The sequence below is a fragment of the Bidens hawaiensis genome, unplaced genomic scaffold, assembly GCF_021521415.1.
Source record: "Bidens hawaiensis isolate Kalapana, Puna unplaced genomic scaffold, B.hawaiensis_p1.1 tig00013539_1, whole genome shotgun sequence".
In the NCBI taxonomy this organism is placed as follows: Eukaryota; Viridiplantae; Streptophyta; class Magnoliopsida; order Asterales; family Asteraceae; genus Bidens; species Bidens hawaiensis.
The window spans coordinates 367629-435375 of NW_027492149.1; the positions used below are offsets into that span (position 1 = coordinate 367629).

Genomic DNA, 67747 nt, shown 5'->3' on the forward strand with positions numbered 1-67747 from the left:
TTGTATGTTACATGATTAACTAGAACTCACTCAGCGTAGCTGACTTTTAATATGCACGCAGGTAAATAGACTGAGACAGCTGGCTTGAGGAGGGGCACATGGCCGGATCTGAAGAGGCTGGCATCTGAAGATTTGTCTTGATGATTTGATATTATGTTTTATGTTATGTTTTAAAAGACAAGTTATGAATGTTTATAATGAATGGTTGACATTTATTTTATTTCTCGAAAGTTTTAATTAACTCTGATATTTAGAAATGTGTTTATGAGTAAATCCAACGCCAATGTAGGGAACCGGAAACAGAGCGTTACAATTTAAAAATTCAATACAGGTTCATTATATTCGTGTTACATATTTGTTAAATTACATGTACTTTTAAGTATAGTGTATGTAGTATTGGTGATTACACTACCAAAAAGTTGTAAACTTGTAACAATGTATAAATTAGTGATTAAGTGCATTTTCTTCTATATGGTATATGCATTAAAGATTTCACTAGATTGGTTATTGATTATACTTTAGTAAATACATTGGTGTTACTCGTTATTATATATATATATATAGAGAGAGAGAGAAAAGTTGGAATACGCTAATCCCTATCGTACAAAATTGTACGCGACACCAGCAAGCATCGATCTACACTTATCATTCAGTTGAAAGCCGTTGAGGAGATCCCGTGTATTTTTAAGCGAGAAGGGTACGATTGTCTTTTTGATTCCTCATTTAAATTTGGTGATTTGCGTATAAACGGTTACGATCCTGATATTTAGCTTAATCAAAATCAATTTCTTATTTTACGAAACAATTTTTGTACCAAAAACTATCAATTGAGCTCTCTTGAGTACACGAATCAGTTTTTCAAGCGATTTTTGTGATTTTAGGGGTTTGAAATGGAAGACGATCGCGAATGTAAGTTTTTGTTGTGTTTGAACTAATCAACTGTAGATAATTGATTAGTCTAGTTTGATTTTATGATGTTTCATAATATGAACGTATCATGAGCGTGTTACTATATCTGATTATGAGCTGATTATAACGTTGTATAATATGAGCGTCTTATGAGCGTGTTACTATTAGGATTAGCGTAATAGTAAATCTGTATGTTAGTTCTCATGAGAATCACGTGATAATTGATTAGTCTAGTTTGTGAGCGTGTTACGAGCGTGTTCATATTAGGACGGTCTTTGATTTTTGATGTTTCATAATATGAATGTATCATGAGCGTGTTACTATATCTGATTATGAGCTGATTATAACGTTGTATAATATGAGCGTCTTATGAGCGTGTTACTATTAGGATTGTTAAAATGGTTTAATTATAATTTTTTAGCGTGTATGGATTCTAATTTTTTTTTTATGTTTTGTGTAGATGAATCAAGTGTTTTGGTTGAAGGTCAAGGGGTTGATATAATTCCTGAAGTTGCTTCTTCATACAGACCTGTTAAAGGAATGAGGTTTTCATCAATTGATCAAGCATTTGATTTTTATTGTGAATATGCTAAAAAAGCTGGATTTGGGGCTCGTAAAGGTGGATCTTACGTGCATGGTGGTGTACTAAAGACCAAGTACTTTACATGTTGTAAAGAAGGTCACAAGCCAGCTAAAATGTATGATTCAAAAGGTGATTGTAATGAATCAAGCAAGCCATATTACAAAAGGAGGAAGAGGCCGACAATTAGATGTGGTTGTAGAGCACATATACAGTTGAAATCTGTTGACGGTGATTTTTTTAAGGTAAATGATTTTGTTAAAGGCCATAATCATAGAATGGTTGCAGATTCTGATATGCAATTTGTTCGTTCTGCGAGGAAGTTAACACATGTCCAAGAGGAAGTTATTTATGAGCTTTCTAATATGAACTTGGGACCTATTAAAGTGTTTAACCTTATGAGAACACAGTACGGTGGTTTTGAAAAGGTAGGTGCAACTAAAGATGATTGTAAGAATTTTAAACAAGGTTTGAATTGTTATATTGGAGAGTATGATGCTGAGATGATTGTTCAGAGTTTGTGTGCGAAGAAAATATTTTCATCCGATTATTATTTTGAATATGATGTCAATGATGATCATGAGTTAATACGTATGTTTGGCTGATGAGACTTCAAAGAGTAATTATCTTGCATTTGGGGATATTATATCTTTTGATGCTACATTAAAGACTAACAAGTAAGTTTGTGTGTATGTATAGGATTGTCTGTATGTATATGATTTTCTATGTACATGTACAATATGGTTTTTGTCCCGTTCACGGCAATTGATAACCATTGTCATAGTGTTACTGTCGGTGTTGGATTACTAGCTTCTGAAACTATTGAACCGTACACATGGTTATTGCAAATGTTACTTAAGTCGTTTGGTCATGCACCGAAGGTTGTTGTTACTGATCAAGACCCTGCTATGAAGCAAGCTATTGCAGCTGTGTTTCCAAATACAAGGCATAGGTTATGTATGTGGCACATCATGAAGAAAGTTGCTGACAAGGTAACTTCTTAATTGTGTTTTAGGCAGTTTGAATAATGAGCGTTTGACAAGCGTTTAATGACAATAGTCTTTTTCTTTTTGATGTTTTAATATGTGAGCGTTTTATGAGCGTGACATGATTATATATTGTGTCAACGAGCGTTTACACAAGCGTTTTAACATGTTTTTTTGTGTATCAGGTGGGGGCTGATTTATGTAACAACGAAGATTTTAAGAGTAGGCTATGTAACATTGTGTGGACCGATTCAATTAGTCCTTTAGAATTTGAGGGAAATGGCAAACTATAATGGTTGTATTTGAGCTTGACAAGAATAAATGGCTTACTGATATGTATGAAATCATATTTGACTGGATACCTGCTTTTTATATAGATGAACTTTTGTCTTGATTGATGCGTACAACATCAAGATCAGAGAGCGAAAACCATTTTTTTGGAAAAGCTACAAATTCTCAATTAACATTAGTTGAGTTTTTCAACCATTTTGATTTTTGTATGGAGATACAGAGATACAGTGGCAGAAGGTGTGATCATGATCGTAGGTACACGTATCCGCAGTTAGAAACTAGAAGTTATCTTGAAAAGGAAGCGGTTAGGATATATACAAGAGTTATATCTAATGATCTTCTAGATGAAATGAATGAGTTGTTGGTGGTGTTTCACCATTCAGTTCTTGTGAAATAATGGATTTTAATGCGTATGTTCCAGGTTTTTTGGAGGTAATTATGAGCATTTGTTAAACGTTTAGTTTAAAGTTGTTTAAGCTTAAGTTAAATAACAAGCGTTTAATAAGCGTTTTACTTTTTTAGGTTGTGTTTAAGAAGGATGGTGAGTTTGGTGAAGAGTCTATTGCAACATGCTCCTGCAAAAGATTCGAACAATGTAGTTTGTTCTGTCGGCAAATTTTCTACGTCATGAATATGTATCAATTCAAGAAATTCCCTAAAAGATATATAAGTGATCGATGGAGGAAGTGGCTGCGGTGAATATCAGAACAGTTCCAATGTCAGAGTTTGGTAATGATCAGAACAGGATGATAAAAGAAATTTCAAGAGAAATAAAGTATGCCGGTGAATACCTTATCAATAGTTATGTTGCAAATATTGATTAATTAATTAAAGTTAGAGATGAGATGAATTTGATAATTGAAAAAGCAGACTTAACTCGGTATGAAAGGGTACGTCAATCTAAAAGGGATAGATTTGCTGTTGTTTTAGGTTTTGAACAGCCATCAGAAGTTACTGTTCGTGTACCTACTGGAATAAGAAACAAAGGTCGTGGCTCGCACAAAAGAATTAAATCAAAGAAAGAGATAGTCATTAGTCGCTCTGGGAAGGGTTATAGGGAGTGTCAAATTTATCACATACCTGGCCACAACAACAAAACTTGTAAAGCAATGCAGCAGCAACCGCAACATTGAATTCGTAGTTGATTGTTTTAGATAGAAAGAGTTAGTTTTTTTGTGTTTTAGATTGTGTGTTATGTAGGTACCTTTTTTTTACACAAGCGTTTCACAAACGTATAACAAGCGTATGACAAGAGTATGACAAACGTATAACAAAAGATAAAAATTTTATTTATTTATTTATTTTTTTAATACATGGGGTTACACCCCATCAGACCCCGTCAGCCCCCATCAACCCCCACCGCTCCCTTTTTCTTGATCTTCTCATGCCCATCTTCCTTGAACTCCATGTTGGCTGAAAAATTTGAAACCATGTCAACCAAAGTACCATACACGGAGTCGTAGCATGTAGTCTGCTGCTTGAGGAACTCAGCAGTCTGTGCTTTGAACTCACTGTCTGGTAGCTCCATGAGTTCATTGTATGCATCAAGAGTTTTTTATTTCTCTTGAAGCACGTAGGCCTGTGAGTGTTGAAGGGCGTTGAGAAACTTCTCGTCCTTTTCTTTCTCAAGATCAAGCTTGGCATTCACCATGCTTTTCACGGCTTTATCACTTGAAAACATTTTTTTTGTGTGATATGATTAACAACAATGGATGTGAAATATATAGACATAATTTGGATGTCTACTAATTGTGGGTAGTTGAGATAGAGTTTATTTGTTCAATGTCATTTAATTTGATGTAGGCTATGATCATCACACAAACTGCATTTATTGTTTTTTAAGCGTGATATATATATTTTTTAATCTTGTTTGGTTGTTGACATAGTGTAATTTAATTTAAGTGATTTGATGTAGGCTATCATTACAAAAATCTTTTTTCTTTGGACATAAATTTTGGCAGATGAGTTGTAATAAATGTAATTTTAAGTTTTTGATAAAACTTGATTAGAAATTAGTTTCTTTTTAACGAGATTCGATGGCTTAGTGTGTGAAAGCATACAAGAGCGTATAATGAGCGTCTCATTACATCGCTCATTACATGTGAGCATATAGTAATGAACTTACACTGTTCGTATGTTGCGTCCGTGAGCATGCACTTATGAGCGTTGTCAAACGCTCATCAAACGCCTAATACTATATGCAGAACCAGTTGTTCAGTTATCACAAACAAGCTTACCAAACGCTCACCAAACGCACAAGACCAGTTAAAGAACATGTTATTCAGTCATCACAAACACTCATCAAACGCCTAATACTATATGCAGAACCAGTTGTTCAATTATCACATAAAAGCTTACCAAACGCTCATCAAACGCACAAGACCAGTTAAAGGACATATTATTCAGTTATCACAAACGCTCATCAAACGCCTAATACTATATGCAGAAACAGTTGTTCAATTATCACAAACAAGCTTAGCAAACGCTTATCAAACGCACAAGAGTGGTTATTTAACACTTGGTATACCAATATGGTGAAATCAACCCAAACGCTTTTCAAATGCTTACAAACAGAGGTTAATTGACAACGTAATAACCAATAATTAAAAACAAATAATACAATTTAACATAAAATTAAACCCTAAAACGATTACATCCACTGACTGTTGTCAAACGCTCATGAAAACAACTGTTAAAACCTCTCTAAAACCTAAAACGATTACAAGAATAATAAACAAACACCTGATTTATTTATAATCTGAGGTTTATCTTGTTTATACTTTGATCTTCGTTCTTTCGTTGAAGCAGATGTGTTAGGGTTCATTGTTTTATCCATCTTCATTACGATTGAATGTAGTGTGCTTCAGTTGCTTCGTCGCTGGAACAGTTGATAGTTTTAGTTGTTTGAATGAGTACGCTTTCATCGCCGAGATTAGTTTACGGTAACCGCTCTCTTAATAGGTTGATTACTGAGAGTGATTTTAGGGAGAATATTTAACGATGTTACCCTTTTTGAAGAAAGAGACGCGTGTTTTAAAAAACTTGATCGGACGCTTGATTGTGTCGCGTACTGTTTGTACGATAAGGGATTAATGTACGGTAACCGCCCTCTCTCTCTCTCTCTGTATATATATATATATATATATATATATATATATATATATATATATATATATATAAGGGATATTGGGTTTTAACACTTCCAAGTCCCAACTTTCACCTGTTGACTGATATCACAACATTCAATCTGTTATCCCCCATTCCCAATTTGTTTTTATCACTCCCTCACTAAGGCTGGGTGTAGTGGGCGACGAGGGGCAATTAGGGGCGAGAACGCCGCCCCCGGGGGCGACAATGTGGGACAAAGGGCTTGGCGATGAGTATTTCTCAGCGGGTGTGTGTGTGTGTATCACACACACACATACTAGAAAATACCGGAGATGTTGATGTAAACGTAGAAATACATGTGTTCTCGCCCAAACTTATTGCCCACTACACATGGCCTAATAGACGACTAACGTAGTTAACGGATATGCTGATGTAAATGTTTTATGCTTGACTGCTTGAGCTGGCGTGCCTACGTACAAAATACCCTTTAGGAAAAAAATCCTAATTACAATAACCAGTAAATTTTGATATCGCTAAACTAGAATGTACAATAACCGATATTACTAGTATACATTATTTCTACATGTATGTGTAGATAAGAACTAAAAACTCAAGGTACATTGTATATGTGGATATTAAATGAGTACACAGAAAACCAACTTGGAATTTTTTTTAAAAGTATATATATAAATCCAAACCGGGTAAAGAGGGACATGATTATAATGTGAACAACTATTGTTCATTTTAAGCACCAAGTTTAAAAGAGGCACACGGTATGATAATTTTCTCCTACACGACTATGATTTGATACACATTGGTGTGGCACGCTGCTGAATATGGTCAAAATCAAAGTGTCCCGATTCGCAAGTTTTGTTTTTAAAGTTGTCCAATTTCACTAGATGAGTCATTAAGAAAATTTAAGCGAGTTATTCTGTATGTTTAAATGGCACACAAGTCATTACAAAACTTACATAAAAAAACTTGAAAACTAAAGTGTCCATTAGTCAAACATTACACCTCAAACTATTTGCATAATAAAGACAACGCATACACTCTACTAACCAATTCAAACATGTTGTGAGAATCATTATTCTCCATGTAGTTTGGTGAAAATCGTAGTTCTGAATAATAATTTACTATGATTTTTATGCGAAGACCGTACTTTCTTTTCTCTTGAAATTAAAATGTTATTTATACTCTATTTTGCATCAATAACTCTAAACTACCCCATTGACCAGTTGGTCTATGTCTCATGAACTTTTATTTGAAAATCCGAGTCTCCAACACATTTATGCAAATGACATAGCCTTCAATGCTCTTTTTTTTCCTTATACATCACCATTTTTAATTTCAAAACCTAATCTTTTAAAAGCTATGCTAACAGATTTTGAAGTCATAACATTACTATGCATAACCCGTTTGACTCGACTCGACTAGTCTTCAAGGCTACCTACCACTTGCTGGTTTTTTAAAATCTAGCAAACAATATCTGGTTTCCAACTATGTTTAGCCTGAACACAAAGTTAAATGATCCTTTGGCCCTTTGGGCGTTCTTGTTCATGGGGACGGTACCTTGATTCTTAAGCAAGTGATCAGAGGAATTAAAATTCATTTAATGCTTTACTTGACCAAAAACGTGAGCCTTCAAATTCATTTAATGCTTTACTTCAAAAGATGAGCCCCTACCAAGAAAAACTCGAACTTTGAAATACACAAAAGAATGTTTTAAATATTATTATTTTTATTTGTTTACGTGTTAAAAAATGTTACTGCCATTTATTATTAGTGTAGCTAGAAAATATTTCCCAGATGTGATGCTACGGAATATCGACAACGACAAGTTTACTTTTGTTTGGCTAGTTTTTAGACATTAGTTGTCTTATACACATGCGACGAAAATACTTAAAAACGTTAAGTAATAACTGACGAAAATATAGAAATTGTTCAAATGATATATTATTTCTAAATTGTAGTTCACCAATTTAAAATTCCAAAAAAAATTATATTATATGTTCTTCTACATCTTTATTGTCACGCAACATGTTTTTTCGAATATAGTGTATGTATTGGTGTTACACTATAGTAGTAGTTTATAGTAGTAGTTTTAGCATAGTGTATAAATTAATGATTAAATGCATTTTTCAATGGTATATGCATTGATTATTACAATAGATCGGTTACTGATTATACGTTAGTGAATACATTGGTGTTACTCATTGCTTATATAACTAAACTGCTGCTTAGACCACCCGTAGTGGTGCGTTTTGGTATTGCGTTTTGGCCCAAAACGCCGGGGAACACCGTCCCCCTCGGCGTTTTGGGGGTTTTTTTTAACGTTGTATCTATAACGCAAAGAATGGCACACAAATCAAAAAAAATTACCGTTATGTATCCGTTGGGTTCCATGTATCTGTTGGGTTTTCTTAAAAAAAATATATATTAATTAACTTTATACTATAAAAACAAACCAAACTCATTTTTTTTAACACATTACTCCCACGTCTATACCAATTATATTTCTTACTCAAATATTTCTACCAAAATGTTTCCGAACAACAACCAAAACATTCTCGGTTTCGGTCAATATGCCCGTCAAGGTAACCAAAATCCACAACCGAACCAATCTACCGCCCCGACGCCAACTGTACCGTCCCGCATATGATTGACCCGTAAATGGCCGCGTACATTGCATACTTACAAAACTCTATGCCAAATGCGGTGTCCGGTTTCCAAAACCCAACGGCAAACATTTTTGCCGTTTCGGGTTCCCAACCCGTCCCGGAGACCCAACCCGACATCGAGTTCGTGTCAGAGACACAACCCGTCCCGGAGACCGTAGGCGCTTCGAGCCAACGCGGACGTCCGAGAAAACACGCAAAAAAGCCCGACGGTGAACCTCGGGTTAAAAAGACGGTGATACCGTGGAAGAACGACAGTGCGTACTATGTGCTCGTGATTGGTGCGCGATATCGGAAGATGCCAAATGCGGTAGGTTTTTAAAATACATATATATTTTTTAATTTTCTTAGAACAAACATTGAACTTGTAATGTTTTTATTTTTTGTAGCGAACTATCAAAAAACGGGGGTATTTTGGCACAAAATTAAATAGTTGTTCCACGAGCTTGGCGGGGACTCGCGTCGAGAAAAAGATTCGTTACTGTCGAAATGGGGCGACATAAACACCAAATGCATGGGCTTCCATACGGTTTACTCTCGGATGAATCGAAATAGGAGTAGCGGTGTCTCGGACACGGAAGTATTGGAAAACGCGTTGAAAGAGTATCAACATAAGGTCTCAGAGTCCTTCAATTACTTTGGTATTTGGAAAGACCACTTGAGGTATCACCCAAAATGGGGCCTGGTTTTGGATGCCGAAGCCGAAGGTGGTCCGCGTAATAAAAAGTCAAAAACATCGTCTTCGGTTGATCCAGACACGCCCCGTTCCGACGCTCGAAACTTCAACCTAAGCGATAATGAAGCCGTGAATACTACCGAGATGCCTCGGCCGGGGGTAGAAGAACCAAGGGCAAGGGAAAGGGGAAAGGGGTCGCTTCGTCATCGAATCCTGAAATGGAGAGTCAATTCAAAGAAATGAACTCTCGACTCCGAGATTTACACGAACTTGGAACGAACGACTTAAAGTAAATTTGGACGCCGTCGAACTTCTTAGAAGAAATGAAATGGACAAAGACATCGAGATTTTATCAAGTGAGCTAACCGAAGCCGACCCGAGAGTCTAATCTCTAAAAGCCGCTCGACAAGCGAAAATTTTAGAAAAATATAACATGTAGTTTTATTAGTATTTTTTTGTATTTTTTTTTTAATTTGATGTGTTTTTTTTATTTTTTTTAATTTGATGTATTTTTTTATTTTATTTTAGTTTTTATTTGGAAGTTTAATGTAATTTTTAATTTTAAGTTTATTTATTTAAATGATTTATTATTTAAATGACTACGCGCCACGTGGCGCATAATGCCTGGGGGTGAAGAGTTATGACTACAGCCTGTTTTCGTAAAAAATTATAACTTTGACTGAGCGCCACATGGCGTATAATGTCTGGAAGTAGAAAGTTATGACTACTCATGGTCTTATATAGTATACTTTGTTAGATATTTGTCACCCGAGTTTCTATCGTTTATCTTTTGGCCCCTCTATATACTTTGTAATTAGTTTTATAGAGTTTTGTCATCTATGTTTTAAACATTTCTCTTTTGGCCTCTCAACTCTTAACACTTTTAAGCCACAAAACATTACCCTTCTACAATAAAACTTTTAATCTACCAACTTTGGCCATAAAAGTTTATTGTAACAAATCAAAATGATATTGACCGAGTCCCCGTCATAGCTTTCGAACATGTGATGCGTTTAACGCACTCCGCCACAAAGCACAAGTAAAAGCACTTGTTCTATACATCTATATTGTAACAGTTATGAACGTGGACAATTCTAATTCTTTATTGACTACAAATGGTGATGGTTTTCTTTCTTTACTCCATACCACTAAACTTTCTTTTCTACTTTATATCAGTTATCGACAAGTTAATAAGTTATACACACATGCATATACACGGTAGCGTAGGATAAGAGAGACTGGTGTTCCCGGTTACCGCTGTTTTTTTTCTGCTTCGTAACGTAAACTTTAACGATTTCGTCCAAAAAAATTTATAGGTATTGAGTCCGGTCATCTCTCAATGACTTCGGTTACCTCTATGACTTAGCCCAAGCTTCGCCACTACATGTACATAACTACATGTGTATGTTGAAAAACTCGATAATGTGTTTGATTTTTTTAAACCGCTAACGCGCGCACAATAATCCTACATTTAAAGCTACACCTTTTTGTTCACTAACACATTTACAACACATCTTGATATCGTTAAATAAACAGAATATACAATAACCCAACTTACTAGTACACATTATTTCTACATATAGGGGTTGGTAAAAACTTAAAAAAAAAAAGAAAAAAAAAACAAAACGCAAATAAACATAGATCTGCATCACGAAAGCTCAAAAGTACGGTCAAACAAACAAACTGGCCTAAGATTCCAGTCTGCTGCATTTGTAAAACTTTTGGTGGCAGAAGACACGTGTATCATCATTGTCACCTGCCTGCCTCATGAGTTTTATTTAAAAAGAGTCAAATTACAATCATACCCTCTCTAGCCGTTATGCAGTATTTCTACTCTATCACTCGAGGCCACTTTCGTCATTTTACTCCCCTCCTCCATCTTTCTTCACTGTTGTTTTCATCCGCTTACGTATTATGTATGTATTCACACACACACACACACACACACAGTTATATCTATATATCTCATATCTCTAATTGTAATTCTCTCTCTTAGGGTTAGGGTTTGAAATGGCTACTGCATCGTCTTCTGATCCGGTCATGAAATCGGAAGGCGGCGAGACGAAGGGGAGTAGTAGTTATCAGCAGCAGTTGATGGTGAAGTACAGAGGATTGAAGAAGTCGAAGAAGGAGAGATTAGGATGTACGGCCAAAGAGCGAATCAGTAAGATGCCTCCCTGTGCTGCCGGTAAACGCAGCTCTATCTACCGTGGTGTTACTAGGTATTATACCTAATTAATCGCCAATTTTGATTTTTCTGTATGCCTTTTGAGTTTAATTATGTAGGCGGAGTCGATTTTAGGCGTAATTGCCACTGGAATTGGGGAGGATTTTATTTTATTTTGTGTATATATGATGCGATCTAGATCCACCACAAAAGCATAAGTCTACTAATTGGATTACTGATTGCGTTAAACACTAGAAGCATAAGTCTACTAATCGTCTAATTGGATTGAAATGGTTGCCGGTATCGATGATTGTTGCATCCATATGTGATATGGATGTGAGGCTCACAGTTTTGCTATTTTTGGAATGATTATTAATTAGCATGTGAATTTCGTATTGCGGACGAATCGTTCTTTCGTTTCCTTGCAATCCGCATTGGGCACGGTCTAGGATCTAGCTCGATTGTATATAGTATTTAGTATAAGTTTACTTGTATAGAAATCCTGTAAGTGGTTGTAGACAGGTAATTAATTAATTAATGTTTCTAGGAAGATTTTAAACATGAGATGGACCCTCGTTTAGCTTAATCGCGTAGTGTTTAGAACGGATAAAGGTTAATTCAGAGTTGTTATGACTCGAACCCTTGACCACACGGTTCAAAGCCGCATGCTCCACCAACTTAGCTTGGTCAGGTCTTTCAAAGTATCTGGCTGATCGAGTTTAATAGATATGATCATATAAAGATATGGAAATCGCCTTTAATTATTGATGAAATGGATATGGTATTTAGTACCATTTAACATATAAAATAAGGTTATTGCTTCTCACATGTTATATCTTTTTATTGTGCAAGTGCTGCTGGATGCAACAATTGTCCAAACCCGCTTTTTTAACTTTCTCCTTTTAAGATTATATATCATGCACTCTTACAGAGTTCTCATTTTCACACTTTTTTCTTTGTTGGAATCTGTAATGATACTAGGCATAGATGGACTGGTCGTTATGAAGCACATCTATGGGATAAAAATACCTGGAATCAGAATCAGAATAAGAAGGGCAAGCAAGGTTCAATCCTCTCTCTGTCTGTATGTTTGTGTTTGTATATCTATGCGTATTTCTGTAGTCTCTATCTATATATGTTACAATGATACCTAATCTGATTTCTGTTTTCTTTTGTATGGATTATGGACATGGTTTTTGGCATCTATTTAAACAGTTTACTTAGGTAAGAATCTAGTTGACCATTTACTGAAATCTGCATTTGTTAATACTATAATCTCTTCTTTCAAATATCTTACGCTAAACATATCTTTAGGTGCATATGATGATGAGGAAGCTGCAGCCAGAGCATATGATCTTGCTGCCTTAAAGTACTGGGGTCCCGGGACACTTATTAATTTTCCTGTGAGAAATCATACACTCTCATACTACTGATTCATTTTTATGAAAACTGTATTTCATTATTTGATTTTCCTTTTTCACCATATGTTGTTGACAGGTCACAGACTATACAAGAGATCTTGAAGAGATGCAAAACCTATCAAGAGAAGATTACCTTGCATCACTCAGAAGGTAAAAAAAACGTGACTAATAGTCTAATAATGCATGTGTATTATTATTTCTGCTTTAATTTTTATAACTTTTTTGGACATGAAATTATTGCAGAAAAGGTAGTGGTTTCTCAAGGGGAACCTCTAAATGTCATGGAGTTTCCAGGTATTTAATTATTAATCATTTTGTCCAAAAGGGAGCTATGTATACTTCAACAAAGTATTGTTAGTTAATTCCTACCTTTTTTAGCTAAAATCATATCACAGATATGAATAATAAATCTCATTCTCATTCAACCACCTGGCACATTCTATTCAAAGTTTAGCTAAAATAATCTTATAATATTATTTGGCTTTCTGTTATAAAACAGTACAAGATGGGACTCGCCTTTGGGCCAAATTGCTGGAGCTGAATACCACAGCCGTATGCATCATGGTAAGCAAGATTTTTGTTCCAAAAACAAAAAAAAATATCTAGATTATTATTTAATATCCATTTTTATCTAATACATCCCTGTTTAGACCCGTACATGAAGTTATCTATTTCAACCTGTACTCATTTTGACCTGTTATTCAACCTGCCTGCATATTGGGATTACAATTTGGCTTGTAAATGAATCTAGCAAACCCGAACGGAGCATATCCGAGTTCGTTCTTTTAACTTTAACCGAACAAACAATTGAGCACGAATGACTGTATGAACGGGGTTTTCTTGTCCGTGTTCATTTGAAAAGAAAATGAATGTGTTCGTGTACGTTTATGCTCGTTCGTTAACTAAATAAATGAACGATTAACAAACTAACATAACTGAAAATAGATGGCTTAACCGAGTTAAAACTAGTTAAAAGTAAGTTGGGCTGAAAAAGTTATTAAAAATAGACTAGTTGTAATGGGCCTGATAAATTTAATGAATATAATAATGAACATACCGAACGTAAATGAACGCAAAGGAATGAGCTTAAACGAATTAAGTGAACGAATGAGACGTGTTCGTCCGTTTAACTAAATGAACAAAAGTTATTTTGTTCATGAATTCCCATCGAACGTTTCACTGAACTTTCGGGTCGTTTACAAGCCTAGTTACAAGGCATATACCGTTGCCAAATTATTTGCTTGTGTCCTAACTTATTACACTGCAGGTGATGATGCAACAACAGAGAGCGAATACGTTGGTGGATTTTGCATGGATAGAAAAATTGATCTTACACCGTACATTAAATGGTGGGGCCCCAACAAATCCTCCCAAACTGAATCTCAAGGAAAAACATCAGAAACAAATCACGGTAGCTCCGAAGACATTGGAACTGAACACAAAACACCAGAATGGGTAACCGAATCCACTGAACCGTATCAACTACCTCGTTTGGGTGTGTCACATGAACCAAAACAACACAAACGGTCTTCAGTCTCTGCCATGAGTATACTATCAAGATCTGCAGCTTACAAAAGCTTACAAGAAAAGGCTTTAAAAAAGGAAGCTGAAAAGGATGTTGAAAATGATGAGAATGAAAATAAAAATAATATCAATAAGATGGTGATAGAATCTGGAAATCTAAAATATGGAAAAGCGGTTGAGAAATCAAGTGATGACGGTGGTGCAAGTGAAGGGTTTGGAGTTGGATTAGGGTTGGAGATTGATAGGAACACGTACCCATTGACTCCTTTTCTGTCAGCACCGCTTTTGACCAATTATAATACCATTGACCCGTTGACCGACCCGATACTTTGGTCAACCCTTGTCCCATCTCTCCGCACAAGACCTTCTCAGCCTGTGGAGGTCAGTATCTGATTGATCAATTGTTTTATCATCTAAACTATTATTATGGAAATTTAATTTGTGGCTTTTAAATATTTAACATCAGGCTACAAAGACCGAGACGAGTTCAGATTATAATTACTTCCAACAGGAGGACTTGCTACCTACATGATACAAGTAAAATGTGTGTTATTTTGTCCAAATTCTCTTGGAAAAACTCTTGGATGCATGATACAATGCTTCAGAGGATGGATAACGATTATCTCGTACTGCCTTAGAACAAGACAAAGTTGGTATGTTACCCTGGTTTTGATATAGAGAGAGTTGCAAGATATACATATACATGTGTATATATTATACATGTATGTGTATGCAGGAATGTGTAAGTAGATGTTTAATAGCAAACATGTTACTATCATAGAAGTTTGTATTTATAAAGGGTACAATATTATATGAAGTATAGGAAAGTTGTTTTAAAGTTTTTGAAGATCTGGTAAGTGTGCGCCAGGGCTGCATGTGTGGAGATTCGAGCTCGAATTGAGATTTTGAAAATCTCATTAGAGAAGAAGTATGTTTGGTAAAGTAAGTGCAAATAAGTAAACAAATATTTATTTTGTTTGATAGCACCAGTTTGATTCGAGCTTGGATTTTGATAATGCACTTTGAGCTTGGATCTCGATAGGCACCGAAGTTTGATTTAGGAGTATTGTAACTTTGAAGTTCAAAAACAAATCTAAAACAACAATTGAAGTCTATTAGTTGCGTCAAGCCCGTTACGCTTTGTCGTTTAAAGGAGCGTTGTACATTGGATCCTTGGTGATTCAATTCTTAAAGATGATCTTATAAACATTACATGGAAACAGTTCACGTATCTCCTTTCTCTCGTTAATACAGTCACTCTTTAGTGGACTTGTTAACATGTTGGTTATTTTGGTGTAACTTGGGATTAACTTGTTGACCAATTTAATTGTAATATGAATTGATAAATCAAGTGCGGGGTACACACTTTGATCTTATTATAATTTAATAACCCTAGTAGTAATTAGAGGCGAAGCCCCTAAATAAGGGCAGAGCAGGGTCAAGGTGGTAGCCCCGACAACTGGAAATTTTTTATGTTGGCATATGTTGCTTCATTAAAATCGCATTAGAAATTTAATTTTATTAAATTTCGTATGCTTAATTATGGTATCAAAATCCGGAGCGTGTTTTGAAGATTTTGAAATTCAAAACATGATAACTGCAAACATTAATAACTATCGCTTGTTCATACGATAAACTTGCTGGTTCACAAAATTCTCTTAAATCCATACTCGTTTCTTGCTCAAATCAATATGAGTCTTATCCGGTCCAAACATTTGTGAATCACAATTAGCTTTGATTTGAAAGTGTTATTTAACGACTATCAGATTTTGCTAAGATAACCTGTTTTTTTTTGCTATTTCCCAACTCATAGAAAGTGACGTAATTTCCATATTTAAACAAATGGACCTTCAACAAAATTCATGTAGTTGCGTGTCACACAATATGGTTTATACTTTATAAGTCATTTATAGATATTTAATTCAAATTCGAGCAACATTGTGGTACTAAATCTTATGTAACTTAGGGTCTGTTTGGTATGGGGTAATGGAATGCCGACAGAATAGAATGGACGTGGTAATGGAATGGACAAAGGAACGGAATGGGTTATTACCATTCCAATGAACTGTTTGGTTACCACATGAGAATGAAATAAATCATCACTTTGTATTGTTGGTAGGTAAGAAATAAAATAAAATTAAAATGGTAGTGAGTGGTGGTGATGGTTGGAGCGGTGGCGGTAACGGCGGAGGTGGTGGTGGGCAGCGATGACGGTGGGCGGCGTGTGTGATGGTGGGGCGATGATTGATGGATGTGGCGGGTGGCTGGAGGTGGTGGGTGGCTGGCACTGATGGCGATGGTTTGTTGAGGTGGGTAGTAGTGGCGGAGGACGCCGATGGTGGTGATTGGTGGCAGTGGTGGCGATGGTGGGCAGCGGTGACGGTGGGCGGCATGTGTGATGGTTGATATATGCGGCGGGGGGCTGGCGGTGCTGAGTGGCTGCCACCGATGGCGATGGTAGGTGGTGGCGGTGGACGGCGATGGTGGTGGCTGGTGGCAGTGGCGGTGGTGGGTGTTGATGTTGGGTGGTGGTGGTGTTGGGAGGGTGGTGGAGGTTATGTAGGGTGAAGGAGGGAATTGAATGAAAAAAAATCATAGGGTATGGATGAAATGAAATTAGAGTATTTTAGAGGGAATGGAATGGACTAGGTAATGGGTCATTCTATTTCTTTGGTCAACCAAACACACTATTTTCTATTCCCTCACAATGGGTCATTCCATTTCATCCTCTATTCCTGCATACCAAACGCTACCTTAGGGTAGTGTATCCTAAATCCTAATAATCATGCAAAACTCCAACTACATCTGGGTGATTAGTTTTTATTTGATTTTGAGAGTTGGTGAAAATTAAACGACGAAACAAGGTTCCATCATTGATGATAAAATATCTATGAGCATGTTTTTGTCACTTTCGAATTTTGTTCCATCAATTTTTTTTGTTACAAGTAGCATGATTGTGTTTCGTAAGTTACATATTTTTTCCTTACGTAATTATTTAACATTATATATAAATATTTATTATCGTGTAATTATTTAATTTCATGTGTAACTATGACATGAAAGAAATTGAGCACCTTTGTAGCCATTTAATAACTGTTTTTTCAAAGGATCGATTTAAACTATAATTTGAAATGTTCTAATTTAAATGCATGCATTACCCAGAATGAAAAATTGGTTGGAAGTATGCAATTTGTCATATGGCAGATAACAAAAGTGTGTGTGTTGTCATTTTGACAACGTTTCCACCGCCCCGTCACCATAAAAATTGACACGTAGATGAATCATTCATCTCCATATTTCATAACACGAAAATGACAGAGCCAAGTGACAATTGTCAATCATGTTTTTATTTTGTTATGTATTTGTTCCAAATTGTCATATAGTAATTATAATTTATTATAGTTTATGGTGCAATTTCATATAATAGCAATTAAGTTACTCAAATTGGATGTGGTTTAATGGTGGAGCACTCACTTTATAAGTTAGAGATAGGTAGTTCAAACCTCACTATCACCAGTTTATATGAGAGATATAAGGGATGATCCTGGCTTGCTATGGTTCGAGTCATGATCTCACCCGGTTTTACTGGCTCCTCGCTGTCGTGCCATTTGGCGGGCGTGGGGGTCGGGTTTTATTCGGTGAATCCCTATTGAGGTGAACCGCTAGGGCTCCGTCTGTCCGGACTAGTGGCCGGCTCGGGCTACCTTTAGCCAATGGGGGGCGCGTACGGAGTACCCGATGTTACTTAGTTGGTCGTTCAAAAAAAAAAGTTACTCAAATTTCATATTTTATTATATTAAAGGTTTTAACATCTTCTTTTAGCCCTTTTCTTTTTTGTTTCACATAAGATATCTTTTTATCTTTTTTGTTTCACATAGGATATCTTTTTATCTTTTTTTATGTTGACGTTGAGTGGCGACGTGAATTTTATTTTTTATTTTTGAATTTTAATATAATTAACGTTTTTAAAAATTTTCTAAAGTTAACTGCATATATTGCAAATTCCGACCCCTACATCTTATCCTCCATTTTTTTCTATAAACACAAAAAAATCAGTGAGACTCTATTTGAATATTTAGTTACCCGATTTGGAAAAAATATACATGAGTAACTTAATTAAAACACTTTTAAAACTTGGTTACTATTTTATAAAATATTCCATTTATTATAATGAAAAACCCGTTTGTTTTTCTTATATATACATGCATATTCAAGTAGGGTTAACGCAACATAAAAGATGCTGAGTTAAATAAAGTGCATAATCTAATCTTACTCTGCATGACAAGTTTTTAAGCCGCAATCACAACTGACATCATTAAAATTACATAAACACTTTTAGATTTCTTTATTTTTTGAAACGACAACTTTTATTAAACACAACTAATAAGAAGCTAGAAGTGACAACAAACATGAAAATAATAAGATAACGTGTTAATGGACGACATTCTAAAAGTGCTTGATCGTATAAGGCAAGTTGTTTTATAAGCCAACGGCAAAAGAAATAGTATATAGGTACCCATATAAAAAACCTATATAATATTTGATAGGTGTCGTTTTAATTTGACCCAAATCTTGTCAACAAGTGGCTATATAATAATAAACATCCGGCCCTTCACTCATGTTCGTCCATATAAGCCATCAATCGCTATTGTTTAATTCACAATAATTTAAAAAAGGGAAAATTCCCAAAATGACCCATTCATAGAATGTGTTTCTAAGTTTATCCCCATTAATTCAAGTTTCCAACTTTGTCTCTTTGATATTTCGTCGCCGACGACATGATAGCGAACACCGACGACGCGTTACTAAAACAAATAGGATAACGACACGTGGCCGGAATCTGTGTTGACGATGCGTTATGTTGCTAACGTAGGGTAGCGGCGATGCGTTATGTTGCTAACGTAGGGTAGCGGCGATGCGTTATGTTGCTAACGTAGGGTAGCGGCGATGCGTTATGTTGCTAACGTAGGTAGTAGCGATGCGTTATCACTAACGCATCGTGGAACCCTTGTGTTGTCATAACAAGGTAGCAACACCATAACGCATCGTTGCTACCCTACGTTAGCAACATAACGCATCGTCAACCCTATGTTATACGTAACGTATGGTAGCAGCGATGCATTATGTTGCTAACGTATGGTAGCAGCGATGCGTTATCCACTAACGCATCGTCGACGACCTATTCCGGCCACGTGTCATTATCCTATTTGTTTTAGTAACGCATCGTCGGTGTTCATTATCATGTCGTCGGCTACGAGATAACAAAAGGACAAAGTTGGAAACTTGAATTATTGAGGATAATTTTGTAAACACATTTTTTAAATGAGCTATTATAGAAATTTTCCCTTTAAATAAGAATTTGAAAATCATTTTTAGCGTGTCTAACTTAATTTTATATTAATGAGTATAGAACGCACGCTAATATTCCTTCTTTATTATTTTCTTGAAGGTGATAAGTCAAGATAATGACGTCCTTATTTGATGGTCTACTTTTATTATGACATCTAATAATATATTATATAGTCTGTATAGTTCTATAACGGCTAATATGATTTAACATATTATTTATTTTTCCTTTCGTTTAGTTAAACAAATTTTACTAAAGAATTGTAAGAGTTATCAAATATTAAAGTCTTGAGTTGAGATGTTTTCTTTGGTTTAAATTATGTGGTAGAGATAATTACAATTTGTTTGGTATGTGATTACGGGGTGAGGGGGAGAATTAGAAAGACATTGGAATTAAATAGACCATTACTATTTTCATTTAATGTTTTGTTAACTTATAAGAAAAATATGAACAATTATTATTGTTGTAGGCTAAAAAGACAAAAGGAATGAAAATTAGCTTTACTAAATATAAAAATTAGTAAAGGTATCTTTAGCATGAGGTAATTGATGAACGATAAATGTAATGAACAATTTAATGAAATGAATCGTTACCTTATCATTTTTGGTGGGTATGAAAAAAACACATAAATAAAATACAGATGATAAAAATACATATGGTTCAAAATAAAGAAAAAGTACTAAAATAAAAAAGTTGTGATGGTAGCAGCAGCAGTGATGCTGCTAGCGGTGGTGGTAGTGGCGAGGATGGTGGTGGCCTGGGTGGTGGAGGTGGTGATAGTGGTAGCGGTGTGATGGGAGTTGGGGCAAAGATAGTGATGGTGGTGGCAACGACTAATGTAGGGGTGGTTGCATCAGTGGTGACTGTGGTGGTGCCTAAGTGGTGGTGGCAATAGAGATGGTGGTAGTGGTGGTCAGTGGCGGTGGTGGTGGCCAAGTAGCAGTGGTAGTGGTCAGGTTATGATATCGAGAAAGTAGGTTTGAAAGAGGGAATGAAACGAAAAGGAAAGAGCGGAGGGGGGAGGGGGGTTGCAGAGCAATAGTTTGATGTTTTAGGTACAATAAGATTCCTTGTGTAATTTGTGATGGGAAAATTATCTAAATGATATAAAAATTTCCAACTCTCCCAATATGACCCAATAATTTGTACTGAGCCGACGATTTGAAAATATAACCGACGAGATTGTATAACAAATTAAAACTTGACACGTGGGATTTTGACAAATCCGACGATATTTTTGAAAATCTTGGGGGTGTCGTCCAAATTTTTTCTTTAAATCTTTTGGTAAAAAGCAGTCTCTCTAAACTGTTTTTTATGTTTGCTACCTTGTCCGTTCAATTTATGATGATTCTTAACTTCTTCTTCACCTTCATCTTCATCTTCATCTTAATTTTAATCTTCATCTTCCATCTAACAATAAACCCTTGTATTTTAATATCAATCAAAACAACACAACCAACCCGTCAAGAAAGTGGGTGTATCTTGAAGTGGGTGTCGCCGGAGAAGTGGTGGACGGCGGTAGTGTGGTGGGTGTTGGTGGCGCCGGCGGAGATGAAGCAGGGGAGATAGGGGCTGTTGGGGAAGTGGTTGCTGGAGGTGGGGAACTGGTGGTTGTCAGTGGTGATGTGGCGGCGTCGGGTGGCAGCGAGGTGGTGTCAGACGGTGGTGAGGTTGTAGGTGCCGGAGAAGATGAAGATGATGATAGATGATGAAGATGAAGATGAAGATGAAGAAGATGAAGTTATGAATAATAATAATTTGAACGGACCAGACAAGAAAAATAAAAAAACCGTCTGGATAGACTGTTTTTTAAAAAGCGAGTTAACTTTAAAATATGGACGGAAACCATGAGATTTTTAAAAATCTAGTCGGATGTGTCAGATGCTTTCCAAGTGTCAAATTTTGTTTGGTTTAAAAATCTCGTCGTTTATTTTACCAAACGTCGCCTCAGTACATATTTAATGGGTTAGTTTGGGAATGTGGGCAAATTTATGATCATTTTTTTTCTCTCTCCTCTTTTGGGTTATTTTGGGAATTTTCCCATTTGTGATTCTATCTCATTGACCAATCAAATACTATCTTTTTTTTTATTTCGTCATTATGGATTATTCCATTTTGTCTGTCATTCCTGTGTACCATACACTACCTAATGGTGGTGATCGTGGTGGTGGTGGCGACAACGGTGACGATGGTGGTGGCGGTGATGAGGGAGTAAAGTGAATGAATGAATAAAATGAAAAGAAAGTCAGGAAATGGATGAATGATTTTGAAATGTATAGAGCACCTAAATCCTTGAGTAATAAATGATTATTTTTTTGAAACTATTTTTTCTACATCTTTTGTCTTTAGTGAGTCTTGAACCTCAACCTTTATTAGGTAATACAAACACTTTTACCATCAAACCACAAGAAGTAAGGCTATGTAATAGATGACTGTATTCGATTAACCAATCAAGTATTTTTATCTTTCTTTTTTTTTTCATTTCATCATAATAGTTTATTCCATTATTCATGCCATACATATATATATACACTTTTAAGTATTTTAAGTCTGGTTACTAAAAAAATCATTGTTAAAATCAAAGGTTTATTAAATAATAAAAGTAAAAGGACATGCAACGTCAGAGGCAAGGCTGCTTTATCAAGTGAAGAAACACTAAGTGACCCTGGCAGATTAAGGATAATCTTAGGGTTAAGTAGATGTTTCCCACGAGGGTTAGGTCCGGCAAAAATGGTTATTCTTCTCAACCTGCAAAACAGACACCGTAAGCTCGTCACTGAGAAGGGGGGGGGGGGGGTTCCTCCTTGTGACCACCCTCCGGCGTGAGAATCAGACTAGATTGCTCTGAATATAAGTGTGTATTGAGAGAAATAGCTAGAGAGAAGATGATGATACCGTTCCAATGTGTTGGAGTATTTATAGCCGAAGGTAGGTTTCCAAGCAGGTACGACCAGCTGTATATAATATTCCTTTTCCACCAACCATGGGCTATTTTCGTGCCACGATGGGAGTTGGTGGGTAGGCAGCGGCTGATAGTGACATTTTGTACTGGAGCGTGCTCCTCCTCGTACTATTGTCGGTGAGCTGTCACCCTATGATTGGTTCATGGGTCGCTTTTGTCAGATCTTGTCTATTTGTCAATACCTTGGTAGGTATGGTACAAAAGATCTTCTAGAAGCGTACGGACTGGCTCTTTTGGGCGGGAATATTACCGCCCTGCTCATTCCTTCTTCAGGTGACATTACTGAAGTATTAAGAGTTAGTGCCTTATGCGTGTAGCCTTACTGTTAGTGCGGATGGCCTTCCTTCTTTGCTTGTACCCACAACTGCGGGGACAGACAGGGTACTGTACCAAGGGAGGCTTTCCTGCGGGAACAGCTGGCTTACTGCGTGTAAGGTCTTCATTTCTCTGAGCATGGTGGGTCCTGCGGATCCAGTTGGTCTTTGCACAGACGTACCTCTTCAAGGTGAGTCTTGCGGGTCCAACTGGGCTTTGCGGGGACCTACCTCTTCACCAAGGTTAGAACTTTTCAAACCAACGACTTCTCTAGGTATATTTAGAACACGAAAAATGCAAATTTATTATATAAAAACCTGTTTAATAATAACTATACAACTTTTTATTTCTTTTTTTAGTTTTGCACACATTATTTACTTTATTTTATTTGAATAGGTTTTAAATATTGATTTTGAAAAAATCGAAATAAGATTTTACTGTTGATACATATTAAATTTAATGAGTATATTTCAAACTTTTTATTTTCATTAACTCATAAGAAAACATTTTTGAATATAAACAAGAAAAAACAAGGTGATGTGAATAAAAATAAGAAAAAAATAATAACAATTTTTCAGGATATAATAAATTAGTTTAGGTAAAGGAAAGGATATATTTTGCTAATTATTAAAGCAAAAGTTATAGTGGGGGGTTGGTAAAGGATGTTCTCTTCTGAATTTCATTAATTTGTCACTTAGTTTTTTATTTGTTAGGGATAATGTAAAAAGGAATAGTATTCATGTGTCAAATACTCAAGGATGACCCACCACCTGCCACTAGCCCCTACCCACCAGCCACCCTTCTATACTCGTCCTTCTAGCCACCCTAAAATATCAAGAGAGGGTCACGTACAAATGTTATTTAATTCTTAATTTCTTATTTTCTCAACTCTTATCAGGGGGGGAGGGGTGGTGGACGTGGTGTGATCACTCATCACACACCCCACTCAATTAAATTGTGCCACATCACCAACCCTAAATCCATCATATGTAATGGTTTTTTATTAGGGGTGGTGGTGTGGTGTGATGATGTGTAATGGTTTTTTTTAATAAATACTAAATTAAATAAAAAGAAAACAATATTTTACATTAACTAAAAAATAAAACAAGATTACATTAAACAAAGACAACTAAATTAAAAAAACCGACAAAAAAAAAACCTACGGCCCTTCCCAACCCCACTTGTCGCATATCTCGCGTTTTCGTTGAAGTAGGAGCGATTTAAAGGGTTCATCAAGATGGTCGTGCGGTTGTAGGAGGAAAGTTAGATCGACGTTTTTTTGTTTTCATTCAAATGGTTGATATACATCTCCTCACGTTTCATTTTTAACATATGAGCCTCTTTCCTAAACTCCTTCTCGGCCATTTCCCCCATCTTAGCCGACTTGTATTTGGCGAAGTTTTCGGCCACCGCTTCCTTTCCAAGTCTTGACGGTTCCCCACTTTTCTTGCGATTCGGCCGTGTGGGTGTGGGTATGTCTTCGTCGGGATTGTCTTCGGGTTCTTCGTTCAAGTTCATGTTCGGCATGTTGCATGACAAGCCGCCGGTAGACGTCGTGTAGTCCCCGGACTCGGAAGTTTTTGATCTTTTTGAACAAGATCCTTTCTTCCTTGGAGTCGTTGGTCCGTTCAAATCGACCAACGGAATCGGTACCCACTTCGCGTGACGTCTCGCAATCTGCCACGCATCCAAGTGGGGAAAATCCTTACATTTGTAAACTGAGACATATTCGCGCAAAGCGTTCGTTATCATAGTCGCCTCGTTCGCTACGCTTTGTGGAGTTCGGGACTACAAAACATTTAGAAAAAATTATATATATCAAATTATAAAAATAAAGTAATAGATTATAAAATAAATAAACTAAAATAGTTACTTCTTGGACGTAACAAGCATTAAATTTTGACATTTTTTTATTCAAATCTCCTCACTTGCCAATCATTTGATCCTTGTTTCGTTCGGTTGCGCCGGGAAGTTGCGAGAAATGTTCTTTAATACGTTTCCATAACGCGTCTTTTTTTTGTTGGTTTGAGCGTTTTTTTGATTCGGAGCAATGTAAATAAGCCTTGGTCAAGGCGACATCCTCATCGGCCAACCAACGCCGAGCACCTCTTTGATGCGGCTCCTCATCCTCGGATTCATCTTCATCCAAAGCTTGCACATCGTGACGAAAACCACATGCAAATTGATGTATAACATCGTTATTGTCTAGGGGATCGACGGACATTTGAGACGGTTGAGAGCCAAACAATTGAGACGGTTGAGAGCCAAACATTTAAGACGGTTGAGATCCAAACATTTGAGACGGTTGAGATCCAAAAGTTTGAAAAGCATTATTTGGGTAGAAAAAGGGGGTATAAAAGGTTGGTTTTGATACGATTGGTTTTGGGACGGTTGATAATAACGTTGTTGTTGGGAAGGTTGTTGTTGGTTTTGGGACGGTTGAAAATGTTGGGGATAATAAGGTTGTTGTTCGGAAGGTTGGTTTATGTCGGGTTCGTCTTGTAAGCGAAATCTCGTCGATTCGCCTAGATTTTGTCGAACCTTTGGTCAGGTTTGGGTTTTCTTTGAACCCGACCCACGTTTCTTAGAACCCTTCATTTGATATGTTAAAAATGGTGTGTGTAATAGATGATTTTGAGTTGGATTTGTGTATGTTTTGAAGATATATTTATAATGTTTTTATTGTGTTTGTAAATAATGTTTTTTTCTTTATTTTTCAACTTCAATGGCTAGATTGACCCCCCCCTCAACGGCTATTTTTCTTGGAAATCACCCCCACCAAGCGTGATGGCCATCACACAAACTAACCTATTTCCGCGTGACAAGGGGAGCGGCGGCGGTGTTGGATGGCTCATCACGCGTGACGGGGAGGCCACCACGCACCGCCCCGTCCGCCCTCATTCTACGTACAATTTGGCTAAACTTTACGCGTACCCTAAAATATGTTTATACCTTTCTCTTATCACAATCAAAAAGCAATAAAAACACAAAGAATAGATAGGGTATAGAGGAATACATAACGAGTCCTTAGGATATGGGTATTGACAGATGTATAATAATTCATCACTAAATGTAAGAAAATGGACCAATTAAGATGGGTCATGTCAAAATTGATCGAACTAAATGAAGCAAATAAAGATAATTTAGTAAATTAATTTCTAAAAGTAAACAAAAATTCCATTAAATCCATTTCTAACCATAGTATCTCGAAACTTAACTTAAACCAAATTTGAGTTCATATTTATTCTCACATCATAAATAAACTTAATATTATGGATAAACTTCAAAAGTCATAACATCAATAAATAAGTCAAAATTACATTAGAAAAGTCCTAACCATGTTTTTGTCTAAAAACTACCATACAAGCTAATGAAAGAAGACCCCCTCTCGATACACACTCATTTCATGAACGTCAATAAGCCATAAACCCAAAATCCATACTTCTGTAAATCAACGTCTGAATATAAAAAAAAACTATTTAAATCAAACAAACAAAACTTCTGATCGACCCAACACAATGCATCCTTAATCCTTATAAACAAAAAAAAGAAGATAATCGTTATAAATCAAAAACTTACTTTCCTTGCCGTATCCGTCTCCATCTTCATCTTCATCTTCATCTTCATCTTCATCTTCATCTTCTTTCTCAACCCATAATTACCAAATAACTTTTGTTTTCCAGAGAATATGAAATAAATAAAACTAGCTAAATTAGAAAAGTACAAAAGAGTGGTTAAAAAAGAGAAAAAGAAAAAATAAAAACAAAGCCCACTTTTGGAAGGAGTGAGTTTAACGGAACATCGTAACGTCGACGGAGACACTCACTCCTCCTCCTCCGTCAACACCAACTTCCTTCCAAAATTCACATTTCTCTCTTTGGCTTCTTCATTCAAATCATCTTCTTATTCTCCAATTTCCGTTAGGGTTTTAGCCTCTAATGGAGGACCGAATAATAATAAAAGGAAATAAGAGTAATATCATCATGACAACGAGTAGAAGAAGTTCATGGAGACAACTCAAGGCTATGCTCCGGAAGAACTGGCTTCTCAAAATTCGCCATCCTTATATCACTCTCGCTGAGGTCCTTCCTTATTCATTCAATTATTATTCTTCAATTCACTCTGTTGCTTTCAATTCACCGTTTCATTTCATTAATTTGACATCGATCCTCATGCTATGCGTTTAGTTATGTCAGTTTGATTCAAACTTAGGGTTTCCGGTTTGAATCTCTGCTTAATTAACATATATTTGCACATTATTTTGTCTTCACCAGACCACAAGGATGAAATAAAGTTAATGAGATTAGAAATTCTGTTTAGATGCTTAGTGCTTACACGTCGTATCGAAAATTTTATCAGTGAAAGGTTTATATGATGTACAAGAATAATATGTTAGTTATTACAGAATGCTCCTCATAATCATATAGTTCCGAATAATAGAGGAATTTCTATGTAACATTGATTGATGATTTTCATGTATTTACCTTACCTACTATTGGCAGAAAGACTTTGTAAATTATTAATAATAATAATTATAAAACTACATTACATCAAACTGGTAGTTATATTGGAATGAATAAAAGTGTTGATAAAAGTTTTAAATGAATATTGAACTTTTTGACAGAGAATTGGGGCTAGTCATGATAATTTTACTCTTGGTGCCAAAACTAAGAAACTGTTAATTTTTCTATGCAATAGGCAGAATTTAGAAGTTAGAACTGAAAAATGACATTATCTTCTTTTATTTATGGCCAGATTCTGCTTCCATTGGTGGTGATGCTGATGTTAATAGCCATAAGGACACAAGTTGATACAAAGATCCACCCTGCTCAGTCGTATGTTTTTGTGATCTATTTATATCATTCTTTCTCCTCATTTACAACATAAACAGATTTCTGTAATTGTCTAAATGCTTATTGTATTAATCAAATACTTTTTGGGATAGTTGCTCAAGATAATAAAAAATAACCAAGTGAAATGATATTAGCATGCTTAACATGATTGCATTGAAAATAATCGTTTTGATGCGAGTTTATTTTGCAAATCCTTATAGGTACATTCAGAACGATACATTTGTGGAAGTGGGGATGAGCAATATATCACCAACTTTTAATCAAGTCCTGCAGTCATTGTTTGCTGGTAATGAGTATTTGGCCTTTGCACCTAACACAAGTGATACACGGACGATGATCAGCATCTTGTCACTTAAATTTCCCTTAATGAAGGTACACTGAACTGATAATTTCATTTTCATATTTTTGTATTTACCTTTTGTTTTACCTCTTCATGATTTTGTTAACTTTTAGTTTTTTTCATATGTTTTAAATATAAGTTCATGCTTGAAATGATGTGATGGTTCTCAAACTTAGTTTCTCTTTTGATATTGACAGCTGGTTACAAAAGTATACACAGATGAGTTAGAGCTTGAGACCTATTTAAAATCAGATGCTTATGCTGCTTGCGATGAAGTTAAGTGAGTACTATCCTTCCTCTCTTTATGCTTGTATATGGTTGCTTTTGTAATTGTCTCCATCTCCATGGAAAAACTGCTTTTGAATTGTATAAAAGGGTCCATTCAACTCGTTTATTTGTTGTTTCTTTATACAGGAACTGTTCGAATCCAAAAATAAAAGGAGCAATAGTGTTTCATGGCCAAGGCCCTTATTTATATGATTATAGCATTCGGCTCAATCACACATGGGCCTTTTCAGGATTTCCAGATGTTAAAAGCATCATGGATATTAATGGTCCTTATGTAAATGACTTGGAGTTAGGCCTCAATCAGATACCAATTTTGCAGTACGGCTACAGCGGTTTTCTAACTGTAAGTTCCAGTTTATAATCCTGTTTATTTAGTCTTTAACTTGAAATTTATAGGGTATAATAAGTTAACATTCATAATTGTTTTTAAGCTTTTTTTCAGCTCCAGCAAGTCATGGATTCATTTATTATCTTTTATGCACAACAAAAGGCGCCTAACTCGGTTAAGATTCCATGGACTCAATTCACACCATCAACCATAAGGCTAGCCCCGTTTCCAACTCGTGATTATACGGATGATGAGTTTCAGTCCATTATCAAGGATGTTATGGGAGTCCTGTATGTATCTAACATCTTATTTGACCTTGTTTTACTAGAATTTTATATGTTTTATGTGACCTAGTCGGTAATGCCAGGTACTTATTAGGGTTTCTTTTTCCAATCTCTCGCCTAATCAGCTATTCGGTTTTTGAAAAGGTTTGATATACTTATTTTTAGTTTAACTTTATGATATATGTATCTTTGGCTTACCAATTACCTTTTTGCTACAAAATGTTTCAGGAGCAGAAAATAAAAGAAGGGCTTTACATGATGGGACTAAAAGATGAGATATTTCATCTTTCTTGGTTTATTACATATGCTTTACAGGTGATTTATATTTTAAGAAGAATTTATGTTCTTTTAACTGGTAGTTGTTTCTTATGATTAATGGTTTCTGCAGTTTGCAATTTCATCAGCAATTATCACTGTTTGCACAATGAACACGCTGTTTAAGTACAGTGATAAATCATTGGTGTTCATGTATTTCTTTCTGTTTGGGCTGAGTGCCATAATGCTATCCTTTTTGATCTCTACTTTCTTCACACGAGCAAAATCAGCTGTGGCAGTTGGAACTCTTGCTTTTCTTGGAGCCTTTTTTCCTTACTATACGGTCGATGATGAAGCTGTTTCTATGTAAGCTATCATATATGCAGTTAACAATAGTTCTTTTTGATTTTATGATGATTTAAATGGCTGTTTACTTGTAGGGCTTTGAAGGTGCTGGCTTCTTTGCTTTCGCCTACAGCGTTTGCTTTAGGATCAGTTAATTTTGCTGATTATGAGCGTGCACATGTTGGGCTCCGTTGGAGCAACATGTGGCGGGTAAGTGTTATTTGTTTTACATCTAACTTAATTATATTGAACTGTTTTTCAAATGTACTATCTTTGTACATTGTAGTCATCTTCTGGAGTGTGCTTTTTAGTATGTCTAGCTATGATGGTGTTCGACTCTTTATTGTACTTTGCAATTGGCCTGTATCTTGATAAGGTACATCTTCTGTTACGTCACCATCCTTTTGCAGGTCCTAATAAGTTTTAACTGATTAAGGGCTAACTTTTAACATTTACGTAATCAGGCCCTCAACAAGGAGAGAGGGGTGGTGTACCCATGGAACTACATCTTTCCAAAAGGATTTTGGAGTAAGATAAATATATTTAAACAGAAATATTCCAGTTCAGAAGTTAATGGTGATAATCATTCCAAGGAGAAATGCACGTCTTCTCAGTCAGCAATGGAAGGTATAAGCTTAGACATGAAGCAGCAAGAGTTGGATGGCAGGTGGACATTTTTTTAAATGAATTTATAGTTGCTCTATCTTGCATATATTATATATACATGCATAATTCTTATATACATGTTTGTGGTTGTAGATGCATTCAGATTAAGAATCTGCACAAGGTGTATAGTGGTAGCAAGGGGAATTGTTGTGCGGTTGATTCTTTACAGCTTACATTATATGAAAACCAAATACTTGCACTTCTAGGTAACTGAATCCATTTTTCATGTAGAGATAAATAATACATGGTTTTTTTAACAAGTTGATTCTGCAGGACATAATGGTGCTGGCAAAAGCACAACAATTTCCATGCTTGTTGGCCTTCTTGCTCCCACTTCTGGAGACGCCTTGGTTTTTGGACAAAGCATTTTAACAGACATGGTAATAAACTATAATTTCTGACTGAGTTGCTTTTGTTGAAAATTAATTTCATCTGTTTTTTTTGTTTCTGCAGGACGACATTAGGAATAATCTAGGTGTTTGCCCTCAATATGACATCCTTTTTCCAGAGTTAACGGTAACTAAGTGCATTCGATTGGTTCTTGAGAAGTTAGATGTTAAAGTTTTCATCTCATTATTAGATATAGTATTGTTTCACTCCTTTAATTTTTATTTATATTTTGAAGACGTCCAGTTTTTTGAACTATTAACGTTCAGGTGAAGGAACATTTGGAAATTTTTGCTAATATAAAGGGAGTGATTGTGGAATCTTTGGACAGCAGTGTAACTGAAATGGCCGATGAAGTTAGTTCCTAAACTCTACTAAAATAGTTTGTTTTCTTAAAGTCTGCAGTGTATTCTTTGTCATGATCTGTTACTAATATTGTTTGGCTATTAGGTGGGATTGGCAGATAAACTTAATACGGTTGTTAATGCTCTTTCTGGAGGCATGAAAAGGAAGTTGTCTCTTGGCATAGCATTAATTGGAGACAGTAAGGTAAGATTAGAATACTAGAATCAAGTTTATTTGTTGATGGTTATTCATTTTTCTTTTTTTTTCTTAGGTTGTTATTCTTGATGAACCGACTAGTGGAATGGACCCATATTCAATGAGGCTGACATGGCAGCTCATCAAAAGAATAAAAAAAGGCAGAATAATATTACTAACTACACACTCAATGGATGAAGCAGATGTGCTTGGAGACAGGATTGCAATTATGGCTAATGGTTCTTTGAAATGCTGCGGAAGGTTGTGTCACCTCTTCATGAATTTTAAAATTTTATTTTACATAATTTAAGTTGAGGTGTAATTATTTTTTCATTTTTATTTTGAGCAGTTCTCTCTACTTGAAGCACCAATATGGAGTTGGCTATACTCTTACATTGGTGAAGGTGTGCTTTCTTTGCTCAACTTGCTTTTTTAAATTCTGGAAAATTTTCATTATATTACTCACATTTCATTTCATTTCATTTCATTAACTGTTTCTTATTTTCAGACTTCACCTGGGGCCTCTGCAGCTGCTGACATTGTGTACAGACATATTCCGTCAGCAACATGCGTGAGCGAAGTATATCTCAAGTTTGCTTGCTTACTTAGAAAATGTTTTAATGTTGTTACTTGTGATTGGTCAATCTTGATGCTGATGTGAATTAATTATTTACAGGTTGGGACAGAAATTTCTTTCAAGCTTCCTCTAATATCTTCAGCTTCCTTCGAGTACATGTTTAGGGAAATTGAAAGCTGCATAACAAAGTCAGATCCTAGCTTGGAGCATGAGGGCCCTACAGATATAGGCATAGAAAGTTATGGAATATCTGTAACAACCCTAGAGGAGGTTTTCTTACGAGTTGCAGGATCTGACATTATTGAAGACGAGTATACAGAAGAAAAAAATAATATTATTCTACCTGATTCCATTCCATCTCAAATCTGTGATGATTATGCTGAGGATAAAAGTAAAACATCTCGTTCCAAAATTTTTGGAAGTTATATAACTGGCAGAGTGTGTACACTTTTTATCACAGCCGCCTTAAGTTTTTTAAACTTTGTAAGTGTGCATGGCTGTTGCCCTTCGTTTATAACACAGTCAACATTCTGGAAGCATTCAAAAGCATTGCTTATAAAGAGATGGATATCAGCTCGAAGAGACAGGAAGACAATTGTGTTTCAGTTATTAATTCCAGCAGTCTTTTTGTTTATTGGTCTTCTGTTGCTGGAATTAAAGCCACATCCTGATCAACCAGCTATAACCTTTACAACTTCCTACTTTAATCCGCTACTTAGCGGCGAAGGTGGCGGTGGACCCATTCCTTATGATCTATCATTACCTATTGCACAAGAGGTTTCACATCATATAGAAGGTGGCTGGATTCAAAAGTTTAAAGAGAGCACATACCGGTTTCCTGATCCTGATAAGGCTTTAGAAGATGCTATTGAGGCAGCAGGGCCCACTTTAGGCCCACTTTTGCTTTCCATGAGTGAATACCTGATGTCCAGCTTTAACGAGTCTTATGAGTCAAGGTTAAATTTCTTGCATTTGGAAGCTTGTTACTAGAATTAATCACTTATCATTGTTATGTTTATCTTGATGCAGATATGGGGCCATTGTAATGGACCCACAGAATGATGATGGTAGTATGGGGTACACGGTTCTACACAACAGCACATGTCAGCATGCTGCACCGACATTTATCAATTTAATGAATGCTGCAATTCTTAGACTGGCTACACTTAATGAGAATATGACCATACAAACACGTAATCATCCGTTACCAATGACCGAAAGTCAACGCCTGCAACGCCACGTATATGTCTTTGTTCACAGTAAAACATTCTTTTCTAGCATGTATTTAAATGCTGCATTTTATGACCTGTGTAGGATCTGGATGCATTTTCAGCAGCTATTATTGTGAGTATCGCTTTTTCCTTCATTCCCGCTTCATTTGCTGTTGCTATTGTGAAGGTATGTATTATCACTTACAATGTAAACAAATAATTTATGGGATTTTGTTCTTTGGTTATAACATGGTATATGTTTATGTAGGAGCGTGAAGTGAAAGCCAAACATCAACAATTAATTAGTGGTGTATCTATATTGTCATATTGGGTATCGACATATATATGGGACTTCATAAGCTTCTTAGCCCCTTCCACTTTTGCAATGATTCTCTTTTACATATTTGGTACATCTCCAACTTCCATTTTAATGATACCTTTTAAGGTATATTATAAGTGTTATATTTGATATCTTAGACATTGTTTTCATATTTTTAGGCTTAGAACAGTTTATTGGAAGCGGTTCTTTATTGCCTACAATTCTCATTCTGTTGGAATATGGTTTTGCAATTGCATCTTCAACATATTGCCTCACTTTTTTCTTTTCAGAACACAGTATGGCACAGGTATTACAAATGTTATCATGGCATCATGTAACCAAAAGTCCAAAATGTTACACACTTTTATGCTGATTGTTTTATTATGTTTTCAGAATGTTGTTCTCTTGGTCCACTTTTTCACGGGGATCGTTCTCATGGTAATATCATTCATTATGGGATTGATACCAGCAACTCAAAACTTGAATTCTATTCTCAAGGTTGGTAATTAGTAGTAATCTGTCAATATAGATTATTTATAAGCATACTATTGATTTACAATATTTTCACTATGTTTTGGACCAGAATTTCTTCCGACTATCTCCAGGATTTTGTTTTGCTGACGGGCTCGGTTCACTCGCTTTGTTACGTCAAGGAATGAAAATCGGATCGAGTGAAGGATATTTCGGGTGGAATGTGTCTGGTGGATCTATTTGTTATCTGGCAGCTGAGGTGTGTTTCTGATTATTTATTATAATCGTTTAGCATAATTGCTAAATGGCATAAAAGTATTTATTTATTTTTATGTGTGACAGGGTATCATTTATTTTCTATTAACACTTGGGCTTGAAGTTTTCCCTCTCCACAAATTAAACTCATTTGACATGAGTGGCTTTTTGAAACGGCTCAGAAGAACCGATCCAACTGTTTCTGATTCATATTCTGAACCCCTTTTGACAAAAAACACTGTTATTGATCTTGAGGAAGATATAGACGTGCAAACTGAAAGAAACAGGGTTCTTTCAGGCTCCATTGATAAAGCCATTATCTACCTGCGTAATCTTCGCAAGGTTATTTTACACTTTTAATTTGTCATTTTATCTTCAAAATATGATTAAAGCAATGCAGTCTGTTTAACCATTTTGTTGTATATTAGGTATTCCCGGGAGGGAGAAAACATGGTAAGAAAGTTGCAGTCCATTCATTGACTTTCTCAGTCCAAGAAGGAGAATGTTTTGGTTTTCTGGGAACAAATGGAGCTGGGAAGACCACTACTTTATCTATGCTATCGGGTACATCAATTTGGGTCAACAAGTTGTGTATTTGACTATTAGTCAACCTATTTCACTCTCTGAAACTTGTAAAATTACTTGCAGGAGAAGTATATCCAAGTGATGGAACTGCATTTATTTTCGGTCAAGATATGCGATTGAATCCAAAGGCTGCTCGCCAGCTTGTAGGCTATTTCATTCTCTTACTCATTAATAATGACTAATGGGTCATTATTATATTTTAGATTAAATATATACAGTTAGTACATATACATATTTTAATGAATTGTGTTTCAGATCGGTTATTGTCCACAATTTGATGCTCTGCTAGAATTTCTGACCGTTCAAGAACATCTTGAACTCTATGCAAGAATAAAAGGCGTCCCAGAATCCATGCTGGACAATGTATGTCTTACGTAACTGTTTTCTATCTTTTGTACCTGATTTCATGAGGATAAAATGTACATTTGTATGTCACACTAGCTAATGTTTCAAATTTGGCAGGTTGTAATGGATAAGATGTTAGAGTTTGACTTGTTGAGGCATGCTTCTAAACAATCATTCACTTTAAGTGGCGGGAACAAACGCAAGTTATCCGTTGCAATTGCAATGATTGGAGATCCTCCTATTGTTTTCTTGGATGAACCATCCACAGGTTATTTATAACCTATATATGATATTTGTATTTGTTGTTTTCCTTAGTAGAAGACTTAAAAAACGAGACTTGTGTAATGATGTTTCCCAGGAATGGATCCTATTGCGAAACGGTTTATGTGGGAAGTTATATCTCGTTTATCAACTAGAAGCGGAAAGACAGCTGTTATTTTAACTACTCACAGCATGAATGAAGCTCAAGCTCTTTGCACAAGAATCGGGATAATGGTATTAGTCTCCCCCCCCCCCCCCTCCCCCTTTTTTTTTTCTATAATAGAGAAAAGGAAATTTCACAAAATGTCCCTTAGTTCAAGCATTTGTGAGAGGGTTGCACGTTTAGTCCCCCCACCTTTAATCCCAATTAGTTTTAACGGAATTGTGATGTCATATGTCAGTCATGTGAGGGTAATTGTGTCTTTTCAAATTTAAAACCCTAATAAAATACTCTTTCATCACCTTAGGCAGCGCAGATAGAATGTTCAATTTAAAAACCGAAGGTGATGAAGTTGACGTTAGGAGTTTTGTACTTTGAAAACTATTTTATTAGGGTTTCTAATTCGAAAAGAAGCAATCACCCTTAACATGAATGGTGCATACTTTTCTCTTAAAAACTACTAGGATTAATGGTGGGGACTAAACATGAAACCCTCACACAATTTTGGACTAAGTTTGCAATTTTTTAGCTTTGGGGACCAAACTTACAAAATGGTCAAACTACAAGGAGCGTTGTGCATTTTTTTTTTTGTAATATCTATGGTTACCGAAACTCTAATTCGGTCCATGTAATTTAAGGTCGGAGGAAAACTAAGGTGTATCGGCAGTCCACAACATCTAAAAACACGATTTGGAAATCATCTTGAGCTGGAGGTAAAAATCTCTTGATTATATTCTTGTTTTTCTTTCTTTTTTTTTTTCGTAAGTAACGATTTATGTATTTCTATGATTAGGTGAAACCTACTGAAGTGAGCTCGGGTGATTTGGAAAGACACTGTCAAATGATTCAAGAAAGGCTATTTGACATCCCGTCTCATCCAAGAAGCATTTTTGGTGACCTGGAGGTTTGTATTAGAGGGACCGGGCCACTGAGATTAGTTTATCAAAAGAGATGATAATATTGATCGGACGGTGGCTTGGAAACGAAGAAAGAGTAAGAACTCTTACAGATCATGTCGGCTCTAGTGGCGTGTTTGATGAGCAATTACCTGAACAGCTGGCCCGTGATGGTACCTTTTCTTTATACATGTTCACATAATTATGTATATGTTTTGTGGATTTTGACTAGTTGGTGGTTGACATGCCAGGTGGTCTCCCGCTACCAATTTTCTCAGAGTGGTGGTTAGCGAAAGAGAAATTCTCGGTGATAGATTCATTTGTTCTAGCTTCGTTTCCTGGGGCCACATCTCAAGGTTCCAATGGATTGAGTGTTAAATATCAGGTACCTGCTTGCTGTTAATCAGTTTATACATATTATATTTAGTTTTCAATTGGTTGATCAATTTATTAACATTTTTTTAGTTACCACGTGGAGAGGACTTCTCACTTGCCGATGTTTTTGGACTCATAGAGCGAAACAGGTGTGTGTGTGTATGTTTTTTATGTTATATGATTCTTCTAACTAAATAATATGCTGTGATGCAGAAACCAACTAGGGATAGCAGAGTATAGCATCAGCCAGTCAACACTTGAAACCATTTTCAGTCATTTTGCAGCCAATTCATGAGTCTGAGTACACAAATCCGTCCAATGTTGATGATGAGCGGATGTGTTGATCCGGTTTTTTTTTTTTAAATGCATGAGTTTGGCATTTTAGCCGATTCAGTGAGTTATTAGTCGATAGCTTAACATAGTTGCATATGCATACACGAACGAACGGAAAATGTATGTAAATCATGGGTGTATTATGATTATAGTTTCGTTGGGTTTTTGTCACCGTTGTACCTTGTTTTTTTACAAATCGGTAGGTTTGTCACACGAATAGATACATCTTACAATTTGGGATCTTTGTTAAAATAATGACAGAGAAACAATTGACGGGACTGAAAATCATGTATATACGGATACTTCATTTGATTTTACATGGATATGTGACTCTTTTAAACTACATTTACTTTTACTTTTATCTTGTGGGTTTTCATTTTTCTTTAATAATGTGTGTTAAATACAAAAATGATTACACAAGATCAGTTTTGTTATTATCAGAACCGGCACCTGTTATGCTTTTCGGTTGATGTCAAACGCGTGTTGATATCATTTCGGACACATCATGACTTTACTTTTTGGGTTTTATCTTTCGGTTGCTATGACGAATGCCGATACCGTAACTAACCGAATTGATACCAACTTAATTCATGTCACATCGCGTGGAAGAATCTTACTAGCTATCAATGAAAACAAACTATTATTTATGAATTTATAATTTATATTTGATGTATTGATTATCGATAATAATAAATTGCTAAAACTGAATAATAGAAGTGTTAGCGTGTTTAACTTATCAATCCACTGCAAAATTTTAAGGAGACTGTTGTAAAATGAATGGAACGTGGGATCTTGATTCTTGAACATCACTGCAACACCTGAATATTGTATATTCACAGATTTGGCAATGTATAACAATTTGGTTAAAAAAATGGGTTCAAAACAATGTCTAGTTTGTTGCGAAACAAACCTAATAGCTAAATAATATGAAAGAGACGTAAGGAAAAACATAGGCAATTTTAATTCTTATTAAAATCTATTTTAGAAGTAGAAAAAAAAACAGCGTTGCTAACCACACCCGCACACCGGACCAAACCCCGCGTATAGCCCTTACCGTGGCGTTTTAATTGACGCGATTGATTTGATCGACAACGTCGATGCCATCCGATGATTTGATTGGAGCAGCTTGTCGTTGACCAGTTATACGCCCCGTTGAGCACTTAACATGGCGTATAGGCACATATCAATTATTCAGTCAGAAAATCTTGTAGTATATATTAGCATGCAAACATGCATATATGAATATACAAAGTGTCCAAAACCCCAACTCAAAAAATGTCGTGGCTGTTCGATGGTTATTTTCCGAGCCCGCCGAGGACAAACGAGGAGTCAAGTATTCCGGATTTGAATTAGGCACCGCCGGTGTTTGTAGATTATGACGGGGAGGCGGCATTACCAAATCTGAACCATGTATTGTCACATGTTTATTTGGTTTACCCGTCGTCAGTCATTTTTGAAATTAGATTTGTTAACAATATATTTTTTTAGGAATATTTTGTGCACGACCATCCGCATTGGGATGTGGCTCATAGCAGCAGTTCGTATTGGTCACAGCCTGAAAATGATTATGGTCAGCCGTCATACCATTTATCAGAAGACCCGCCTTACATTGGCCAGCCTTCGTACCAGTTTAATACCGTTGCCCAGCCTTCGTATCAGTTTAATACCGAGGAGCCGTATTCCTGTAGTCAACGTTCGTACCCATTACCAGTAGGGGACTCGTATCGGTCACAACCAGAACCGGAAAATATTCTTGAAACCCCTCAAGAGACTGGTGACGAAGATTACGACAGACATAATTCTGGTAACAAAGATGATGACGACGATGGTGATAATTACATTCGCGAGGTAACGGTGTCATATAAAACGGATAACGTACGAGACCATACGTTTTGTTAAATTAAAATATTTTGTAATTAGTAGTTTGAACGTGTTTTAAATCTGACGTTATAACTGTTTCAGTTATTTTTTCCCCGTGAGGAGCTTGAGGAGTGGGCGAAGAAAAGAGGTCGGGAGCAAGGGTGTGTTGTTGTTGTCCAGCGGTCTAGGCCAAACGCCGTGGATCTTGGATGCAATCGCAGCGGCGAACCAAAACTCACCGCCACAATCAGGCGTACTGGCAGTATAAAAAAGGGCTGTCCGTTTAAGCTAAAAGGAAGGCACGACCGTGTTGGTGATATTTGGAAGCTTCAGGTCGTAAACGAGACGCACAACCACGAGCCGTTCGTCTTTAAGGAGGGTCACGCGTATCTAAGGAGAATGTCCGACGAGGAGGTTGATATGGTTGCGAGGTTACACACGGATGTCTTGAAGACACAAAAAATTGTTTCACTCTTACGCAAACGGTTTCCTGGAACCTGCGTTATTGAGAAGGATGTACACAATCTTATAGAGAAGTTGAAAAAAGAAAATAGAGTTGACGATACCCCAATGCAGGTTCACGTTTTTGAATTTGACCTGTTGCAACGGATGTTTAAAAATATTTATTAACGTCATATAAAACCGGTTGCAGGTATTTGAAAACTTCCTGAATGATAACCATTTCGTTTATTACACACGGGAGAACTCTTCCACAAACCGCATGGAGGATGTATTCTTTTGTCATGACACGTCGTCTAGAATGTGACGTGCGTTCCCCCATTTGTTGTTGATTGACACGACGTACAACACAAACATGTACAAGTGGCCGTTTGTGCAGTATATTGGTGTGACGTCGACGTCGAAGTCGTTCTGTATCGCGCACGCGGTTCTACTTAGGGAACGCCAGACGGATTTCACATGGGCCCTCGAGCACCTCAAAGGTATGCTCGAGGATTCTATTGAGCCGCGCGTCGTAGTCACGGACAGAGACTCCGCGCTGATGAATGCTTGTAAACAAGTATTCCCGAATGCTACCGGAAACCTATGCAGGTGGCACATACGGGAGAATATAAAGAAAAAGTGGCAGGGTATCTATGATAGCGAGGCAAGAGAAGATTTCGCTCTATTGTGGACGGTCTTGTGTGAGTCTCCCACGTTCGATGATTACGGATATAACTGTGTAAAGTTGCAAGAAATGTTATGCAATATTGGGAAAGAAAGTAAGTCCTTTGGATTATAAATATGCAGTTAGTGTTAATCTAGTAGTACATTTCATAAGTTTGTTTTTGTTTCCTTTTCAGAGGTTTGGGACTATATCCATCATAGCTGGCTGGACCGAGACAAGGAAAAGTTTGTATCTTGCTGGATGGCCGATCGGTTAAACTTCGGCGAGAGTACAACAAACCGAGTCGAGAGTCAGCACGCGAACCTAAAAAGGCACCTTAACGGGGCCAACAACACCCTCCACACACTTGTGGCTTATGCCCTTGAGGTTATAGAAGCCCAGAAGGTTGCAATCGACACAACATTTGAACACTCCCGGATTAAGTTGAAGAAAGACCATAACATTCAGGTTTTTTACATGCTACATTATAAAGTGCCGATTAAGGCACATACGCTATTTGAAAAGGAGAATAGAAAGCTTGAAAAGATGACCGAGTCCGGACATACGTGCCGACTGTCACACCCCAACCTACGGCGGAAATTCTGGGGCGAACTGATTGCTCACAACTTTTCAAAGGTTACTATCAAGCAAGATTAATAAATAACAATATCTATTTAATTTATTTAAATGAAATAATTACAGTTAAGTACATCAAATATAAAGAAACTACAACAATGATTAATTATTTGTATCATAAAAGGCATCTCTACGTGATCTCCATCTTGCTAAACAACCAAGTTGATAACCTGCAAATGCGCATAAACGTCAACAACACATGTTGAGTGAGTAAAACACCAATTTCAGACACAACAGTAATAGTATATATAATATATAAAGAAAGATGCAAACTGTTCCTGTGAAATAAATAGTTAAACCATAGCACATACACAAACAATCAAACATAAAGCAAGGGCTAAACCGTTGCCATACGAATGGACATTGGTTACCAAAAATGAGATGTCGGTGAAACCATTGTCAACGCGTCGGACGCCAGCCACTACGACGGTCGTATGATCATACTAGACTGAGAATATGTTGGACCTCTCCGAATGTGGTTCAAATAAAACAAGTAAGCAAATAGCAAGGTAGGCATAAACTGATATACACACAAGGGTTAAACAATTGCGGTTTTGAATACTAGATAATAGATAAATATGATACGATACGCATATGTCCCCAAAAAGATATAAAAATAAGTAAAAAGGGGAGTGATTACTCACCTGATCGGATGAACGAAATATAAGTGAAGATGATATGAGAAAGATAAATCCTTCGGGATATATCGACAAGGATTCCTAGTTAAATAGGATAATATATATTAGTTATAAATGATTTAACATAATTTAGCATTATGAGTTATTAACAAATGAGATAATGCGTATTATTGATTGAACGATTTATTTCTATATGGATTATTATTGCAAAGATTAATATTATTGTTCATCATATATTTATAAAAAGATTATCTTTATAAAAATATCATTGTTTGTACTTGAACCAAATATACTAATAAAATAAGTTAAAATATATAGATTTAGTATAAAATATACTTATAACAATAGTGGGATACATATATAATTAGATAAATAATTAAAATAAAATACTTTAATAAAATATGAGATATGCTTGTAATATTTGAATAAATACAATCCAATATTTAAATATTCAATATATAATCATAATATATAAGAAAATCATAAAATAAGTTAAATAATTATAATAATAATATTTAGGCGAATATATATTTTAAGTCCACGACGAAAGTTAGTTTATGAACAACTGATAAATATATACTTAACGTGTTTATTAGTTTTATACCTTTTTATTTAAAAGAAAACAATTTATATACATACACACACACACACACTAACGTTTCATAAAATTGCTCACAATAGGCTACGTTAAGCTAGACGTGTCGGATTCGCAAAAATAAAGTTTATTTGACATTTATATTGATTATAAGGATTTAATACAAAAACCAAAACATTTAAAAGAAAACAAAAACATGCTGGCCAGGGCTCGAACCCGCGCCTGGCCGGCTCACATATGATTAACAAACACCCAACAAACCAGTTGATCCAAGAGATCTGTGGTTTAAGAAACGAGAAAACTAGATTAAATATGGCATCCCCAAATAACCCCCAAATCAAAAGAATCCTAAATCAAGAACTTGTTCAATCCGTTATTAATTATTCGATTAAGCATAGGGTTACTGATTAAGGGTTACAAACGACCAAAAGGCGAGTTTTAATTACCAGATATGATGTAGAGTAAATGGAGAACGGTGAGGGAGGGACGACGGCCAAAACAGCATCGAATTTTGATATCAGCAGCGTGTTATAATCCAATTCAAGTTAGGGATTGGGTCGCGAGGGTGTAATGAGCGTGCATATCAGTTTAATTGAATTATTATCAACTGCAAATGGTATGTTGACATAGCGATCAAAGACGGTTTTGATTATTTTTGTTAATCCGCTTCATAATGATCTTGGTTTCTAAATCAATAATGTCGGTTTAGGTTAAATTAGCATAAACGAATCAATTGAACGAATTTGATCTTGTTTCCTAATTGGTTATTTATATAAACTGGTCACGATCATGGGTTCAAATACGGGTTACGATTCTTGGGTTTGTATTAAATAAAATATTTAAATTAGATTTGCTAAAAAGTCCCATAGTTTCAATGTGGATACAAAATGAGGTTAAATTATAGAGTAGGGTGTAAATTGCATTTAAATGAAAGTTGTTTATATATAATAAATAATATAGTAAAGAATAAATAATAAAATATTATTAATTCGATAAATGCGAAATTTTGTTGATTAAAACACCCGAAAATGAAAACGGGTCGGGTATTGGATATAAAATATATTAGTTTGAAACCCCGAGTTGTTACAGTCTCCCCTACTTTAGGAAATTTCGTCTCGAAATTAAAGGATAATATAACAAACCATTAAATTTTAAGAAAAAAATTTTTAAATATAACTTTTAAAATTTGTCATAACACGGAATTTTGAATAGTCAAAAGAACGCTCCAAATGAAAATCCGATAAGGACACTTATATATAGGATGTATCAGCGGCGTATCCACCATGTCCTTGTCATTTCATCATTTGTACCGTTATCCCAACTACTTTCGATTCTATATTATGACACACAATTGCACACATTATGATTTCCATGCGAGGACTTCGATAATTATGTAGGCCTCCATAATTACGTAGATCGTCGGATGGTCCACATAATTCGTCTTATCGTGTTGGTTTTCCAAAACATTTGAAAGACATGATTTTTAGAGAAAAAAAACATGAATCTTAATACGTTTTGGTTATAAATAGAAGACAGTCATTGTGTAAAATTTTGCTAAAAAGATGATTTTTTTTAGTGTGTTAAATAAAATATTAAAATCCCTAAAACGTTTTTTTTGATAAAAGTTATAAATCCTTGGAAGTTTGAAAAGGAAAGAATTCTTTAGGTTTGAGAGTGGAACGAATTGAGATAAATGAGGACAAGAGGTAACTAGGAGTACGGTATTATAGAAGGTTGTCTTTTGAAAAGACAGATTTTATTGCATGATCATAGTCACTTAAAATTAATAAACTATTGATATTAAAATTGTTTAAATAAAAAAAAAATTGATTAAAAACTTGAACGTTTTGAGAAAAATAAATTATGTTTAGATAAAAATGACAAAAACATCCTCTTTGTAAACTTAGTTATGAATAACTTGATTAATTAGTGCTATAAAAATTTGAATAATTAAAGTCGATTGAACTAAAATATTTTGATTAGGTTACAACGTAGGGTTTAATAGAGTAAGTTTGGAAACTTTGAGCATGAAGAATATGATTGAATCGGGAACACACATGGCGTAGGTAATTAGGATTTCCATAGTTGTGGCAAGTGTTAACAAGATAATCGAACGATTACATTGGGTGCAAAACGATATGAGGATTGAATTGAATAGTGATAGTGGCAAGTGAAGCGTAATGAGTGAATTTTGAAGTAAAGTTCCTTGTTCGAGACGCCATGATTTTGTTGAGATTGATTGTTAATTGGATTAATAGCATGTAGTTGTTGTTGTAGGCTTGCGTTTGTTATTGTTGTGGTTATGAGAATAAGTAGGGGTAATTGAATTGAATTTATTAGAGAAGAAGTTAGTGAACAAGATTGATTTGATTGCATTTATGTTTTGAAAATTGAGTTCATATTTTAGAGATCGCGGGAACTATCTGCTTGACTAACATGTGGCCATGAAGCGGTTATAGAAAAATAAATGGTTGATGTGGTTTAAAGTTGAGAAAACATTCTATGATTAATAAAGATGTGATTTAATGAGAAGATTGGATATGTGCATAGATTTCATAAGAGTTATTGTATAAATGAAACTTAAATAGGTTATGTTGATGATTTTTCATAAATATTGAAAATCAATGAGTTAATTTGAGGAGTGAATGAGTTTTATCAAAGTTTAATATGTTTTAACAATTAAAATTTGAGGTTGAATACTTGAAATATGCTTAATAAGTTATATATATATATATATATATATATATATATATATATATATATATATATATATAATACCATGAGTATAAGAAAGCCATTTGATTCTTAAATTGTGGGATAATATTATTTAAATTACTGGATATTTTGATAATAATGTGATAAGATGAATAGGTGGAAACTAGTAGAGTGTAAATTGTTTTGATTGGCTTGTGATAACCGAGGCTTAATGAATGAAGAATTTATATCCGATCAGGAGAATAAAAATGTTTTCAGTGTATGAATAGATCGAACCAATAGATCTTGATTCAAAAATGATTTAGTAAGTAAGGAATTGAGTAATTATATAATAATTGAATAATCGAATAGTTAATTCAAATCATAAATTGTTTCATATAAAAATCAAACAAATAAACAAATAATGAATGTTCATCGATGTGTTTGGTTTCCCATGAGCTTTCCATGGCATTTTGTTTCCCCAACTTATTAGCATACCAAAACCAAAACAAATGTGTTAGTCGGCCTCCCATGAGCATTACATGGCAATTTGAATGACCCAACTTAATTAACGAATCAACGAACCAATTGAGTTCGTCGGCCCATGAGCGTTACATGGCGATTTGACCGACCAAACTAAATAACGAATAAACGAACTCAAGCATAAGTAGTTGAAACATCTCGTGTATCACCACAGATGATAATGCTCAAACAAAATATCGCAAGTATAACGAATTGAGCAAATGTATAGTTGGCGTGTCCATGGCGTCCCATGGGTTTTACACCTGACTAGACATTTTAAAAACAATAAAACTCAATAAAGGGTGTAACCGTTTGGCCGATTACGTTAAACGCTTAAAGTGTCGGTCGCATGACAATTTCCACTATGGCGGGGAATTTTGTTACACTTCCTAGTTTTAAGTGAAAAAGAGCAAAAATAAAGCTATGAAATTCACAAGGAAATTTCCGACAATAAAAGGCAATCTAATAAAAGTCATTAGAAATATTTTAAGATTGAGGCATAGCCTCGGAGTTATAAAATATTTTGAGAATGAGACATAGTCTCGGATTAATAAAATATTTTGAGAGTGAAGCATAGCTTCGGAGTTGTGTGTGTGTGCATGACAATAATATAAACAATTAACTAAGCAGTTAAATAATATCTAATCAAACAAGCAATTACGTAAGCTGTAAACAATCAAATAGAACACATCAGGTAAACAGATAAGCACGTATGGGGTTCCTAAGCATGTTACTAAGGCATCACTAACGACCTATCTTAAACCTTCAGCTCCGATACCAATCTGTCACACCCCAACCTACGGCGGAAATGCCGGGGCGAACTGATTGCTCACAGCTTTTCAAAGGTTACTATCAAGCAAGATTAATAAATGACAATATCTATTTAATTTATTTAAATGAAATAATTACAGTTAAGTACATCAAGTATAAAGAAACTACAACAATGATTAATTATTTGTATCCTAAAAGGCATCTCTACGTGATCTCCATCTTGCTAAACAACCAAGCTGATAACCTGCAAATGCGCATAAAATATATTTTTGTCAACAACACATGTTGAGTGAGTAAAACACCAGTTTCAGACACAACAGTAATAGTATATATAATATATAAAGAAAGATGCAAACTGTTCCTGTGAGATAAATAGTTAAACCATAGCACATACACAAACAATCAAACATAAAGCAAGGGCTAAACCGTTGCCATACGAATGGACATTGGTTACCAAAAATGAGATGTCGGTGAAACCATTGTCAACGCGTCGGACGCCGGCCACTACGACGGTCGTATGATCATACTAGACTGAGAATATGTTGGACCTCTCCGAATGTGGTTCAAATAAAACAAGTAAGCAAATAGCAAGGTAGGCATAAACTGATATACACACAAGGGTTAAACAGTTGCGGTTTTGAATACTAGATAATAGATAAATATGATACGATACGCATATGTCCCCAAAAAGATATAAAAATAAGTAAAAAGGGGAGTGATTACTCACCTGATCGGATGAACGAAATATAAGTGAAGATGATATGAGAAAGATAAATCCTTCGGGATATATCGACAAGGATTCCTAGTTAAATAGGATAATATATATTAGTTATAAATGATTTAACATAATTTAGCATTATGAGTTATTAACAAATGAGATAATGCGTATTATTGATTGAACGATTTATTTCTATATGGATTATTATTGCAAAGATTAATATTATTGTTCATCATATATTTATAAAAAGATTATCTTTATAAAAATATCATTGTTTGTACTTGAACCAAATATACTAATAAAATAAGTTAAAATATATAGATTTAGTATAAAATATACTTATAACAATAGTGGGATACATATATAATTAGATAAATAATTAAAATAAAATACTTTAATAAAATATGAGATATGCTTGTAATATTTGAATAAATACAATCCAATATTTAAATATTCAATATATAATCATAATATATAAGAAAATCATAAAATAAGTTAAATAATTATAATAATAATATTTAGGCGAATATATATTTTAAGTCCACGACGAAAGTTAGTTTATGAACAACTGATAAATATATACTTAACGTGTTTATTAGTTTTATACCTTTTTATTTAAAAGAAAACAATTTATATACATACACACACACACACACACTAACGTTTCATAAAATTGCTCACAATAGGCTACGTTAAGCTAGACGTGTCGGATTCGCAAAAATAAAGTTTATTTGACATTTATATTGATTATAAGGATTTAATACAAAAACCAAAACATTTAAAAGAAAACAAAAACATGCTGGCCAGGGCTCGAACCCGCGCCTGGCCGGCTCACATATGATTAACAAACACCCAACAAACCAGTTGATCCAAGAGATCTGTGGTTTAAGAAACGAGAAAACTAGATTAAATATGGCATCCCCAAATAACCCCCAAATCAAAAGAATCCTAAATCAAGAACTTGTTCAATCCGTTATTAATTATTCGATTAAGCATAGGGTTACTGATTAAGGGTTACAAACGACCAAAAGGCGAGTTTTAATTACCAGATATGATGTAGAGTAAATGGAGAACGGTGAGGGAGGGACGACGGCCAAAACAGCATCGAATTTTGATATCAGCAGCGTGTTATAATCCAATTCAAGTTAGGGATTGGGTCGCGAGGGTGTAATGAGCGTGCATATCAGTTTAATTGAATTATTATCAACTGCAAATGGTATGTTGACATAGCGATCAAAGACGGTTTTGATTATTTTTGTTAATCCGCTTCATAATGATCTTGGTTTCTAAATCAATAATGTCGGTTTAGGTTAAATTAGCATAAACGAATCAATTGAACGAATTTGATCTTGTTTCCTAATTGGTTATTTATATAAACTGGTCACGATCATGGGTTCAAATACGGGTTACGATTCTTGGGTTTGTATTAAATAAAATATTTAAATTAGATTTGCTAAAAAGTCCCATAGTTTCAATGTGGATACAAAATGAGGTTAAATTATAGAGTAGGGTGTAAATTGCATTTAAATGAAAGTTGTTTATATATAATAAATAATATAGTAAAGAATAAATAATAAAATATTATTAATTCGATAAATGCGAAATTTTGTTGATTAAAACACCCGAAAATGAAAACGGGTCGGGTATTGGATATAAAATATATTAGTTTGAAACCCCGAGTTGTTACAGTCTCCCCTACTTTAGGAAATTTCGTCTCGAAATTAAAGGATAATATAACAAACCATTAAATTTTAAGAAAAAAATTTTTAAATATAACTTTTAAAATTTGTCATAACACGGAATTTTGAATAGTCAAAAGAACGCTCCAAATGAAAATCCGATAAGGACACTTATATATAGGATGTATCAGCGGCGTATCCACCATGTCCTTGTCATTTCATCATTTGTACCGTTATCCCAACTACTTTCGATTCTATATTATGACACACAATTGCACACATTATGATTTCCATGCGAGGACTTCGATAATTATGTAGGCCTCCATAATTACGTAGATCGTCGGATGGTCCACATAATTCGTCTTATCGTGTTGGTTTTCCAAAACATTTGAAAGACATGATTTTTAGAGAAAAAAAACATGAATCTTAATACGTTTTGGTTATAAATAGAAGACAGTCATTGTGTAAAATTTTGCTAAAAAGATGATTTTTTTTAGTGTGTTAAATAAAATATTAAAATCCCTAAAACGTTTTTTTTGATAAAAGTTATAAATCCTTGGAAGTTTGAAAAGGAAAGAATTCTTTAGGTTTGAGAGTGGAACGAATTGAGATAAATGAGGACAAGAGGTAACTAGGAGTACGGTATTATAGAAGGTTGTCTTTTGAAAAGACAGATTTTATTGCATGATCATAGTCACTTAAAATTAATAAACTATTGATATTAAAATTGTTTAAATAAAAAAAAAATTGATTAAAAACTTGTTATAATGTACGTTTTGAGAAAAATAAATTATGTTTAGATAAAAATGACAAAAACATCCTCTTTGTAAACTTAGTTATGAATAACTTGATTAATTAGTGCTATAAAAATTTGAATAATTAAAGTCGATTGAACTAAAATATTTTGATTAGGTTACAACGTAGGGTTTAATAGAGTAAGTTTGGAAACTTTGAGCATGAAGAATATGATTGAATCGGGAACACACATGGCGTAGGTAATTAGGATTTCCATAGTTGTGGCAAGTGTTAACAAGATAATCGAACGATTACATTGGGTGCAAAACGATATGAGGATTGAATTGAATAGTGATAGTGGCAAGTGAAGCGTAATGAGTGAATTTTGAAGTAAAGTTCCTTGTTCGAGACGCCATGATTTTGTTGAGATTGATTGTTAATTGGATTAATAGCATGTAGTTGTTGTTGTAGGCTTGCGTTTGTTATTGTTGTGGTTATGAGAATAAGTAGGGGTAATTGAATTGAATTTATTAGAGAAGAAGTTAGTGAACAAGATTGATTTGATTGCATTTATGTTTTGAAAATTGAGTTCATATTTTAGAGATCGCGGGAACTATCTGCTTGACTAACATGTGGCCATGAAGCGGTTATAGAAAAATAAATGGTTGATGTGGTTTAAAGTTGAGAAAACATTCTATGATTAATAAAGATGTGATTTAATGAGAAGATTGGATATGTGCATAGATTTCATAAGAGTTATTGTATAAATGAAACTTAAATAGGTTATGTTGATGATTTTTCATAAATATTGAAAATCAATGAGTTAATTTGAGGAGTGAATGAGTTTTATCAAAGTTTAATATGTTTTAACAATTAAAATTTGAGGTTGAATACTTGAAATATGCTTAATAAGTTATATATATATATATATATATATATATATATATATATATATATATATATATATATATATATATATATATAATACCATGAGTATAAGAAAGCCATTTGATTCTTAAATTGTGGGATAATATTATTTAAATTACTGGATATTTTGATAATAATGTGATAAGATGAATAGGTGGAAACTAGTAGAGTGTAAATTGTTTTGATTGGCTTGTGATAACCGAGGCTTAATGAATGAAGAATTTATATCCGATCAGGAGAATAAAAATGTTTTCAGTGTATGAATAGATCGAACCAATAGATCTTGATTCAAAAATGATTTAGTAAGTAAGGAATTGAGTAATTATATAATAATTGAATAATCGAATAGTTAATTCAAATCATAAATTGTTTCATATAAAAATCAAACAAATAAACAAATAATGAATGTTCATCGATGTGTTTGGTTTCCCATGAGCTTTCCATGGCATTTTGTTTCCCCAACTTATTAGCATACCAAAACCAAAACAAATGTGTTAGTCGGCCTCCCATGAGCATTACATGGCAATTTGAATGACCCAACTTAATTAACGAATCAACGAACCAATTGAGTTCGTCGGCCCATGAGCGTTACATGGCGATTTGACCGACCAAACTAAATAACGAATAAACGAACTCAAGCATAAGTAGTTGAAACATCTCGTGTATCACCACAGATGATAATGCTCAAACAAAATATCGCAAGTATAACGAATTGAGCAAATGTATAGTTGGCGTGTCCATGGCGTCCCATGGGTTTTACACCTGACTAGACATTTTAAAAACAATAAAACTCAATAAAGGGTGTAACCGTTTGGCCGATTACGTTAAACGCTTAAAGTGTCGGTCGCATGACAATTTCCACTATGGCGGGGAATTTTGTTACACTTCCTAGTTTTAAGTGAAAAAGAGCAAAAATAAAGCTATGAAATTCACAAGGAAATTTCCGACAATAAAAGGCAATCTAATAAAAGTCATTAGAAATATTTTAAGATTGAGGCATAGCCTCGGAGTTATAAAATATTTTGAGAATGAGACATAGTCTCGGATTAATAAAATATTTTGAGAGTGAAGCATAGCTTCGGAGTTGTGTGTGTGTGCATGACAATAATATAAACAATTAACTAAGCAGTTAAATAATATCTAATCAAACAAGCAATTACGTAAGCTGTAAACAATCAAATAGAACACATCAGGTAAACAGATAAGCACGTATGGGGTTCCTAAGCATGTTACTAAGGCATCACTAACGACCTATCTTAAACCTTCAGCTCCGATACCAATCTGTCACACCCCAACCTACGGCGGAAATGCCGGGGCGAACTGATTGCTCACAGCTTTTCAAAGGTTACTATCAAGCAAGATTAATAAATGACAATATCTATTTAATTTATTTAAATGAAATAATTACAGTTAAGTACATCAAGTATAAAGAAACTACAACAATGATTAATTATTTGTATCCTAAAAGGCATCTCTACGTGATCTCCATCTTGCTAAACAACCAAGCTGATAACCTGCAAATGCGCATAAAATATATTTTTGTCAACAACACATGTTGAGTGAGTAAAACACCAGTTTCAGACACAACAGTAATAGTATATATAATATATAAAGAAAGATGCAAACTGTTCCTGTGAGATAAATAGTTAAACCATAGCACATACACAAACAATCAAACATAAAGCAAGGGCTAAACCGTTGCCATACGAATGGACATTGGTTACCAAAAATGAGATGTCGGTGAAACCATTGTCAACGCGTCGGACGCCGGCCACTACGACGGTCGTATGATCATACTAGACTTAGAATATCTTGGACCTCTCCGAATGTGGTTCAAATAAAGCAAGTAAGCAAATAGCAAGTTAGGCATAAACTGATATACACACAAGGGTTAAACAGTTGCGGTTTTGAATACTATATAATAGATAAATATGATACGATACGCATATGTCCCCAAACAGATTTAAAAATAAGTAAAAAGGGGAGTGATTACTCACCTGATCGGATGAACGAAATATAAATGAAGATGATGTGAGAAAGATAAATCCTTCGGGATATATCGACAAGGATTCCTAGTTAAATAGGATAATATATATTAGTTATAAATGATTTAACATAATTTAGAATTATGAGTTATTAACAAATGAGATAATGCGTATAATAGATTTGAGATTTCGACATGATTTGAGATATGATTGTGATTAGAATATTATTGATTGAACGATTTATTTCTATATGGATTATTATTGCAAAGACTAATATTATTGTTCATCATATATTTATAAAAAGATTATCTTTATAAAAATATCATTGTTTGTACTTGAACCAAATATACTAATGAAATAAGTTAAAACATATAGATTTAGAGTAAAATATACTTATAACAATAGTGGGATACATATATAATTAGATAAATAATTAAAATAAAATACTTTAATAAAATATGAGATATGCTTGTAATAATTGAATAAATACAATCCAATATTTAAATATTCAATACATAATCATAATATATATAAGAAAATCATAAAATAAGTTAAATAATTATAATAATAATATTTAGGCGAATATATATTTTAAGTCCCATCTAAACTAAAGGGAAATTTTTACAGGGTGGCTATCAGACCCGCAATGTAATATGGAACAGAATGTTGGGCCAAGGCAAAAGTACGGGAGATGGATGTAGTAGAGATGAGAATGCTACGCTGGATGTGTGGACACACAAGGTTAGATCGAATAAGAAACGGTGTGTTCCGGGAGAGATTAGAGGTAGCTAAAATATCCGACAAGATAAGAAAGTGGAGACTGAGATGGTTTGGTCATGTGAAGAGAAGACAGACGACGCATCCTGTTAGAATCGTAGAAAACATTACTATAGAGGGGAGGAGGGGTAGAGGCCGACCTAGACTGACTTGGGAGGAGAGGTGTTAGGATATGAATTTTATACTGAGGATCCTTTATCCTTGACTGTCTTAAAGATAGTAGATCCTTGAAATATGTATCAGGATATAAAGGATCGACGATCCTCGGTATTACTTGCTTACTAATGATTGCGTTTAGTATGGTGATGTGTTAGACATGTGTGGCAGCTTTAAGACGTACTTGTATCAATTATCCTCACAGAGCATTCTCTAGCTGGAGCATGGATCCAGGATCCTAGTTCAATGTAGCTGTTAATGGACGAACTCATGTGAAGATGGATGTTTAAATATAAACAACGGCTACAAGGCTCGTTCTCCCGCTTATCTCGCTACTGGACGGCTATTGGCACGTGGTCAAAAGTCGTGGAGCGGCTAGTGGAAGACTTTCGGATAGTTAGGGAATATTTTTAGTGATATTTTCTTATTTAATTGAGCTATGATCGAGTAGAACAAACACATGTATGATCACACACACTAGAGCAGAAACAAGCACTCTCTCTATTCACTAGCTTACTTTGTAATCTCGATCATTTACTCCACAACGATTGTAACACATTTTTTTTATCTAATATAAACGACGGTGATAGTTTTCACCGTCCGGGGGTTTTTTGTGCCGGAGACCACGATAATCGCATACTCATCGACCAAAGGTTACCTTGTTGATCCTTGACCGAAAAGATTCAACCAACGATTACTTGATTAATCCTTGATTGATGAGATTCGATCAAAGATTACCTTGATAAGTTTTGACCGAAGTAAGACTATCTTGGTTAAGGGCTTTTTCCCTCGTGATCAAACCTTAGTGTTCACCAATATTACGATTACACGTTTGTCATTATCGAGTTAGCACCTTACCTCACTTAACAAATTTGGATACTCGATCCTTAACAGATTTTTATCCAAAACAATTTGGCGCCCACCGTGGGGCAATTGGTGCTATAATCCATATTATTCCTATCATTCTCAACTTTTTTATACCCATATCACTATCAATGGCCTCTCAATCAACCTCTGCTTCATCAACCATGCCGGCTACGGATCCTCTCTCATCAAGGACTTTGACACCAATGCCTCCGCCAATCACGGGAGCACAACGAACTGCTGCTGCTGGGAGCAAGACGCCACTACCAGTCTTCTAGAGCTCAAAAATTGCTGCTGCTGCCCCGGTTGTTAATACCAACAATGATGTTTCATCTATGTTTTCGTTGGTTAAAGCATACATGGAGCAGCAGAACAAGACCAACCAGAGGATCCTCCATGAGATAAAATATCTCAAGAAGAACAAGAGGCCAGCAAAGGACCTCACCCCCTGGTGCCAAGGATACTAGATTTCACTAGTCCAGAATCCATGGCTCAGTTCTCACAAGGATCATCTATCCTTCAACAGGGGTCAGTGGGACAACAGGCCCAAGGATCATCGCTATTTCAGCTAGGATCATCTATCCTTCAACAGAGGTCCATGGGTCAGCAGGCTCAAGGATTCTCGTTCGATCAGCCAAGGCCGACTAACCTCCAACAGGGATCCATGGATCAGCAGAATCAAGGATCCTCATATTATCTGCAAGGATCGACCATCCTTCCACAAGGATCATACGGTATTCAACCTCAAGGATCCTTCATTCCTAATCAAGGATCCTTCTTTCCGAATCAAGGATCCTCAGGCGTCCAACATCAACGATCCTCCGAAGTCCATGAAGGAGATATAATCCCCATGCAGACCATAGCCTCTGGAGGACCAACTCTTATCGTAGACTCCTCTTATCCCATCTACTCATCGGAGATGCCAACCTTCACTCAACAGAGAGGTAACTTGTACGATCATTTACCCTTAGATGCTAACCGTGGTTTCATGCAGGATACAGGTATCAACTAAGCTATGGCCAAGGAGCTACAGAAGCTCAAGGATATGATATCCCGTGTTCCCGGAGTCATAAGACCAATCCCCGAGATACCTGAGGGAAGCCACAAAGTATCCAGATTTGCTCCACCTATCTGTGATGCTGAAATCCCGAAGCGGTTCCAGACTCCGAATATGAAGACTTACGACAGGACCACTGATACTGAAGAACATGTAGCACAATATAGGGAAAGGATGGAGATCAATCCTATTCCGGAGAGACTCAAAGAAGCTTGCTTATGCATAGGCTTTGGATCCACACTAACGGGAGCCGCGCTGAATGGCTGCTAAGTCTTCCTCCCTTTTCAATTACTTCTTTCTCTCACTTAGTTAACTTATTTAACACTCAATTTTCCTGTATTCAGAAATTTGAGAGGTTAACCAGTGATTTATATCGTGTTGTCCAACCTACTGATGAATCCCTCAGGGATTTCGTTACCAGATTCGGCAAGGAAGCTCTAGAAATCCCGAATCTTGACATGACTACTGCTGTTGAAGCATTCAAGATGTGAATTTAGAATAGCTCCCCCTTTTATGATGATTTAGTGATGACTCCATGCAGGACATTAGACGAAGTCAGAAACAGGGCATTAAGATACATCCTATTGGAAGAAGACAGAAGGATCCAGGATCGTCTTGGGGGACAAACAAAACAAGAAAACCCCGAAAAGAATAAAGGATCCTGGAACAGGAACAACAATTCGAAGCCGTACACCAAGTTCAACAATCAAAACGTACGGGCAGTTGAATAAGGAGATGACGATGAAGACTATCCTTGCATCTCTGACTATTGTTTCTCTGTAGACACTCATGACTTGATCTGTGCCATGAAGGATCCAGAAGTAAAGGTGTTCCTAGGACCTAGTATCCCCAGTAAGATTGAGGAGGATATAATATCCTTCTTAGGGCGAAGAAGATCTACTTTTGCCTTCAAGCACTCGGACATGACATGTATTTCAAAAGAGGTAATCACTCATAAACTCGGACTTGATTTATCTGTTAAACCTGTCCATCAGAAGCGAAGGAAATTCGCTCCTGAGAGGAACAAGATCATACAAGAAGAAGTCGAAAAACTTCTTAAGGCCGGTATGATCAGAGAGGTTCAATATCCTCGATGGCTAGCTAATGTGGTCGTTGTTTCAAAAAATAATGGAAAGTGGAGGGTGTGTGTCGATTTTACCGATTTAAACAAGGCATGCCCCAAGGATCCTTTCCCACTACCACATATAGATTCCATGGTGGATGCAACGGCAGGACATGAAATGCTTACTTTTATGGATGATTCCTCTGGATTTCAACAAATTCAGATGGAACCATCTGATCAAGAGGATACAACATTCATGAATCCTACCGGCATATACTGTCATACTGCTATGCCGTTTGGACTAAGAAATGCAGGGGCAACATACCAAAGACTGGTCAACATGATGTTTAAGGATCAGTTGGGTAAGACTATGGAAGTATACATAGACGATATGGTGGTGAAGTCAAAGAAAGCTGAGGATCACCTTAGACACCTAGAGGAAGCATTCAATATCCTTGACCATTATAAAATGAAATTGAATCCGTTAAAATGCCATTTTGGTGTTAAAGCTGGAAAATTTCTGGGATATATGGTAACCAAAAGAGGAATTGAATCAAGCCTCGAACAGATTGAAGCCATCCTCAATTTGAAGTCTCCTGCAAACGCAAAGGATGTACAAAGGCTCACGGGAAGAATAGCTGCTCTCAATAGGTTCATCTCAAGATCCTCCGAGAAGTGCAAGGACTTCTATGACATCCTTAGGAAGAATAAGAAATTTGAATGGACGAAAAAGCATGAGACTGCGCTTACAGCCTTGAAGGATTACTTATCCTCAGCTCCAGCTCTAATGAAACCAGTGGATGGAGAATCCTTGTATCTGTATTTAGCTGTCTCAGGAAATGCAGTAAGTGCCGTCTTGGTAAAGGATCATGAAGGTGAACAACATCCCGTTTACTATGTAAGTAAAAGTCTTCTAGATGCGGAAGCCAGGTATTCTCATTTAGAAAAATTAATTCTTTCACTCATTATGGCTTCTACTAAGCTAAGACATTATTTTGAAACTCATCTTATTATTTTGAGAACTAATTATCCAGTGAAGAATGTTCTTAGAAAACCAAAATTATCAGGTAGAATGGCCAAGTGGGCTGTGAAGTTAAGCGAATTTGATATCCAATACGAGCCAAGAACAACAATCAAATCTCAAGCGCTAGCGAACTTTGTGGCTGATTTCACTAGTGATCTACAAAAAGAAGCTGACTTGGAGGTCCAACAACAGGAAAAGACCAAGGATCCTTGGATACTCTTCACTGATGGAGCATCCAACGTGAGAGGAACAGGATTGGGGATCCTACTGAAATCGCCACAGGGGGACATATTACCCCAGTCCATAGGTTGTAGGTTCCAAGCAACAAACAATGAAGCAGAGTATGAGGCTCTGATCGCAGGTTTGCAATTAGCCAAAAGCATGAGGATCAGGTATCTTCAAGGTTATGTAGATTCTTTATTGTATGATAAAGAAATCGTGCTCTGGGATCCTTTATCCTCAAATAACAAAGGATCATGGATACATCATATCAAGAACTACATTCAGACTGGAGAGATTCCAGCGACAGAAAATCCCAAATCCTTCAAACTCAAGGTATCCCAATATATTTTGTTAAATGATATGGTATATAGAAAATCTCTTGCAGGTCCATATTTGAGATGCATTGAGGATCCTGAGATCCAAGAAGTACTCAAGGATTTTCATGAAGGAGATTGCGGCAATCACACATGCGGAAGAGCATTATTTTCCAGGATACTTAGAACTGGATATTTCTGGCCAACAATGAAGAAGGATGTAGTGGAGTATTCAAGGAAATTTGATGCTTGTCAAAGACATGCAAACATCCTTCATCAGCCAGCGGAGCCTTTATACCCTATATCCTCCTCATGGCCTTTCATGAAATGGGGTATGGATATTGTAGGCAAGCTACTAAAAGCACCCGGTGGAAAAGTCTTTATGCTTGCTATGACTGACTACTTCTCCAAATGGATTGAGGCAGAAGCATTTGTACAAGTCCGAGAAAGGGAAGTAATATTTTTTATTAAACGAAATATTATAACTAGATTTGGTATTCCTGCTGAAATTGTTTGTGACAATGGTTCCCAGTTTATCGGGAATAGAACAACTAACTATTTGTGACAGTTGGGGCATCAAAATGATTACTTCCACTTCGGTTCATCCTCAAGCCAATGGTCAAGCAGAGTCTAGCAACAAGAGTATCATCAACAATCTAAAGAAGAAGCTAGGATCCAAGAAGGGAAAATGGGCTGAAGAACTTCCTTATGTTCTTTGGGCAGACAGGACAACTCCAATGAATGCAACAGGTCAAACACCCTTTTCATTGGTGTTTGGGTCAGAAGCAGTAATTCCCACAGAACTGGTGGTTCCTACGGCAAGAACGAGCATCCGTGATCCTGAAGTCAATGAAGAAATCCTTCTTGAAGACTTGGATACTATAGAAGAACTCAGAGACCTAGCCAAGATCTGGATGACAGCATATCAACAAAGGGTAGCTAGGGCATACAACAAAAATATCAGAATCAGAAGATTTCAAGAAGGAGATCTAGTGTTAAGGAAAGCCTTTCAAAACACAACAAATCTGGCTGATGGGAAGCTAGCGCCCAAATGGGAAGGACCTTATCAAATTGAGTTGGAAGCAGGGAAGGGGGCATATCACTTGCTCACAATGGAAGACAACATGTTATCAAGAGCATAGAATGCCATCCATCTCAAGAAATATTTTTTCTGATCAGGATCCATTATCCCGAGAGGATATATTATCTGAAAAAGGATCTAGGATCCTTAAATCGGTAACATCTTTCTGATCAATTATTCTTTTTGAATTATTACTGTTAATTTAAGGATAATATATTCTTAACACTTTATTTTTTCCAAGTTTTGAATAACCATGCAGGATTATAATGATTCATTTGATGTTCAAGAGGTTGGCCACCTCTCCTTTGCATTTAAGGTATTATCTTGTTTCTCTTGGCCTAGCCCACGTTTGGATATGACCCTCGATGGTCATATCCCCTACGGTTTAAAGGTTTTCACCTTTCTCACGATCTCCAGTAGCGCACACTATCCAATGTATAGTCTGGGGCAGCGGGACCAGTACACGCTTAGTGGCTGACAATTTCGTTGTTTCCGGCTATATGGAGGATCCTACGATTTATGGTAGACGTACCATACCACCGGTTTATAACGTTTTTACGTTATCTCACGTTTGGGCGAAATCCCGGTTTGGGCGAGTCCCCAGTTAACATCCGTATTTGGGCTTGTCCCAAGTTTGGGCTTGTCCCCAGTTTGGGCTTGTCCCCAGTTGCACGGGCTTGTCCCCAGATTACACGGGCTTGTCCCCAGTTGCACGGGCTTGTCCCCAGTTGCACGGGCTTGTCCCCAGTTACACGGGCTTGTCCCCAGATTACACGGGCTTGTCCCCAGTATATTATTTGGGCTTGTCCCCAGCTTAATGGGTTTGATCCCAGTTAATATTACGAATTATTTGTAGCAGATTTTCTAAGTTCCTTCTGAAGATCAAGAAACTAAGTATCCCGGATCCTAAAGCTATTCCTTTAAGGATCATTATGAGTTCAATACTTCTGGTAACTTAGATCTATCTAGACCTTCTGGTATGATCTATGCTAATTAACTTATGTATGATATTTGTTGCTAATTAACTATCTTGATCCGTCATTTTTTGACCATATTTGTTCGGCCGGTCCAACCGGTTCGACCCGGTAGGCCATCCGGTTCGGTGTCCGGTCTGGTTATGAAAACATTGACGCTATCCACCTCAAAAAATATTTTATGTAAGACTTCTGTCCCGAAGATAATTGCTATCCTGAGTAATTTAACAGTAATGTTAAACAACTAAGGTATGTATTCAAATTTCTATTTTTATTCATTTTCAATATTATTATTCCTTTATCATGGTACTGACTTAAGCATCGGAGGGGTGTTAGCAAGGCTAACACCCACCCCTCACTTAGAGTTGACTATTTTATAGCCTGAGGACATATGATATCCTCACATGGGATGAAGTATATTTGGGCCTAGTCGCCAGTTTATTTGGGCCTTGTCGCCAGTTTGTTTGGGCCTTGTCGCCAGTTTGTTTGGGCCTTGTCGCCAGTATGTTTGGGCCTTGTCGCCAGTTTCTTCGGCCTTTGTCGCCAGTTAAGGTATTATTCAATGCCTTCTAAGGTTTAAGGGGTTTTCACCTCTTCTTAAGATCGCATGTAGCGCACGTTTATTCGGCCGTAGTTTGAGAGACGGGGCCAGGACATGAAATATAGTGACTTGTTACCTCGTTATCCTCAGCTATTGGTTTGAATCTCAAAGTTTATGGTAGACGTACCATTTCCTAAGGTTTAAGGGGGTTTTCACCTCTTCTTAAGGGCCTTGACGCCAGTTTATTCCTAAGGTTTAAGGGATTTTCACCTCTTCTTAAGGGCCTTGACGCTAGTTTATTCCTAAGGTTTAAGGGGTTTTCACCTCTTCTTAAGGGCCTTGTCGCCAGTTTATTCCTTTGGTTTAAGGGATTTTCACCTCTTCTAAGGGCCTTGTCGCCAGATTGTTGAGGCCTTGTCGCCAGAATTTATGAAATTATTTTCAGGATAATTGCAATCTCATCGTTATATCCCCAGGATTAGAGGAGCATCCTGAACAATGGTCTTGTTGCAAAAATAAGATGCTTTAGAAATTATCCAGGTTAATTGATATACGATTCTGGTATGATTTCCTATTTGTGAATATTCTATCCTTCGTATTATTTACAAGATAAAGTTTATGACTTGGTATTGGTTTGTTGAATAAAACTTAAGCTGTTACTAAGAAAATTTTCATTTCAAGCAAACTTAAATTTTTCTCTAAACAGAAAAAGGGAAAGGATACCAATATAAGTCATAAAAAGTTATAATAATATTATCATGCAGGAAAAGATGATTCGGGTTTCACTCAAAATGGAGCCCATCCACCTGAACCATCATATTGTTCTAAAGCAGGAAATAAAAGACGGTTTGGGCTTCGTCCTGAACCAGGATCCCTCCACCCAAACCATTATCCTAAGCATATCATATTATCCTTACACAACCAAAGTACAAATTGTTTTCACAACCATCACGAACACATTAACACAACCGGAACACCCGATTCAAGCCTTGTCACTTTCACCATGATCACCCTCCTTCTTCTCCGACTCCGTCACCTCACCAGCCTTGGTTTCCTTCACCTCTTCACTAGCACCAGCATCCTTGATCACTTCAGAAGTACCTGCCACGTCATCTTCTTCAAACTTCTCCCCTCTTAGCATCTTCAGCTTCTTCTTCCAAGCCGTGGAGTTCCAGGAGTCCATCGTGTAGCCCTTCGCTTGCACTTCCTCTGACATCTTAATCATTGACTCCAGGATACTGGTGGCTGCACACTTCTTGGCTTCTTCAAGGAATTCAGTCTTCTCCAAATCAAATGAGGCTCTGAGATCCACAATCTCTTTATCCTTCTTTTTGAGTAGCTTATCCTTTATGTCAACAGCATGTAGAAGATCGGCAACCTTAACCTCAGCCTCTCTCTGAGCTGATTCAGCATCTTGGGATCTCTAAAGGTAACCTTCAGTTTTCTGTTATCCCCAAATTAACATAAGTTTTTCTGAAGTTTACTATTTTCAGGATAAATAGAAGTACTTACTGTTCCAAGAAGGTTGGCAAGAGCTTGTAACTTCTCCACAGCATTTGTAGTGCTCATGTCGGCAAAAAGCTCGGTCTCAGCGGAAATAGTGGCTTTCCTCTTCTTCCGTGCAGCGCTTTTCTGGCGAGTCGTCGGAACTCGCACTACCGGGGAGATGGTCTTGGAGTGTTCTTGTTTAACCACGGTCCTATCCTCGATAAGATCGTCCAGGTCGACTAAGCTGAAAGAAGACTTTGGATTTGGCATCCCTATACAACAATTTATCAAGTTATTCCCAAAAAAGTGAAATCCTAAGAATTTCATGAAAAAACCCGAAAAAACTTACCAGAAGACATACTCTCAACAGACTTCGCGGCGGTCACACTTGTTTCCCCTGTTTCTTCTTCTACCCAGAATTCTCTATCCTCTGCCGGAACCTTAAACAACGCCTTAAGCCTTCTGTTCGTATCCTTCCTATACTTTATCAAATCCTCAAACACAACTGCTAAAAAAGAAACCGTATTAACGCAAATCATTTGCAAAAAGAGATCTTATCCTAAGAATTTCCTACCCTTGTGAACCCATTTAATAGGCAAGCTCATTCCATCAGGAATGGAGTCGCGGCGGACGAAAAAGAATTTTTTCTTCCAATCAGGGTCACTACTGGACACCTAGGGAACCATATAAAGACGGCTGGATTTGGATTGAAGGCAGTAGCGGAAAGATCCGTGGGTACGAAGGTTATAGGTTGCGTCTATCTCAGGTACGCCTATCGACAACCCATGGATTTTATTCAAACGATCTACAGTAGCCAAGACTCTCCACACCTTTGGCATGACTTGGGAGTACGAGAATCCAGTGACATCGAAGAACTCCTTGAAAAGCAGAGGAAATGGATATGAAAGGCCTAATAGAAAAAGCAGACCCAGGTTTTAGAAGAGAAGTCAGCCTGGACTTTAGGATCATATGGTCTAATAATAGCTTCAACGGGTAACAGGCCTGAGTCTTTCAGGAATCTAATGTCGAGATCTTTAAAGAGGCACTGGTCTTCATCGGTGGCGGAGATGTGAGCTTGGTCAACGAAATCTTCCGAGGTTACGAAAGAGAAAGAATTGGGCGCTCGAGGGGTCCTCTTCCTCATTATTGTTCGAATCAGAAGAAAAATTTCAGAAAATTAAAAAAGCTGAAGAAGAAAGAGACTGACCTGGAGATTCAAGAGAGAGAGAGAGAGAGTGTTTTGATTTAGAGATATGGAAATGGGTTCATTATAAGCTAAAGGAACAGTTATAGGGTCTCCTCAATCCGCGTGCAAGTCCTTTCAGTTAACAGAAGATATTTTACTCTTTGAAATTTGAAATTTTTACAACTGTCACGCGCTATCCGTAAAAATTGGGGGCAATTGTTGGGTCTAGATTTTTTATCCTCAGGATAAGCTACGATTCAAGGATTATGAGCTATCCTGTCAACGCTAATATTCCGAGGATGATATTTGACTAATTCAATTGTCATATATTACTTATATTTGTTTTGCAGATAAGATCACGTGCTAAATATGCTAATTTGGACGTGGACTTACAACGGCTAATGCTTGGACTTCGTCAATTGGAACGTGGGCAAGCAACGGATTATGGAAGAAATAGTCTAGGGTTTCCGGATTATTCGGGATAACAGTTGTAACTTTTTTCTTATATAAACGAGCTGATAATATCATTAGAACACACACCTTCACTAACCTAGCTACTAGCATACACTGTAACACATAGTTTACGATCACTTATCAGCACCACCACTTGTAATCACCATTTTATTATGAGAAATCTGCATTTTGTCTCCCTGGTTTATATCTTCGCGAGATGGGTTAACCCCTGAAAAAGATTTGGCGAACTTTGGACCATTGTGAAATTTTGGCGGGTCAGTCTGTCTCCTTGCCGTCAGTTGACCGTGAGTTGACTGACCAAAAAACGTTGAAATTACCGTTTTACCCCTGAGCCTATAATTAATTCTAAAACTAAATATCCAAATTTCGTGTAGAGGGTGTGGTTCGAACCCCCGACCCCTAGTTTAACAACAAACAACACCAACCATTTGAATTGAACTAATGTTTCTTTTACATATACAATATGAAATATATATTCATCACTTCCTCATCATCATCATCTCCCTATCTTCATCATCTCCATATACCAAAGTATACAACACCTAACTCCAATTACAAACACAATTTCATTCTTCCTAAGCTAGTGAATATATCATATTCCATTGATTATAATTTAATCAAATTATAATTGATTAAAGCCATTCAAATATAATTCATAAAAAATTAACAAATCTGGATAATAAATTATAACAAGAAATTTTACACAAACCCAGATGAGAATCAATTTTCTTGATCTTAAATTACATATAAAAATTATTAAACCAAAACAGTAAATCAAAAAAATACCCACTTACATAATCATACACCTAACCAAACACCTAACCAAACCACCAACCACCACCACCACCAAACCCTACCTACCACCAATCCACTTTGTCCTCCAATACAACCGCAAACCCCAACTCTCTGGCGACACGCCACGTGTCGTCATCACCTCCGGCAAAGGCGGCGTCGGCAAGACCACCACCACCGCCAATGTATGGTATGTATATACGTAGGGATATTTTTCAAGAAAAGACACCAAACCTGATTAGACTGAATGTGGGCAGATCTGAAAAGGAAAACCTGTTTTTTCATCTTTGTTGGCGTAGTAATCGTCCTCCTGATGCCCATTTATCGATTTCATCTTCCCTAAGCTCTTCTTGGTTTTGATGAATCGATCACAAGAACTGGGATTTAGGGATTTCTCGATCTATTTCTTGATTTAGGTGGGGGAGAGAGAGAGAGAAACTGAAACTTTGGTGAGGTTTGAATTTCAAGACCTGGAGTGGACTTCAAATGGTTTTATGAGATTAGGGTTATTTGAATTTTGATGATGATGAAGATCATCAAATCTCTATCTCATTATTATTATTATTATTATTATTAAAAAAATATTATTAATTTATTTTTATTGTTAAGTACAATGACAACTTTACCCTTAACCATTAACAGTCAACGCTTGGTCAACTGACGAAAGGAGACAAAAAAACCCGCCCGAGAAATGCAATGGTCCAAAGTTCGAAAAATCTTTTTCAGGGGTTAACCCATCTCGCGACGATATAAAACAGGGAGACAAAATGCAGATTTCTCTTTTATTATTAATAAAAGTGACGGTGATAGTTTTCACCGTCCGGGGTTTTTTGTGCCGGAGATTATCATAATCAAGGGCTTTTTCCCTCGTAATCACATCATTGTGTTAAATCATTTTACCATTAAGCACCCCACCTCACGCACTAATTTGATCAAAAGTTAATTTGCTAATTTTTGACCGAAACAATTACATATTTATCCATTTTAATAAAACAAACTTATTAGTTGACTAATTTACCCTTATTTTTATTAAATTACCCTAAAATCTAAAATCAATATTTAACTAATACATCAAACAACAAAATCAGTTAGACCCCACGCTATGGGGCGCGGTGGGGTGGAAATTTTGAGCGCCTTGGGCGCTGAACACCGCCGTGAGGCGCGGTCCAACCCAGGGCGCGGCTGGTTAGGGCGTTCCAACGGCCGGCGCGGTGTGTGAAAAAATGTGGGCCCCCTCCCCTTCAACGGCTCTTTTGACCGTTATATATATCACCCAAACTAAACCATTTTCAATCTTTATTTTTTACAAAATTCTCCCAAAAAAATGTCTTCTGATTCATCTTCGACACCCGACTTCTACCCCGATCCTGACTTTATTTCAGACTCGGATTCAGGGGATGAGGTAATATTTAGTGCTTTTCTAGATGTTGCCCGAGTCTTAGTTGAGCATAGCAAAAGCTCACAGCCGCAAACAAGACGTCCTCATCGACAACGGGATCGTGTCGGTGCTCATGAACGGTTAATACAAGATTATTTTTCGCCGGACGCGACTTTTGATTCGGAACAATTCCAGCGGAGTTTTCGGATGAGTCGCCAACTTTTTTACGAATTGTTGGTGATTTAGAACGCGATTATGCTTTTTTCCAACAACGTGATGACGCCAGAGGTATGTCGGGTTATTCTCCATTGCAAAAATGCACGGCGACGATTCGTCAACTCGCGTATGGGACCGCGAGCGACGCCATGGAAGAGTATTTACAAATGTCGGAGACAGTGGCTCGTGAAGCCCTTCACACGTTTTGCGAATGTGAGTATTATCATTTTTAATATGTATTTATAAATCCTCTCATTTTAAATGCAAAATTAATAAACTGACGTTAAAAATTAATATTAGGTATTCCTCAACTATATCATAAAAATATTTGAGGAAGCCGACTCAAACCGACATACAAAAAATATACGAGGTGCATGAACAGAGGCACGGTTTTCCTAGGATGCTTGGTAGTCTTGATTGCACACATTGGGCTTGGGAAGCCTGCCCAGTTGCTTGGCAAGGTCAATATCATCGGTGTGATCATGATGGACAAACAATTATCCTTGAGGCTGTTGCATCATTTGATCTTTGGATATGGCATGCGTTCTTTGGGATGCCCGGCGTAAACAATGATATAGCTGTGATAAATGCGTCTCCTCTTTTTGACCGTCTCGTGAACGGGGTTGGACCCGACACCTCATTTACCACGAATGGTGTCAACTACGAATACGGATATTATTTAGTCGGCGGCATTTATCCGGATTGGGCCACGTTGGTTCATAGCTTTACGTGCCCGACTGATGATAAACAAAAATATTACAAGAAAAAACACGAGTCGGCCAGAAAGGACATCGAAAGGGCATTCGAGGTATTAAAGAGACGTTGGTCTATAGTTAGACATCCGGCTCGTATTCAGCACATGGATAAGTTAAGAAATGTAATGTACACTTGTATTATCTTGAATAATATGATACTGGAGGACTCGGGTAGAGCAATATGTCAAGGCGAGTACGACGATGCGCCGGATCCGATGACAACACTAAACGAAGATGAGAGATTTGCTATTTTATTAAGAACACGAAAAAAGGAAACGAATTTCAATCTTCGAGAGGATTTGATTGAACATATTCGGAGAAACAAACAAGAAAACAACGACGACGACGACTAAAAATAGATTCTTTTTTATGTGTATGTTTTTAATTTTAATTTAGTTTGTATTTGATAATTATTGTATTTAATCAATTTGTTGGTTTATTAAATTAAAAAAAAAAATAAATTAAGGGGCTTCGAAGCCCCCGCACCATAGAGGGGCATATTTGGAGTGGGGCTTTGAAGCCCCCAGTGCCCACGTGGCTTTGACGTGGCACTTGGGAGGGGCTTCGAAGCCCCTCACCATAGAGGGTGGTCTTATCCCCATAAAAAATTCAACCTCCCACTTCCGGATTCACCACCATTGATCCCGTTCTGGCCAAGCTCCTCCCGGATCCACCACCATTAATCTCGTTCCGTCCAAGCTCCTCCTGGATCCACCACCATTAATCCCATTCCGGCCAAGCTCCACCCGAATCCGAGTGGTGATTGAGGATAAAAATTGCATGTGGCGGCAACAAAATACTGGAAAACCCACCTTGTAATCGTCTTTCCGATGAGTCATTCCAGATTTGGTGAAGACGGTTTCAGATTTGGTTGACAGTGCTAAGATGGTGGAGAAATGGTGAGGTCGTTTATGGAGTTCGTCGGAAAATGATGATTAGTGCCGGTAGAAGGTCGCCGGAAAATGATGAAAGGTGATGGTTGGTCGGCGGCGGCGGCGGCTCTGGTCTGACAAACGGTGATTGGGGTTATGGAAGAAGATATATGTTAGGTGATTGGGGTTTTTTGTTATATATTTAATTTATTATAAGGATAGATAGGTAATTTTATATGAAAAGGGGAAATATGTAATATGATATTTGGGGTTGGGGATATATGTAATTAAGGGTATTTAGTCTGGGGAAATATGTAAAAACTCCATTAATCAATACAACATCAAATATAGTATACAAATATTTTTTTTTATTAATTTGTGATTTATTACAATAGTGTTACTTTTGTAATTGTTATGTAAAATGAACAACTTGTTAATAATATATTAATTTTGGCAAATTGGATTAAAATAATCCCACCTTTTATTTATTGGCCAATAATAATCCTATTTGAGTTATTTTCTCTAGTAGTCCCACATTTTTCATCTTTTATATTTTAGTATAATGCTGACGAGGTGTTGGCAATTAAAAGTCCCACCTACTAATTTCTTG

At 36.2% G+C, this 67747-nt stretch overlaps 5 protein-coding genes across 5 annotated transcripts; all 5 read left to right on the top strand.

The window, feature by feature from the left end:
* Positions 1-11196: 11196 nt before the first annotated feature.
* On the top strand, positions 11197-15483 carry LOC143544373 (AP2-like ethylene-responsive transcription factor At2g41710). The gene is made up of 9 exons (XM_077036496.1): positions 11197-11450; positions 12377-12459; positions 12611-12619; positions 12710-12798; positions 12893-12966; positions 13060-13110; positions 13316-13380; positions 14084-14721; positions 14807-15483. Exons 1-9 carry the CDS (start codon positions 11239-11241, stop codon positions 14870-14872), a joined length of 1287 nt encoding a protein of 428 aa, XP_076892611.1. The 5' UTR covers positions 11197-11238; the 3' UTR covers positions 14873-15483.
* An 11464-nt stretch (positions 15484-26947) lies between these two features.
* LOC143544374 (ABC transporter A family member 1-like) lies at positions 26948-37243 on the top strand. The gene is given in 39 exon segments (XM_077036497.1): positions 26948-27046; positions 27720-27799; positions 28018-28189; positions 28355-28437; positions 28572-28788; positions 28888-29063; positions 29141-29201; positions 29286-29372; positions 29446-29678; positions 29753-29867; positions 29944-30033; positions 30122-30324; positions 30417-30529; positions 30597-30703; positions 30777-30839; positions 30980-31066; positions 31161-31259; positions 31327-31511; positions 31600-31654; positions 31759-31830; positions 31927-32783; positions 32857-33067; positions 33142-33225; positions 33307-33445; positions 33537-33664; positions 33751-33855; positions 33941-34087; positions 34171-34425; positions 34512-34647; positions 34732-34811; positions 34924-35031; positions 35131-35281; positions 35372-35508; positions 36073-36147; positions 36228-36345; positions 36348-36503; positions 36582-36715; positions 36796-36854; positions 36919-37243. Coding segments are annotated over 39 exon segments (5559 nt in total). The 3' UTR covers positions 37001-37243.
* A 2469-nt stretch (positions 37244-39712) lies between these two features.
* Positions 39713-42562, top strand: LOC143544361 (protein FAR-RED IMPAIRED RESPONSE 1-like). Its single transcript, XM_077036484.1, has 3 exons — positions 39713-40118; positions 40200-40471; positions 42503-42562. The coding sequence occupies exons 1-3, from the start codon at positions 39713-39715 to the stop codon at positions 42560-42562; spliced, it is 738 nt and encodes a 245-aa protein (XP_076892599.1).
* Positions 42563-65240: 22678 nt separating this feature from the next.
* On the top strand, positions 65241-65743 carry LOC143544362 (uncharacterized). The gene is made up of 2 exons (XM_077036485.1): positions 65241-65493; positions 65541-65743. Exons 1-2 carry the CDS (start codon positions 65241-65243, stop codon positions 65741-65743), a joined length of 456 nt encoding a protein of 151 aa, XP_076892600.1.
* Positions 65744-65910: 167 nt separating this feature from the next.
* On the top strand, positions 65911-66618 carry LOC143544363 (uncharacterized). Its single transcript, XM_077036486.1, has one exon. The coding sequence runs from the start codon at positions 65911-65913 to the stop codon at positions 66616-66618; it is 708 nt and encodes a 235-aa protein (XP_076892601.1).
* Positions 66619-67747: the final 1129 nt, after the last annotated feature.

What these genes read in the sequence shown, in the direction of transcription:
- LOC143544373 (XM_077036496.1), top strand. Translation starts at nt 11,239, where the DNA reads ATGGCTACTGCATCGTCTTCTGATCCGGTCATGAAATCGGAAGGCGGC. An exon ending in TACCTTGCATCACTCAGAAG is followed by an intron (nt 12,967 to 13,059) that starts GTAAAAAAAACG and finishes AAATTATTGCAG; the next exon opens with AAAAGGTAGTGGTTTCTCAA. An exon ending in CCACAGCCGTATGCATCATG is followed by an intron (nt 13,381 to 14,083) that starts GTAAGCAAGATT and finishes ATTACACTGCAG; the next exon opens with GTGATGATGCAACAACAGAG.
- LOC143544361 (XM_077036484.1), top strand. Translation starts at nt 39,713, where the DNA reads ATGTACAAGTGGCCGTTTGTGCAGTATATTGGTGTGACGTCGACGTCG. An exon ending in ATGCAATATTGGGAAAGAAA is followed by an intron (nt 40,119 to 40,199) that starts GTAAGTCCTTTG and finishes TTTCCTTTTCAG; the next exon opens with AGGTTTGGGACTATATCCAT. An exon ending in AGAAAGACCATAACATTCAG is followed by an intron (nt 40,472 to 42,502) that starts GTTTTTTACATG and finishes ATGTTGACATAG; the next exon opens with CGATCAAAGACGGTTTTGAT.
- LOC143544362 (XM_077036485.1), top strand. Translation starts at nt 65,241, where the DNA reads ATGTCTTCTGATTCATCTTCGACACCCGACTTCTACCCCGATCCTGAC. An exon ending in TTCGGAACAATTCCAGCGGA is followed by an intron (nt 65,494 to 65,540) that starts GTTTTCGGATGA and finishes TTGGTGATTTAG; the next exon opens with AACGCGATTATGCTTTTTTC.
- LOC143544363 (XM_077036486.1), top strand. Translation starts at nt 65,911, where the DNA reads ATGCTTGGTAGTCTTGATTGCACACATTGGGCTTGGGAAGCCTGCCCA.